At 35.9% G+C, this 72,089-nt stretch overlaps 4 protein-coding genes and 1 long non-coding RNA gene across 5 annotated transcripts; 3 read left to right on the top strand and 2 right to left on the bottom strand.

Annotated features, from left to right (window-relative positions):
• Positions 1 to 1,186: 1,186 nt before the first annotated feature.
• LOC115711482 (H/ACA ribonucleoprotein complex subunit 2-like protein) lies at positions 1,187 to 2,942 on the bottom strand. The gene is made up of 4 exons (XM_030639821.2): positions 2,730 to 2,942; positions 2,425 to 2,494; positions 2,045 to 2,150; positions 1,187 to 1,634 (listed from the first exon to the last, which is right to left on the bottom strand). Exons 1-4 carry the CDS (start codon positions 2,863 to 2,865, stop codon positions 1,473 to 1,475), a joined length of 474 nt encoding a protein of 157 aa, XP_030495681.1. The 5' UTR covers positions 2,866 to 2,942; the 3' UTR covers positions 1,187 to 1,472.
• Positions 2,943 to 42,810: 39,868 nt separating this feature from the next.
• On the top strand, positions 42,811 to 45,415 carry LOC133036264 (uncharacterized). The gene is made up of 3 exons (XM_061112798.1): positions 42,811 to 43,250; positions 43,764 to 44,041; positions 44,113 to 45,415. Exons 1-3 carry the CDS (start codon positions 42,811 to 42,813, stop codon positions 44,910 to 44,912), a joined length of 1,518 nt encoding a protein of 505 aa, XP_060968781.1. The 3' UTR covers positions 44,913 to 45,415.
• Positions 45,416 to 53,292: 7,877 nt separating this feature from the next.
• Positions 53,293 to 56,463, top strand: LOC115722073 (protein ALP1-like). Its single transcript, XM_061112795.1, has 3 exons — positions 53,293 to 55,585; positions 55,679 to 55,910; positions 55,985 to 56,463. The coding sequence occupies exons 1-3, from the start codon at positions 55,061 to 55,063 to the stop codon at positions 56,461 to 56,463; spliced, it is 1,236 nt and encodes a 411-aa protein (XP_060968778.1). The 5' UTR covers positions 53,293 to 55,060.
• On the top strand, positions 53,892 to 54,805 carry LOC115718021 (L10-interacting MYB domain-containing protein-like). The gene is made up of 2 exons (XM_061112797.1): positions 53,892 to 54,143; positions 54,227 to 54,805. Exons 1-2 carry the CDS (start codon positions 53,892 to 53,894, stop codon positions 54,803 to 54,805), a joined length of 831 nt encoding a protein of 276 aa, XP_060968780.1.
• Positions 56,464 to 61,404: 4,941 nt separating the features above from the next.
• Positions 61,405 to 62,848, bottom strand: LOC133035850 (uncharacterized). The gene is made up of 2 exons (XR_009686968.1): positions 62,383 to 62,848; positions 61,405 to 62,047 (listed from the first exon to the last, which is right to left on the bottom strand). It is a non-coding gene; the product is annotated as an uncharacterized LOC133035850 (long non-coding RNA).
• Between the last annotated feature and the right edge of the window lie 9,241 nt (positions 62,849 to 72,089).

Genomic DNA, 72,089 nt, shown 5'->3' with positions numbered 1-72,089 from the left:
ATTAAAAAGATAACAAATAATATTAACGGGAGAGATCTTAGAATGTTATGTTACCGCCTCATATTTCTCTATATATATATATAAAGAGAGAGATCATATTAATTCTCCATTCTTTTTCGTATTAAGAGACTCACATTCTACAAACTCTAATTAAGAAAAGAACACTCGGAAGAGAGAACTAATATTAAGAAAAGTTAAGTAGTAAATTGAATTGTGAAATTAAGAGAAATAGATTAAGATATATATAGATTTTAGTAGTTGAATTAAAAAAATGATGATTTTTTATATATCTATTTTTGGGTGATAATTTTTCAAAAAAAGATTAAAAAAAAAAGGAAAATAAAAGGTGATCTATATAAGTGATAGATAAAGAAAGAGTAACAAATTTGTCATCATAATATTGTTACTATCTTTTAATTTGATTTTTTTTTTCTTTTTTGAAAAAAAAAAACCTGATATAGATTTTAAGTGACTTCTGTATTTTTTTTTTAAATACTCAATAATATTAATTAAATATTTTTTTAAAAAATAGATGTAAGAATTATTATTTATTAAACTAATAAAAAATTAAAAAATAAGAGAATTAAAAGAAAAACAAATAATGTTAATTAGAGAACTCTTAAATACCATGTCACCATTTAAAAAAAAAATATTTCTTTTTGAAAAAAAAAACCGTGATATATATAAGTGAGATAAAAAAAAAGAGCAACAATTTTTTTTTAAAAATGTATATATTCTCACATAATATTGTTACCACTTTTTCATTTGATTTTTCTTTCTTTTTTTTTTTTTAAAAAAAAAAAAAAAAAAAAAAAAAAAAAAAAAGTGATATAGATTTTAAGTAATTTTTGTATTTATTTTAAATACTTAATATAATTTTAATAATTAAAAACAAAAAATAAATTTAATTTTTTTTTTCTTAATCAATATTTTAAACTCTAACTCCAACCTAAACCTTGAAACTGAACTAAGCCTTCTAATCCAAATCCAACATAAATAAAATCAAATAAAAATAAAATTTACAAAACATACTTCTATTTTTTATTTTTAAAATTAAAAAAAAAAACAAAAATAATTATAGAATAAATTTATATTTTTCAAAATCAAATTTTAACAAAAACGTTACCAAATTACTCGACATAACATTTGCATGCTTGCAACTGAAAAAATGTCAAACCCCATGTAATGAATAAACATACAATTTTACCATAATGAATTCTTTCTTTTGGCCAGTAGTATGGATTAATGTCCCTATTAATATGAGATGCAAATTCACTAGTCGCTATCTCTTAAAATAGACATCCAAAGTTTGCAATAAAAAATCAAATAAAGATGACTGGGAAAGAAAACATTATGATACAAAACCGAGCCACAGACACATTTGCAAATGAAAGTACTACATCAAGGGAAAAGCATAAAAGAAGCTACGCTAAACAACTACGAGTACAAGAAAGGCAACAATATTACTTCTCTCAGAAAAGTGTGGATGCAAGTTCAGAAACCTCTGTTTTAACCTGGTCATAATCTGACTTTAGTTTTTCCAGTTCCTCTGGGCTCAGTTCTCCCTTGGCGGGCTTGGTCATTACCAGAACGCAGCAAGTTGGCCTCTTTGTGGCCCCTGCATTTGCCAGATCCTGAAGAAACACCATTGGTCAGAGGCTACATAATATGGGCTGGAGAGAACAAAAGAACAGAGAGCTTTCACATCCTAGGGGTAGCCTAATAGAGACAGTAATGATCTATCAGGGCAAGCTAATATACCATATATAAAGAACATTTCTGTTAGGGGCCATGGTGCTTAGCACCACATTGAGGCGTCCTATAAATAGTTAAAGTAAGACAAGTATGACCTGATATCAAATTGCGCCAATAGCAATTATAACACTTTATGAAGGCACTATGCACTTGGGTGCCCTTTAACATTTCTCTCATATTTAGAGGACAAAGTAATAACATACTCTAAAAATGACTCGAGGAAAGGAATAAAAACCCAAAAATGTCAAATTCGAATATGAAAAGAGTGATGTATTATTCATAAACTTACTTCTTTTGAGGGGACGTATACATAGGGAATTTCAGCTTCTTCACACAAAATTGGAACATGAGTGATGACATCAATAGGAGAAATATTCCCAGCTATAACACATACTCTACATCCATAGGAAAAGAGAAAAAGAAATCATCAACAACATCCATTAATGCAATAACATTGTATTAAGCAATCTTCTAACAAGGCAACCACATCAGTGTTGTTTACATATTAGTTAGAGCAGAATATAAATATGCCTACATACATTAGTTGTCATAAACAAACATGACTATATAACTACAAGGCGGATAACTTTGCAATATGTTTTGCCACCTTGTAACGCTAAACAAATCAACCATTATTTCTCATAGAAACAAATAAGCAGTAAAACTGACCCCTTTTGGCCACGTCTTATACTTTTGACCACCTCTTTTACTCCTCTCTTCAAGCATTTGTGCTCAGCAGCTGTAAGAACAGAGAGCCAATTTAACCATTATCACAAACTACATCATCATTGAGTCATATAAACCATATTGAACATTTTTTTAATAAGGAAAATAGACCCTTCTATCAAACATCTCACATGCAATTGGAACTCGAAAATATCAAAGCGCAAAATAATCCATGAATCGATGGGTTTTCTCAGAAACTAGACAGACTGATAAAGAGAACGGAATCAAAAGAGGGCCAAAAAAAATACCTCTACGGACTAGCTTTAGGGTTCGCTTGCAAAGCTTCTTGCCAGCTAGAGGTTTGGCAATGGGAGCGAGAGCTTGCATCTTCTTCTTTTCTTTCTCCTTCTGATGAGACTTCTCTACTTCGCTATCGCTTCCCATTTTCTTCTTCTGTTCACACACAGTGTCCTTCGATGAGTTATGGCAGAAGAGAATGAGACTAGGGTTTCTCTGTTTTCTAGGGTTTAAGCGGCTTAAGTGTCAGCCTTAACACGTGCCACCCTCCCGCACGTATTGGGTTCAACTGACCAGCCTTAACTTCTGGACTGGGCCATCACTGATGCTGGGCCTAACACTTTGTTTGGTAAGATGGAAGACAAATGGTAAAAATAGATTAAATATAGGTATTATTTCATAAATACACAAAAATAATAAAAAAAAATTACAAAAAAAAACGGTTATACAAAATTTTAAATATTTTTATGATTTTTATAATTTATTACAGAAAATAAGGTCTTTTATGCATTTTAATGTTACACTCTTGTTTATTTGTTGTTGATTTTTTATTCTTTATACGTTATTTTTTTTGTTGTTATTTTGATATTCTTTGAATATTATTATCCTGCTAATTTTATGTAGTTTTCTTATTGTTTTGCTATTGTTTTTATAAAACACCGTATAAATACAAAAAAAAATCTTTGAAAGTAAAATTATAATTTTTTTTTACAAAAAATATTACTCTATGTAATTATTCCTTAAATATAAGAAAATTTACAAATTTATATACTTTATATTAATTTATTATATTATATGTGAAAATTTATATAATTTATATTAATTAATTATATTACATGTAAAAAAAAAATTAAAATTTATTATATATCCAATTAACATGAGAACATATATTTACTTTTATATTATTAACATTGCTTTTAGCCAATAATGCTAAGTCAATTAAAATGATAAAAATCAATAATAATTAAGCAATAAGAACATAGAGATTTATAGAGGTTCGGCCTCGTGATAGTGGTAATAGCCTACTCTCATTTTACTTGTATTATTTGTGAGAAGATAAGTGATTGAGTTTCTTGATCTCTCTCGAAAGTTTACAATTTTACAGCATAAGAGCTCTCTTGAATAATATAATTCGAATCCCTGAATAATGAAATGAATTCAGTATTTATAGGGAAGAAATACATCAATTAGGTTTAAAAAATAATGAGAAATAATAAGGGAAAATAATGTTTCCTATTTTACAATAGTAATGTGTGGAATTCCCATTAAAATATGAATTCAATTAATAAAATAAATAAGGAAAGTATCTCTAAAGATTTCAGACGCATTTATCCTAGCGGGTACAAGCAAGCTAGCTGCGAGATCGACACTGGTTGGACAGTGTTATTTATCTTGTTTGGATATTCCAGCTTACTATTCAAACAAACTAATTTTAAGGTATAATTCACTCTGGAAGGCATCCCGAGGATGGTGCCACCTGTCCAAGTCTTAAAATATCTTATTTCCCCTTTTAAAATACTATGATTATAGTAATCTTATTCTAAATAAGGTCAAAATACAAAAAAAATATTTCTATATAAAAAATTTAATTTCTGACATTATATTTAAAAATAAGATAAAATAATCAAATTTCAAAGAAAATAAGAAAAGAGGTAAGCAATACTTGATTTTAACCTATTTTCAAATTCAAATTACACTAATATCTAAAATTGATTAAAATAAAATTAATTAATTTCTGATAATTAGATTTGAAAAATGAAAAACAAAAATCAAAATACAAAACTACACAAAAAACGGAAGTCAATTCCATGAAATAGCATGAAAAATCGAAGAAAATAAAGAAAAATTGCACACTGTACGGATGGTATGTGTTGCATACCACCCGCGCGTGCTTAGGGAGTGATCTGCCGAGTTTCCTCGGCGTTGGGAGGCTGCAAGCAGCCCTTCCGGGCGCGTGGGTAGGGTGATCACCACCCCGATTTTTCCCGATTTTCAAAAATTCATAACTAATTCAAATAAAATCGAAATCGAGTTCTGTAAAAAAGTAAATTGCTTAGAATTTTCCAAACTATCCAATAAAAATAATTTCAGATATAGATAATCAATTATTTTTCCAGGATTCACAAACATCAATCAAACATCAATATGACACACCATGAAACCATCCAAATCACAAACAAATCGTTTTAAGTCCAAATTTCTTGCAAGCAAATCAATTACCATGGCTCTGGTGCCAGTTGTTGGAATTATATTTTACCAGGATCTTAGATCTACTCACAAGTATGTTGATTTAACAACCTAAATATGAACTTCTAAAACGATAAATAAAAAACACATAAAAGTTAAGAAACCTTACAATGATGGCAGCGAAATTAAGTGTCTCCTTCCACTCTGATCTCTAACCCTTGATTCCTGTCTGTAGCAGAGTATAATCAAGATCTGAGCCCGAATGTCCTTCAGTTGGATGTGATCCTTCACAGTCTTCCAATCTATGATTGAGGTACTGTATGTTGTGTGTGGGCACTTCTCTCTCACAAGGAATTCAAAATTTTCTCTATTTTTCTCTCTTGATTTCGTGTGATACAATATGGCATGAATATCAAAGCATTCTAAAAGCATACCAAGAGTAGAGAGGAGGCGGCTTTATATAGGAAAAGGGAAGAGCTCAACTTTCCAAATAAACAGTTTCCTCTTTTACTGTGTAATTGATTAACTACCTTATTTAGTGTGATCCACCACTTTTCTATTATTGCTAGGCTTTGATTAGCAATTACATGGTAATTAAAATTGAAAATAATAATTGGAAAACTTGTAAAGAGGTGGCCGGCCATGGTGTAATATGGGCCTCACTTGGATTTTGTAGTTTCCTCAATTTTATTTCTATTTCTCCGAAAATGCCACTTTTCCAATTCTAACCATTTAAATGTCAAAACTAATTATTTAATAGCTAAAATAGATTATTAAATAATATTGTCATTTAATATAATTATTAATTAGACATACAAAGTCTCTTAATTAATAATTAAACCTAGAAACCCTTTTATTTACGATTTCATCCTTAAACAGTGAGAATTCACAATTTAGACATAGTCTAACTTTTAGAATTATAATTGATTAATCATGAATCAATTATAGAGTCTTACAAACAGTATAGTCTCATCTAGAATGGGGACCATGGATCTATATTGTTGAGCTTCCAATAAGTTGAACCGATTTACCAAGTAAATCCCTAACTTATTAATTCCTTGTTGAATCCACTCTTAGAACTTGGAATTGCACTCTCAGACTTATATAGAACATACTATATGTTTCACGATATACATATGCTATCTCATTTAACCATTGTTATAATCTTAATGTGATTAAAAGATCCTCTATATAGATAATTTACATCGAGATGGGACAAATTTACCGTTTACACCCCTCAATGTATTTTGCCCCTTAAAACACTTAGTTACTTGTAAATGATGTTTTAGTGATCTAATATATAGTCACTGAAACAAGAGCTCATCCATTTACTTCTATTTAACTAAGCTCGAAGGGAATCATCACTTGACTTCTATACACCAGTAGAAGCTATAGATTCCATATTTATGTTCAACACTCCCACTCAGTTATGCTATCATGTTCCCAAAATATACGTATCACCCTGACCCAAAAGTAGGCTTAACTAATAAGTCAAAGAACATGAATAGCACTCCTGAGATTGAGCCTAAGCATATCAGGATTTAGATTCTCTTAATCTAAGATCAACTTCTGATATTGACTTGGAAAGATACAACAGTAAGTTTATAATATCTTATCTAAGTACAATATCGGTCTAGTCCAATGTATACTCCATACATTCGAAACTAGTATACTTTACCAATGTCCTGGAAAGAACATAACACTTACTCCAAGTGTAAGTATACTTCATCGCTGATTATCACATCAGTGTAAATCCAAAACACTGATGAACAGGGACTAAGTCTTTTGAATCATATAATCACAATCACATTCCACTGTATTGACAATACTGTAATTATGAATGAATATATGTTCTGGATTTAACTGATTTTGTGCATATATTAAACATATATATTAAACCATAAACATGTTAACATAAATCACTTCAAAATTCTAAATTGATAACTAATCAGATTGTAATGGATTTTATTTAGGGCACAAAACCCAACAGCACCTAGTACCTGTTTTAGGTCATTTGGGTATTGTGTAACCTATTTTGGAGTTGTTGGGGTTAGGTTCTTACTCGGTTTTGAATTAGGGTTTTATTCTGGAATTTTAGTTTAAGGCATTTATTGAGTTTTTTGTTGCCGTGACATAGGACCGGGATCACACATCTTGTTTTCCACTCAGGTCGGTCCGCACACTTGAGTTCTGGACTGAGGTAAGAAAAGTGTTAAATATCACTTTGGGTTAAGTGATTAATAATTGTATGGTTATAGTCTCAATTATGATCGAGAACCTGGATAATGGATGCTAAGCCTCGATTATAACTAAGGGTAGAAACGGTCATTACTGTATTGAGTAATTACTCCACAAACCATAGATAGGTTTTTTACTTATCATTTGCTGTATCGGGCCTCGATAGTGACATATACAGGTCGAGGTTAATGAGTGGTATGGGTACTTTATGAAGTACCAAGATTGTGTGATTACGATAATGTGTAAATGTAAGTATATTAATATATGATTATTTAAATGAATGTTATATTGATTTATTCACTTTTCTTGTTGAGTCTTTATGACTCACGGGTGCTGAATGGTGCAGGTAAATGGAAGGCTAAGGTTGAGCAGCCATGAGTCTTGGGTCGGAGTAGCAATGTACATATCAGTCGTGGTTTCACGACCTAGTGGACAAGATGTTTCTTTTGATTGTATTTTGAAATATAAAGTTTATGTTGAAAAGTATTTTGGAACCAAATGTAAATATTTTGTTATAAAGGGGGTCCCCATAAAGATTAGTATTCAACTTTTATAAAAATAAAATGTTTATCTTAAATGTAAAATTTTAATTACCCACACTTTTGGTATAATTATATAAGTTATAAAAGAGAATTTTATAAAAGCACACACACCTGGCGTCCCTGTTGGATAGGGCGTTACAACATGGTATCAGAGCGCCAAGGTTTTTAGATCCTGAAGACTTGTTTGATATGTACATTGGCTGAGAAGATTTGTTCGACTCATGATTCAGTAAGTTTTAATTATTAGATTATTAGTTGATTACCTGCCTGTATGTTTGTCTGAGTTATGCTAGTTGTTAGAAAGAGTGTAAAGTTTGAGATGTTTGGAAATACTTATTAGTATTGTCAATTCTTGGAATGTGACCTCATGTGTATAGATTATGCACCCGAGGCAGACTGGTAGAGGTAACCGTGAGCTTGCTGGGCTCGGGGTTGGCAGTGAGGGCGAGAACCATCCACCACCACCAAACTGGGAAGAGTTATACGTCGTAGATGCAGGAGACCATCTGGCAGCAGGGCGAGCAAATCCAAGAACTGAGGGAGCAGCGAGCTCAACCTGTTCCAAACCCTAATCCTGATCCTCTAGCACCTCTAGTAGTGCCACCAGATGCAGGTCATCGTCTGGAGCCTTTGTACGAGCAGTTCAGGAAGCAGAACTCGCTAGTGTTTGAGGGTGGTGTTGATCCACTCAAAGCAGAGCAGTGGATGAGTATGATAACATCCATTTTTGATTTTATGCAACTCGAGGATAATGATTGGGTCAGATGTGCCATCTATATGCTGTGAGAGGATGCCCGTATCTGGTGGGAGATTGTATCTGAGGATCATGACCTTGGATGCCTTTCGAACATTGTTTTACGAAAAGCATTATAATGAGTCTATTCAGGCAGAAAAGGCAGAAGAGTTTATACGATTGACTTAGGGCAGCATGACAGTGATAGAGTATGCCACCAAGTTTGACCGACTGGCAAAATTCACTTCAGATGAAGTGGCTACTGAAGCTGCTAGAAAAGTAAAGTTTATTCGAGGATTGGATGAACACATTGCACGGGATGTGATAGTGGCTACCAAACAACCTAGGTTTGTTCGAACTTAAGCACAGATAGTTGAATTGGCCCTAGCTGTTGAGGGGGCAGAAGATCAGATATGAAAGAAAAATATTACGAGAATAGATTTATGGAAGCAAACATCTTGTGTAGGTTCTGGTAGGGGTACTGGCCTTGGTGATCGCAAGAAAAGGCCTAATGAACCATCAGCTATAGGCCCAAATAAAAGATTCCAAGGTAACCAAGGTCTCCGTCGTGGTGGGAATGAAAGCTGGCAGACTTTTCCTGAGTGCCCAAGGTGCAAGAGGCGCCACCAGGGTGAGTATCAGGCCAGGGCCTGTTTTCAATGTGGGGTAGTGGGTCATTTGAAGAGGAATTTCCCACAACTGTTGCGATTAGAACAAAAGAAGAATGATACACCTGCTCATGCTCAAGTGTTTGCCCTGACTCAGGCCGAGGCTGATGCCAGCCTTTCCATTGTGACAGGTCAGCTTTCTATTGCTGGTACTTTATTGACTGTTCTGATTGATTCTGGTGCGATGCATTCTTATATTTCAAGTAGGATAATTAAGAATTTGAATAGGCCTAGTGATGTACTTTCAAGAGGCTTTGGAACTTTACTACCCACTGGAGAGTTAGTTATCTCTAGCAGGTGGGTTCGATCTTTACCAGTAGTTGTGGAAGGAAGGGAGTTGTCAGTTGATCTGATAGAGTTGAATTTGGAAGATTTTGATGTTATTTTGGGTATGGATTGACTCGAGGACTTAAACTAACACGATGATGTTTGGCAAACTATCATGACTCCTAATCTAATGAAGACATGTTACTATTTTGGTGACAAAGTTTCTTGAGCAAAGGAAGGGATGGATGACCCAAACGGAAATGAGCCTCAAAAGCAAAAGTAACACTCGAACAAGCAATAGAGGTTGGTGGAAGTGGGTCAAGAACATACAAGCTATTAGATCAATGTCTTTTACCAATAATCTTCTTCGTCATAAGATCCTGAAACAAACAATGATCAGGAAAGAATAAGATGCAACAATTTAGATTACGAGTGAGTTGACTAACATAAAGCAAATTAAAGGACAAATTAGGTAAATGTAAGATTGATGACAAAGTGAGCATAGGTGTAGGAACAATAGTGCCAAATCCAAGAACAGAAGATGTTGATCCATCAGCTAAAGTAATAATAGAAATGGGACTATGAGACTGAAAAGTGGAAAAGAGACTGGAACTACCTGTCATATGATCTGTGGCACCAGAATCAATGACCCATTTTGAGGATTTGGAAAGAAGGCATGCATTAGAGTTACCTGAATCAACAATCGCAGTGACAAAAGAAGATGAAGACTTAAGTGTTTCCTAATACCTTGAGAACTTGGAAAATTCATCAACATAAATAAGGATCGATTTGTCAGAAGCATCACTAGCGCTTGCAATATTAGCAGAGTGTTGTTGTTGTCAATTTTTGAACTGTAACTTCCTACACTCAAACTTGGTGTGATCTGGTTTCTTACAATAGTTGCACATGATGCTTCCAAAATTTGGTGTTCAATTATCATGTCCTTGTGAATTACCTCCTTTGTATCCACTTGGAGTCAAGTTTTTTCAAGTGCAAAATTATTACGACTCACTAAGATGCTATTAAAAGGAGTTGAAGAGGTAGTTTATGTGCGAAGAATATGAGTAAACACATCTTGTAAGGAGGAGACATCATAACCAGAGAGAGCTTGTGACTTTGCAGAGTCAAATTCATATGAAAGTCATGCAAGAAAACTCATAATAGCCATCTACTCTCGTTGTCGCTATTGAACTTTCACATCAGGACTAAAGGGAAATAACACATTAAGCTCTTCATATGTTTCTTAAATGCCATAAAGTAATTCATAAGAGACTTATCTTGTTTCTCCTCACGATAAAAGGCTTTGCAAACATCATATATGTGAGATATGTTGTCTTTGCTAGAATACAAACACTCCAAGTAATCTATTAGTTCTTTAACTAATTCATAATGATTAATCAAACTAATTACCTCATTGTCGATAGAATTTCAAATTTGAAGAAACAAGCGAGCATCCTCACGGAGCCATATTTTCCTTAAATTGTCTTTTTCTTTAGGAGGATCGTCAGTCAAGTGATCATCTTTGTCAATACTCCTCAAATACAATCGAATCGTCTTACTCCATTCTAAATAATTTGAACCAATCAATTTATGGTCCATAATTTTAGACATCACAGGAACCACATCAAAAACAACGACTGGTTTCGAATTTGATTTTATCTCTACCATAATTTCAAAAGGAAAAAACAATTGACAGAGAAAAAGAAGAAGAAAAAACACCAAAGAAAGAACACCCAAACACGAAGAAGGCAAAAAATACCACATTAAAACCTTAGACTAATGCAAATGGGCTTAGAAGAATCAAGTAAAGAACCAGTAAGAGAACATCGTCGAAGACGTCATCACATGCGCCTCCATGCGCCAGCGCGTGGGAAAGTGTGAAGAACCTTCAGTCGATAGTGAGCCTCACGCGCGAGGATTTCAACGACCAGATTTCAGGGTTTGGTAGATCGGCGGCTGGGCAACCCTCTTGAGTGGGTGATGAGAATAAATTCGCACTCCAAATAGGGTTTTTAAAAAAAGAACCCTAAACTCAAACCCTAATTTTTTTATGAACCCTAATTTCGAATCACAATTCTAAGTATGACTCTGATACCATGAAGAAAATAGTGAATTGAACTGTGTATTGCATTTCATAGAATAGTATATATTTATATACAAAGCTAGGAGACTAAATGAGAAACTACTAAATACAAATAGGAAACTATTAAATACAGGTTACCCTAATTTCTTTACAACTAATATTCTAACAATTGGTTTTAATTAATCAATTATAATTCTAAAATCAGACTATGTCTTATTTATGAATTTTCACTAAGCAAGGGCTTATTTGTGAAGAAAAGAGGTTTTGGGGTTTATTTATTAATTAAGAGACTTTGTTAAGTCTAATAAATAAATAAAATAAATGACAATTTTATTTGATAATTAATTATAATTATTAAATTAATAGTTTTGATATTTATAGCATTGAAATTGGAAAATATGACATTACTGAAAGAAGGATAAATGTTTTAAATAAAGTGGCAAAATTGTAACTAGTGAGGTCTACATTTAGTGGTTGGCCACTTACTTGATTTTTTGCCTAATATTTTATTCTTTTTTAATCCATATAATTAAATCCTAAACCCTAGTTGAAATACTATAAAAGGAATATGATGCTCTCATTCTCATCCAACTCACTTTCAACCAAACTAAACCTAGTTTTCATTCTCTGACAACTAGTAGATGAAAGACTATTTTTCTATAGTGATTTCGCCCTCTTGTTGTTCTTCACCATATTCAAGCCTATAGTGATAGAGTACCATGCTCACACATAGCAAGTCAAGTATTCAATCATAGTGTGAAAGACAGTGGTTAACCGAACCCAAAGGAGAGAAGGAGATCCAAGCTCAGATCTTGTTATTACTCTGCGACAGAAAGGAACAATGGTTAGAAATCTAAGCGGAAGGAGTCATATTATTCCGCCGCCATCAATGTAAGGTTTTCTAAACTTTTATGTGTTTAATTTCATTGTTTTAGAGAATTTAAATCTAGGGTGTTAATCAACATACATGTTAGTAAATCTAGATCCTGGTAAAATAATTTCCAACATGAAGAATCATAACAATGGCTTTAAGAATAAGATAGAAGAAAGAAGAATAATGGGGATGAAGAAAAAATCGCAGTAAACGGTGGGTTTGACGATTATATTAAACTTACTAATTTTTGGAAATGGTGGAATCTCTTGAAATCGTTGATTAGGGTTAATCTTTAGAGGGATCATCGACTCTTGTTTTTCACCGACATTCCCTCCTTTGCAGCTATCGGTAGGGTTAGAAGAAGACGACTAAATTTTTTTCGCAATATTGGTTTGAAAGAGAGAAAAAGTGGCAATGACAATATGGGTTCTAGAAAAAGGAAATGGTTTTGATTTTTAGATTGAGGGAGAAGAAAGAAGAATTCACTTTGCGTTTTAAATTGAATGGCAATAGTTAACGGACGGGTTAGCTTCCGTTAAAATTAACAGAATGAGAATAACAAAATGTTAAACTAATAATTACTGTTAAATAGTCATTTTTAATATATAAAAATATATATAAAGAAGATATAGGAGGCGGTGACATGACACTGTAAATTTCTCCAAAACTATTTTATATGCAATAAATATGACAATAACACCACCCTTGAATGTAATGTTGATAAGTTTTTTTTATAAATTTATCAATTCTTATAACAATTCGAGAGGTCAAGCCTAACATCATATTATACAAGTCGTGTTTGACTTCCATTATAATAACGCAATTTGGTAAATATTACACACCTAATTTTTTTATATAAAATTATAAAAAATATTTAATTAAAATTTGATATAATTTATTACTTAATTGTCATTAAATTATATATATTTATTACTTTGTTGTCATTAAAATTTGATACAATTTATTACTTAGTTGTCATTAAATAAAAGTTATAATTTATTTTATATATATAACTAGGTAACGAACCGCGCAAATATATATATGTAAATATGATACTTTATATTCAAATTTTTGTTAGTAAAATTATATGAAAGTTTTAAATCTAACAATTTAATAGTTCAAAAAAAATTTCAACGACTTAAGAAGTTAAAGAACATAATTTAATACACGTTAAAATTCGAGAAAAAAAATTATTGTTTAGTTTTATAATTTTGTAACATAATTTAATGATAAATTTATCTAACTTATGATTAGTATAGATACAAATGAACTATAACTATAACCTTGAAGAAATAGTAGGTCCAAAATTTATAGGTAGTAAGTACCCTTTGTTACTATTATTTGGAATTTTTGAAAATAGACATAATCTATACTATAAATATAATATATAATAAGAATGGTATTATTAATTTGTGGACCATTAACTATAATTAATTAAAGTAAAATATCAATAGAATGGTATAAGTTAGACTAAGCAAATGGTTCCATGAAATTGATTGTAGTATTATTTCTTATTAATGTTCCAAAATTTTGATTGATGATCTTCTTAATTTAACAATTGATAATATTTACTCAGGTAATTAGTACTAATGCAACCAATCTATAAACAAATATATTAGAAAAAAGCAAATTTGAAACTAAATAAAATAGAATTTTATAATTGAATTAACCTCGATAAAATATAAGATTGAATCACATATAGTTATATAATAAACTTTTGATAACTATAGTTATATAATAAAATAGCAATGTGATAAAATAATAATAAGGCAATGATAACATGTAGTGATATAAAAAATAGATATAAAGCTCAAAATGGTACTCATAAACCATAACACTTTACTTCAAGAATAATCATAACTCAAAAAAATAAAATAAAAATAGAATAATTAGGAAAAATTAGGTTTCGTGATTTGTGGGGTTTACTTTTTTTTTTTAAAAAAAATTATCAAGAAAATTACGAAAAAAAAAAGAAAATTAGGTTTCATTGTAATTTGCCACATCCTCAGTCATCTCTACAACATTATTTGTATAAATTAATAATTAAAAAATAAAAAAGAAATATAAGAAAATAGATAAATAAATATTTATGAAGCTAATAAAAAATTCAAAAAATAAGAGAGTTAAGGAGAGAACAAATAAGACTAATTAGAGAAATATTAGAGCGTCACGTCACCCGCCTCATACTTCTCCTTTATATATATATACTAGTAAACAGGCCGCGCTTTGCGTGCGGTGGTTAAATTATTATACATATAAATATTTATTGAACAATAAAATTGAAATCAACTAATTAAACTTATTTTTATATATAATTTTTTTAAAAAAATATATATTATTAAAAAAATAATAAATCTATGTATCGAACTCTAAAGAATTTTTTTAAAAAAATTATCATACAATTTCTTATATAAATACAAAAGCACACTATTTTTAAAATGTACATTATAGAAGAAAAATTAGAAATTTAACAATCCTTACACTATATAGAAATTTAAAATTATATATATGAATATTAATTGAATAATAAAATTATATGATATAATTTCAATATTTTTATGTATAATTTTTTTTAAAAAAAAAAATAAATGTAAATCTATATAGATTACTCTAAAGAATTTTTTTAAAAAATATCATCGTACAATTTTTATATAAAAAGAAAGTATATAAAAAATATCTTCAAAACAAATGTTATCACCATATCTCATTTGTAGTTACCACTACATTTAAAATCGATATCATCACCATACTCACATGTAGTCATCAAAAATATATATTGTTATATATTTTGTTAATAATTTTAAATTAATTAATAATCTGTATTTTTTGACTAAATTAGTGATCTTTAATTAAATAAATTAGAATATGTTGATCGAGATTTTCGGCAACTATTAAAATATGATTATAATAAAGAGCTGTAAGAAAGTGAGATGAAGGTTTTTTACGTGGTTGGGGCGTTAATGAGCCTTAGTCCACGAGTCTCTGTTATTAATGGATGTATTTAATACAGATTCCACACTTGAGAGAATGTCTTTCTCTTAAATACAGAGAATGTTCTTGGTGAGTATTTTCTCTTCTTGCTCTTTTGCAAACCAAGATTCTCGACCCCATTAAATGAGCTTTGAGGGGGTATTTATAGTGTTTTGGTGGGGTAATCCCTAGAATTGTTCTTACACGTGTATCTGTAAGTATCCATAAAGTTGGGCATTTCCAATGAATATACCGTGGGTGATGCATGGTCAAATCCCTAGGTGCTGTAGGGTTTTTATGAAGAATGTCCTTTTTGCCTTGTGATTGACGTGACTCTTCGTAGAGTAGCCGTCGCTAGACTTAAATGATCATTACTGTAGCGCTGCTGTTTGGGGGTTGTGCCGTCAGACTTTATTGCGTGTTACAGTCCCAACACGCTTCCTCCCATGCAGCATTAAATGCGACTTGATTGTTCGGGAGAGACCTGACATATCCCGGAGAGCCTTCACGCTACGCAAGCTTCCTGGAGTACCTTGTACTCCGGGACCCATGCTAACAGCGCTTCCTTGTGGCGCACAAAGACTCAGCAAATATTTACAAGTTATCTGATCCACGTGTCCCCTCTCGACTGGTCCACGTATTTTGGGCGAATTTAGGAGCAACAGAATAAAAAATAATTAATTAATGATCTCTAATTAAATAAAAAATAAAAAAATTAGAAAATTAGAGAATTTAAAGTAGAATAAAAAAATTTGAAAAATAAGAGAATTAAGGAGAAATTTATAGAAGTATTTGAAAGAAAAAATATCTTGAAATTTATAATATTTTAAAATTTTATTTGTTATAAATATTTTTAATTCAAATTTAGTACATCTTGCAAAACAAATTCATGATCATAGCAAATTAATTTAAATATTTAAGTTTAAAATTATTAATTTTTTCAAAAAAAAAAATTTGTTAAGGATTGATACATAATTTAGTTATAGATATATTTTTTTTTTTAAAAAATAAATATGTGTAAATGTTAGCACACAACATGACATATATATAATTAGATTTACGGTTAAATAAATATTTTATTATACATATTTGCAAATTTGTGGAGAAAACTATTTGCACCCCACAAAATGACATAAATACACCCTATAATTAAAAACAATTAAACTTAAATAATTTTTAAAAATTACTCTTAATTTTTTTTTTTAATTTTTTTCCTTACATTATTTTATGTTAATTTTAATACTTATTTTGATTTCATTTTCATATTTTTCCTAACTCATGTATATATATTTTTTTTATTTTTTTTTCTAAAAAAAATTTATATAATTTTTTATTTTAATATTTTTGTCATAATATTTAAAATATAATTTATTTTTGTTTGATAGGTATATTTTTTAAGAATATGAATTAGAAGAAAAAAGTTAAAAAAAGCCCTTAGTACAATTAAAGATATAAATTTTATATAAAATAAAAATTATTAAAATGAAGTGTCTTTAGAAATTTTTGGGGTGTATATAATTTTTTTTTTTTGCTTTAGAAGAGTTTTACGATTTAGGGTAGCGTATATAGATTTTGTATTTTTTTTTAAAAAAAAATACACAAATAAATAGATAGGTTTACAGATATTTTAGACAAATAAAAGTTTAAAAATAATTTCGAGACATAAGAATCATGATAGAAAAAAATGATAAAAGATAAAGTAAAAAAATATTAAAAAACGTATAATATTTTTTTTAACTTATTATATATACTAGGTGTAAAGCACATTCAAAGTATGTGCTGCTAGTATTTTTATTTTATTATTTTTTAATAATATAAAATGTATATATATAAAAAATTATGATATATTTAAATAAAACACAAGAATAAATTAATATATTATAAAATAAGGGCTGTATACTATAATTGGTCTATTTCTTTTTAAATAAATATAATTTCTAACTATAAATATTTTAATAATATATAATTGTATTATCTTTTTTTTTTTTAAAAAAAAAAAATTAATACTATCACTTTAACTAAATTAATTCAAAAAAAAAAAGCAAAAATTAAAATTCTATAAAGTACTTTTGTATATGCAGGATGTTGCATGAGAGAGAAAAAAAACATTTAAACTACAATAATAAAATAATTAATATAAATATTAGACATAAAATTAAATATATAAATATTATGAAAATATAATTTAAAATTAAAATTAAACATATGTATTTTTTAATTTGCATATTTTTTGTTTTATTTTTAAATTATGTGTTTTATATAAATTAAATAAGAATTTTTATATATTTAGTTAACGAATTTTATGGTTTATATTTTTATGATATATATTTTTTTTTAACATTAAGAGAGAGGAGATTCAAATTTAGAACCTGCTTTTTGTGAGGAGAAGTGTAGAATTATTAATATTTCTATAATATTACTTAATACTAATTTTTTGCTTGATTATTGTTTGAACTTGTTTACTAGCTTAATATTTAATGACACATTATAATTTATATTTTGATAAACTTTTCTTGTTTTAGATTATCTTTTATATATCGTATTGAATTTTAAATTAAATAATTATAATATTTATGAGTTTCAAGAAAATTATAATTTTACAAATTTCGTTAATTAAATATCTCTAATAAGAGATATTTGTAAATTATAATATTATTAAATATAATTACATATATTTATAATAAATTTTCAAAATAAACAAAATGCACTTAAAAATTGTATATAAAAATCAGTAAAATAATTACTTTGAGCTTTGATAAACCCAAAAAGTAAAAAGACAGAAGAAATGATATTAAATTACATGAATATATCATATGAATTTTCTAAAAGACAACAAAATATAATATCAATGTGAATAAGTAGAATGATTAGAGTATTTTATGTCAACTAATAAATAATTTAGTTAAAAAATATTCCTTTGTACTGTTTAGTAGTTCATATATAATAGCATCAAACAATTTTAGTATTTTTTTTTATTTTGTAGTTGGTATATCATATATAGTGTGCGAGAGAGTCTAGAGAGAGAGAGAGAGATGAATAGTCTTCTACTATTCACTGTTCTGTGGTGCGCTGTTCTCTCCCTCTGTGGCTTTTCCCTGTGTGTCCTCTTGGCTGTGTTTGCTCTGTGTGTGTTGTGGCTCTTCTCACTTCCTTTTCCTGCTAGATGTGTGTGTGTGTGAGTGTTTATTTTATTCTCTTGTTCGTGTGTGACTGTCTCCTGTGTGTTAGTGGAGTGTGTCTCTCCTTTGTCGTGTGTGTTTATTGTTTGGTAAAGGGTTGGTAGATTGGTCCTACTTTATTTATTCCTTTTGTCTCTTATTGTCGGTGGTTATGGAAATTGTCAAAGTTAATAGTGCCCCCCTTAAAGGAAAATGTGTCTCTTGTGCTGAAGCTTCTATCTCGTTATCCCCGAGTGCTTCGTCGCTTAAAATACTCTCATCCCTGTGCTTGCTTGGTAAGGTGGTGGCGCCTATGGTGGTGGACGCTGATGACATTGTTGAATCTATGACTAAAAACTAGCAGCAACTGTTTCAAGCTCGGTTTTGAGAGTGTTGAGGATAGGGAGTGGGCTTTGGTGAACAGCCCCTGGTCTTTTAAAGGTTATACATTTGCACTGTGAGCTGGGGTCCCTGATGTTGAAGGCTCTGTTACTATTGATAATATGAGGTTGTGGGTCCAGATTCACAACCTGCCTCATGAGTACTTTTCAATAGCAAATGGTGCCCTGTTAGGAAATATGATTGGAAAAGTTGTTGAAGTGGAGTTGGATGACGAGAAACCTGTCATTTGGAACCTGTTCCTAAGAGTGTAGATTGTTATAAATATTGGGAAACCTCTATGTTCGGGTTGCTTCTTTGATTTAGCCTCCGGGGTTAAACGTTGGCTCCAGTTCAAATATGAAAAGATTGGCATTTTATGTTACTACTGTGGATGTCTCTGTCACCAACGTAAAGGGTGGTCTCTGGCTTCTCCGGTCACTGTGGCGAAGTTAGATGGAACCTCGTTTCCTATGTATGGACCTTGGTTGTCCACGACTTCTCTATATCGTGATGTATTCACTAGTGCGAGATCGAAGCCTCTGTTGGGTTCATCGGCTGGGACGCCGACTTGGTTTGTTCAGCAAGGTGGGTCGTTTGCCGTCTCTGGTGTGGATGGCGTTGAGGTGAGGTCGTCGTCAAAAACTGGGCACGGCTCGAGGCGTACGAAGTCCGTGGTTACTCGGGCTATGTATGGGAGAGATCATGGAGTGCAAAAGGTTTGGATGCCCAAGAACTTGCCAGGCGATTGTGCAAGAAAGTTTTCTGTTAATGGTAATGAGGTTGAAGTTAATTTGAATAATGGGGAAAAGGATTCTGATTTAATTCCTAAAGTGGGGTTTTTGCCTCTGGAGAGAGAGAAGAGAAACCCGTTGGTTTCTTTGGATCTGGGAAGTGGGGCTCTCGATGTGGGTGTTGGGCCGAATAAGGGATTGGGCTTGGTCTCTTCTGTTGGGCCTGGGGGTATTTTTTTTTCTGAAGGTGGGGCTGGGACGGGGGGTCGATGGGAATTGGTGGTGTGGGCCTTGTGTGTAGTGGGCCAGGGTTGGTTATGGGTAATTCTAATAAATTGGAAGGGGGTGGGCCAAATGTACCTTTTGCTGGAGATGATGTTGTTGTTGGGTTTTATGCCCTAAATAAAACTCATTTCAATATAATCAGATTTACTTATTAATATAGATCAGAAATAACATTTAATGTTGCATGGTTCACATGATTTATTTCATGATTATATGTACATAATGTATAGATTCATCTGAAACCCTTTTCACATACTTGATCCTGTTTATTGTGCCGTCAACACATTGGAAAGTAAACATGACTATGTGAATAAAGTTTCCTAGATTTATCAGACATAGGGTTTTACTGATATGATAATCTACAACAAGAGTTTACTTGTATTTGGAGAAATACTATGTTCTTTCCAGAACATTGGTTAAAGTAAAGCTCAGGTTGGATGCATGGAGTATGCATCGGAAGGGACCGATATTGAACTTTGACTTAGATTTAATTAAACTTACCGTAGAATCTATTCAAGTCAATATCGCCAAGTTGATCCTAGATCAAATGATCTTAATCCTGTTATGATTAGGCTCAATCTTGAAAGGCTATTCGTGTTCTTTGATTTGTTAGTTAAGCCTACTTTTAGGTCAGGGTGATACGTACATTTTGGGAACACGGTAGTGCAATTGAGTGGGAGCGCTAGCATAAACATGGAATCTATAGCTTCTATCTGGCGAATAGTAAGCAAAGGATGATCTCCTTCGAGCTTGACCAAACGAATATAAATGGTGGAGATCTCATTTCACATAAGTTGAAATATCATTTATACGGGGTCAAGTGTTTTAAGGATAAAATACATAGTAGGGTGTTACGGTAATCTAATCCCTTTACTGTGTAGATCATTCATATAGAGGATCATTGATCACATTAGGATTATAACAATGGATAACTAATGATGTGTCTATATGGTGGAACATATAGAGCATTCTATATACTGAGAGTGCAATTCTAAGTTCTATGCGTGGATTCAACGAAGAATTAATAAGTTAGTGAATTTTAGTGCTAAATTCTTGATCTACTTATTGGAAGCTCGGTTATATAGACCCATGGTCCCCCCACTAGTTGAGATAATATTGCTTGTAAGACTCATGTAATTGGTTTTGATTAATCAATTATAATTCACAAGTTAGACTATGTCTATTTGTGAAATTTTCACTAAGTAAGGGCGAAATTGTAAAGAAAGAGTTTACAGGGGCATATTTGTTAATTATGATACTTTGTATGGTTCAATTAATAAATATGATAAATGACAATATTATTTAATAATTATTTATAGTTATTAAATAGTTAGAATTGGCATTTAAATGGTTGAATTAGAAAATTGGCGTTTTTGAGAAAATCAGATGCAGAAAAGATAAAACTGCAAAATTGCAAAAAGTGAGGCCCAAATCCACCTGTATAGGGCCAGCCACTTTTGTAGGAAATTTAAACTGATTTTTTCATTATTTTAATGCCAAATAATTCAAACCTAACCCTAGTGGAATGCTATAAATAGATAGTGAAGGCTTCAGGAAATTTACACTTAAATTTTCTATTTTTCCTTCAGAGAAAAACCTGAGCCTTTCTCTCTCCCTATCTTTAGCTGCCACTTCTTCTTTCTCTTCTCTCTTGAATTTCGAAATCCTTAGTGTATGAGTAGTGCCCACACACAGCAAGTGATACCTCAATCATAGTGAGGAAGATCGTGAAGAAAGATCATCAGCAAAGGAGTTTCAGCATCAAAGATTCAGAGAAAGAGATCCAGGTTCAATATTGATAATGCTCTGCTACAGAAAGGAATCAAGGGCTAGATATCTGAACGGAAGGAGTCATTTAATTCCGCTGCACCCAATGTAAGGTTTCCTAAACTTTATATGTGTTTAATTTATCGTTTTAGAAAGTTCTTATTTAGGATGTTAATCAACATACTTGTGAGTAGATCTAAGATCCTGGTAAAATAATTTCCAACAGTTGTGATCTCTCATGGGCCTATCATTGATGCGTTGAGTGGGCCTCTTGGCTTAGCCGATCCTTTGGCTGGGAAAGGAGGGAAGGTGGAGAAGGTGGACCCTCTTAAGGTTGGTTCGGGTGGGCTTTCAAATAATACTAAAGATGAAGAAGAGAAAGCTTTGACTCATTTCTTTAAGGCCCAGGATGTGCTACTTCATGATCTTAAACACTTTGGGAAATTGGACTTATATGAGATTAAGAAATTGGGGGGGTGATATTGGGGTGGTGCCCACATCGGAGACTAATGAGAGAACCACGCCGTTCAAGAAACGGAAGTTTGAGGGCTCCGTTTCATTATGCACAAGACCTCAGAAGATTATCAGAACACACCCTTCTATGATTAGGGATTTCCCTTGGGATACTAAGGATCGAGACTTGGAATCAAGGGTGGTTTTTGATGAACCATCGGAAAAGCCGTCTGAGGATGTGTCGAGTGTTGGAATTATTTTACCAGGATCTTAGATCTACTCACAAGTATGTTAATTAACATCCTAAATATGAACTTCTAAAAAGATTATAAGTAAACACATATAAAGTATGAGAAACCTTACATTGGGTGCAGCGGAATAATATGTCTCCTTCCACTCAGATCTCTAACCCTTGTATCCTTTCTGTCGCAGAGTATTATTAAGATCTGAGTCCGAATGTCCTTCTTGTTGAATCTGGATTCTTCACGATCTTCCACACTATGATTGAGGTACCACTTGCTGTGTGTGGGCACTACTCTATCACTAAGAGGTTTCGAAACAATCAAAGAAGGAGAAGGAAATAGTGTGGCGACTAGGTATAGAGAGATGGCTTAGGTTTTTCTCTGAAAGGAATAAGATGCATTATTTTTCCTGAAGCCATCACTACCTATTTATAGTATACCACCTAGGGTTAGACTTGAATTATTTGGAATTAAAATAATGAAAATATTAAATGATAATCCCTACATAAGTGGCCGGCCATGGCTTGTGGATATGGGCCCCACTTTTGCAATTTGCTGTTTTATCATTTCTGCATCCCATTTTCTCAAAAATACCAATTTTCAAATTCAACCATTTAAATGTCAATTTCAACTATTTAATAACTATAATTAATTATTAAATAATATTGTCATTTATTATATTTATTAATTTGACTAACCAAAGTCTCTTAATTAATAAATATACTCTAGAAACTCTTTTTTTACAGTTTCACCCTTGCTTAGTGAAAAATTCACAAATAGACATAGTCTAATTTGAGAATTATAATTGATTAATTAAAACCAATTAAGTGAGTCTTACAAGTAGTATTGTCTCAACTAGTGTGGGGACCATGGGCCTATATATCCGAGCTTCCAATAAGCAGATCAAGAATTTACCTCTTAAATTCACTGAGTTATTACTTCTTCGTTGAATCCACGCATAGAACTTAGAATTGCACTCTCAGCTATATAGAACGCTCTATATGTTCCACCAGATAGACACGCTATTAATTATCCATTGTTATAATCCTAATTTGATGAATGATCCTCTATATAGATGATCTACACTGTAAAAGGGATCAAATTACCGTAACACCTTACAATGTATTTTATCCTTAAAAAACTTAACCCCGTATCAATGATATTTCAGCTAAGTAAAATGAGTACTCCACCATATATTTTCGTTTGGTTAAGCTCGAAGGAAATCATCTTTTACTTTTTATTCGCTAGATAGAAGCTATAGATTCCATATTTATGTTAGCGCTCCCACTCATTGAACTACCGTGTTCCCAAAATGTACGTATCTCCCTGACCCAAAAGTAGGCTTAACTAACAAATCAAAGAACACGAATAACACTCTTGAGATTGAACCTAATCATATCAGGATTAAGATCATTTGATCTAGGATCAACTAGGTGATATTGAATTGAATAGATATTACGGTAAGTTTAATAAATCTATGTCAAAGTTCAATATCGGTCCCTTCCGATGCATACTCCATGGATCCAACCCAAGCTTTACTTTAACCAATGCTCTGGAAAGAACATAGCATTTCTCCAAATGCAAGTAAACTCTGTTGTAGATTGTCATATCAGCAAAACCCCAGCATTCTGATAAATCTAGGAATCTTTAATCACATAGTCATGTTTACTTTCCACTGTGCTGACAACACAATAAATAGGATCAAGAATGTGAAAAGGGTTTGGATGAATTTATAAATCAAATAGATAAATAATTGATAAGGTGAACCAAAACATACACAAATGAATAAAAAATACTTCTGTTTCTCTATTGATATTGAATAATATGGATTACATTGAAATGAAGTTTTATTTAGGGCATATGTAACACCCTAACTAGCTTAGGCGTGTTACATGATTTTTAAACGTACTGTGCAGCTCGTTGCTAATCAACGAGGTTTATGGAAATCGTGATTAATTAAAATTTTTGGCTTTTAATTAAACTTATATAATATTTCATACAAAATACTTCGGGATCCCATTTACAAAATACTTTACAAAAAGTTTACTGTCTATTACAAAGTACTTGTCACCCAGCGACTAACTACAAAAACGCTATTGTCTCGAGGATCGTACGCTCCAGGCCTAACCGCCCCGATATATAAAATCTTCATCGGCTCGTCCTCACGGTTCTTCAGCCTTAGCCTTGCCCTTACCTACACATAAACATAGCACTGTGAGTCAACAGAGTCAGTAAGAAAAGCATAATTCATAATCATACATAAATCCCGGGTTATGATCAGAGGCCCATACCCCTGACCATAACCCTAACTGCCGTGTCCCACATGATACTGAGTCCTGAACGTTTATACGATGGTACTTTTGTCAAAGTAACAGTCTATACTCGGTACACTGGTCATACTCCAGCTGCTAGTCATACTCTAGCCTTACCGATGTGTTACAGTATCAACCTATACTCGGTACACTGGTCATACTCCAGCTGGTAGTCATACTCTAGCCTCACCGATGTGATAGGGTCAAACAATACAGTACCACCGACCATATTATCATCCTATACTCGGTACCCTGGTCATACTCCAGCTGCTAGTCATACTCTAGCTTTACCGATGTGATACTGTCAGATGGTACGAAGCCAACATACATATCTAATGTAATCTAACAGGCTTCCTAACATGCACGCTAAACATGTAATACATATGCATACTGTTATACTAATCTTACCTCAATTCCGAATTCAGGTGTGCCGGTCAACCTGAGTGGAACGAACTGCACGGCGATTTACAGGCTCCTAAACCATAACAATCACAACACTGATAAGTGATACGCTAAATCACTTCCCGTGGACTTAAACTAGAAACTAGAAGTTTCCCTATCGATAAAAAGCATGGCAATACCCTAAACAACATAAAAATGGGAAGAACTAGGGTTCCCAAAGCTCACCTACATGCATCGAAATCTGATTTAAACTACTCAAATCTGCACATAAAAACTGCAGAAACCAAACCCACGCACAAACAACCTCTACGGCAACTAATTCCTCAATTTTCCATAAAAATCATAATTTTGAGCTAAAATTCCAAACTTGCTTAGAATCCACTAATCATGCATTACAACCAGCTCTATTCTACTCCATGAATCATATTTAAACCCAGGAAAACAACAATACACAACAGCAATAGCCACAGCCATAATTTCATCAAAATGCAAATAATCACTTTCTTAAAACTCAAGGAAACCAAAGAAAAAGCTACAAGGAATTACCTAGAGTTTAAGCACCTCAAAATCAGGAAGATTCTTGCTGGAAATGTAGAAAAATAACTCAAATCCCAGCTGCTCAAGAAGGGGCCGAAAGAGAAAGGAAGAGAGAAAAGCAATTTCTTGAATTTTCCAATTTTCTATCTTTTGAATAAAATGAGGAATAAATGCCTAACTCCTTTCTTATTCAGCCAACAACATCAAATAAAACATATATTTCCACAAAACTAAGTCCACTAAAGGACAAAATATCAATGGGGCCAAAATGACCATTTTGCCCCTCCACACTAAAATAACATAAAAGGGTACTAAAGGGTATTTTGGGAAATTCTAAATTCCCGACCAATCCCGACATTCCCAATGTCTAATAAACTGACCCAATATACTAACATGCTAAGTTGTGATTCTACTGAGCCAAACACCGAGTTCCATGTTGCCGGGCACCGAAAATGCAAAATTATGAAATTTCACTATATGACATAAAAATACATTCTGAATTCTAAAATAACAGCATAAATAATTATTTAAATATCTATAAATAATTTTCCATAATTAAATCATAATTAACTGCTAATTTCCAAATTAAACTATGCTGTCTTTACAACTATCCCCCCTTAAATGGATTTCGTCCTCGAAATCTAACCTGAACAACTCTGGATATTGAGGTCTCATGTCTGATTCTAGCTCCGAGGTGGCTTCCTCCACCTTGCTGTTTCTCCAGAGTACCTTGACCAATGCTATGGTCTTATTCTGAAGGACTTTATCCTTTTTATCCAGGATCTGCACTGGCTGTTTTTCATATGTCATATCTGGCTGCAGTTCAAGATTCTCATAACTGAGTATATGAGTAGGGTCTGAAACATACTTTCTCAACATAGAGACATGAAATACATTGTGAACTGCTGAAAGAGCTGAAGTCAACGCTAACCGGTATGCCACTTGACCAACCTTCTCGAGAACCTCGAAAGGTCCTGTAAACCTAGGGCATAACTTGCCTCTTTTCCCGAAACGTTTGATCCCCTTCATTGGAGACACCCGTAAAAACACATGGTCCCCTACTTGGAACTCAACATCTCTACGTTTCGGATCTGCATAACTTTTCTGTCTACTTTGTGAGGCAAGTATTCTAGCTTTTATTTTCTCAATTGCCTCATTGGTCCGCTGTACTGACTCCGGACCTAGGTACTTTCTCTCCCCTGTCTCATCCCAGTGAATGGGAGATCTACATTTCCTACCGTATAATAACTCATAGGGGGCCATCCCTATCGTACTCTGATAACTGTTGTTGTAAGAAAATTCTATCAACGGTAGATATTTACTCCAAGAGCCTTCAAAATCCATAACACAGGCTCGTAACATGTCCTCCATTATCTGAATCATCCTTTCGGACTGCCCATCTGTCTGAGGATGGAATGTTGTACTGAATTTCAGTTTTGTACCCATTGCTCATTGCAAACTCTGCCAAAACTCGGAGGTGAACTTCGGATCTCTATCTGAAACTATAGACTTCGGTACCCCGTGAAGCCTTACTATCTCTTTAACGTACAATTCTGCCAATTGGTCCACTGAATAGGTTGTTCTAACAGACAGAAAGTGAGCAGACTTCGTGAATCGATCCACCAAAACCTAGATGGAATCAAACAAACCCGTGGTTCTAGGTAACCCAACCATGAAGTCCATCGTGATATCCTCCCACTTCCATTCAGGTAAGGTTGAAGGCTGCAATAACCCTGCTGGTCTCTGATGTTCAGCCTTAATCTGCTGACAGGTTAGGCACCTCGATACGAATTCTACCAAATTCTTCTTCATACCGCTCCACCAGAAGTATGGTTTAAGATCCTGGTACATCTTGGTGGTGCCAGGATGCAGGGAATAAGGGGTAGAATGAGCCTCTTCAAAGATTTCATTCCTGAGCTCCATACTATTTGGAACACAAACCCTAGCTTTATACAACAGCATCCCGTTGTCTGACACTGAAAAATCCCTAGCTTGACCAGCTGAAACCTCTTCTCTAACCTTAACTAACTCTGGATCAGTCATCTGAGCGACTTTAATTCTTTCTAACAGCTCAGATTGCAGCGTCAAGTTGTGAAGCTGGCCTACCACAAACTCAATGCAGGATCTAACCATGTCCTCTGCTAAGTGAGGTGAGATCTGAATCATGTTAGCTACCTGCCCGGGACTTTTCCTGCTCAAGGCATCGGCCACTACGTTGGCCTTCCCGGGGTGATAGAGAATCTCACCATCATAATCTTTCACTAACTCCAACCAACGCCTCTGTCTCATATTCAAATCTTTCTGAGTAAAGACATATTTGAGACTTTTGTGGTCGGTATAGATTTCACACCTTTCTCAGTAAAGGTAATGCCGCCAAATCTTCAATGCAAAAACTATTGCGGCCAACTCTAGGTCATGAGTCGGGTATCGCTGTTCATAATCCTTTAACTAACGGGAGGCATAAGCAATAACCCGATCGGCCTGCATCAACACACACCCCAGACCCTGTCTGGATGCATCGCAATAAACTACAAATTTCTCTTTGTCTGAAGGCAAAGCTAGCACTGGAGCTGTAATCAACCTCTGTTTCAGCTCCTGAAAACTAGCTTCGCATTTATCTGACCACACAAACCGCTGATTCTTCTTCGTAAGTTCAGTTAAGGGTGTTGAGATCTTAGAAAAACCCTTTCACGAACCGACGATAATAACCGGATAAACCCAAGAAGCTTCTAATTTCTGTCATTGTCTTCGGTCTTGGCCAATCCCTGACGGATTCTATTTTCCTGGGATCCACCTTGATCCCATCTTTGCTAACAATGTGCCCTAAGAAAGACACATGAGATAGCCAAAATTCACATTTCTTGAATTTGGCATAAAGCTTGTGTTCTCGAAGCCGTTGCAGAACCATCTAAAGATGTAACTCGTGCTCCTCTTTTGATTGAGAGTACACAAGGATGTCGTTGATAAACACAATTACACAGATATCGAGGAAATCCTTGAATACTCTATTCATCAAATCCATAAATGTTGTAGGAGCATTGGTTAGTCCAAACGACATAACCTAGAATTCGTCATGTCCATACCTAGTATGGAAAGCCGTCTTTGGAATGTCCTCCTCTCGGATTTTCAACTGATGATAACCCGATCGAAGATTAATCTTGGAGAAGACCGTCTTCCCCTGAAGTTGGTCGAAAAGATCATCGATCCTAGGTAATGGATATTTATTCTTTACTGTTAGCTTGTTTAACTCTCGATAGTCGATGCACATTCTCATAGATCCATCTTTCTTCTTGACGAATAATACCGGAGCTCCCCAGGGTGACACACTAGGCCGAATAAACCCTATGTCAAGTAACCCTTGAAGCTGAATCTTTAATTCTTTAAGCTCAGTTGGAGCCATTCTATACGGAGCCTTGGAAACCGGTTCCACTCCGGGTGCCAAATCAATAACAAAATCAATCTCCCGCTGAGGTGGTAAACCCGGAAGTTCTTCGGGAAAAACATCTAGAAATTCCTGAACCACCTTGATGTCCTCTGGCCGAATGGTATCTGGCTGAGTGGTGTCCATCACTACGGCCAGAAACCCTAAACAACCGCCATGAAGTAATTCCCTAGCTGATAGAGCCAAGATCACCGGGATCCGAGATCCCCAAACTAAACCGACAAAAACAAGCGGTTCTTCATTTTCTGGTTGGAAGACTACCATCTTCCTCTTGCAGTCAATACTGGCTGAGTATTTAGATAGAAAATCCATTCCTAGAATAATATCGAAATCTACTAAGCTCATTTCTATTAGGTCAGCACTTAACTCTCTACCGTCTATTCTGATCGGCATAGACCAAATCCACCTTTTGGAGATAACTAAATCTCCGCTAGGTAATAGGGTTCCAAACCCTGATTCGTAACTATCATATGGTCTATCCAATTTACTAAAGATTCTGGCTGCCACATAAGAATGAGTGGCCCCAGAATCAAATAATACTGAGTAAAATGAGTTGTTAACTGAGAGCTGACCTGTCACCACTGAAGGGTTGGCTTCAGCATCAGCCTGCGTAATGGCGAACACCCTTGCTGGAGTGGGTCTCGCCGGAGCCCTTGGTGCTTCTATTCTGAGCTGGGGACAATCCCTCTTGTAGTGCCTGGGCATGCCACACTGAAAGCACCCCTGACCTCTACACTCACCTAGATGGTGCCTTTTACAACTAGGGCACTCTGGGTACGAAAAACGGGTCTCAGCACTACCCTGACGACCGCCTCGACTCTGGTTCCCCCAGAACCTCTTGTTCTGCCCCGAGCCACCGGATGCAGTGGATGTTTTCCTCTTCTGGTCCATGGCCGAACCACTACCTCCACTGCTAAAGCCTGATGCAGGAAGGGTAGGAACCCCGCCACTCACTGGAGTCCTAGCTGACTCCGACATACATCCAACTGCGCCCTCAGCTGGCAATGCTTTTTCCACCATCTCAGCATAGGTGGTCTTCTCGTCTGTAGTAATCATTAGGTCATGCTTGATCTTCACATTTAGTCCATCCAAATACTTTTCCTTTTTACTGAAGTCGGTTGGCACGATTCCCGAGGCCAACCTTGCCAACCGATCAAGCTTCATTGTGTATTCTGTCACACCTATATTTTCCTTCTGGGTCAGGTGAGTGAACTCTTTCCTTTCGGCGCTTCTAACGGCCTTATTATAATACTTTGCGTTAAAAAGTTCCTGGAACTTTTCCCAGGTCATCATAGTGACATCATGTATCTGGGACACCATGTCCCACCAGACCAACGCATCCTATTGAAACTGAAAGGTGGCACACACCACCCTGTCATTCCCAGTGACACCCATGAAATTCAATATTCTTGTAATCACTGTTAGCCACTGCTCGGCTTTCATGACGTCCGGACCTCCCACAAAAACCGGAGGTGCCTGCTTCTGGAACCTTTCATATAGGGGTTCCATTCTATTCACCGCTACTACTGGTACGGCCTGGACAACAGGGGCAGGTGCCACTGGAACTTCTGGCACAGGCACTGCAGGAGCACCCTGCTGTCTCAATCTCTGAATCTCATTATCTTGCTCCTGTATTCTGGCTTGCATTTAAGCAAACCTAATTTCCCAATTCTGGGCTTCCTGATTGGCTTGGGCAGCCTGGGCAGCCTGTGGCGGGTTAACATCATCCCAACCACGAGCCCTGCCCCTGAGACCTCTACCTCGACCCCTAACATTTGGGGGAAACTGAGCTCCTTAACCTTGTTTTGACCCGACCGAGTTGCCCTAACTCCTGGTATTTCGCCTGGCGTCCATCTAGTCTAAATAGCCTGCGAAACCAAGAGTTGGCACATCAGGTCATGATCAACGAGAGCTTACTAATGCCGCTTAATTTGAAAATTAAAAACATGCGCATATTCTACTATCAGGCTACTAACATGCTTCCTAACAGGCTTTTCTTATTTCATAACAATTAAAATAAGCTACTAAAGCAATAAAAGCTTACAGAACCGTAGAACGAGCTAACTGCTGATGATGATTGTACATGTCGTGACGATCTTTGGAAGACAACCTGGTGGCCCTGATACCAAATTGTAACACCCTAACTAGCTTAGGCGTGTTACGTGATTTTTAAACGTACTGTGCAGCTCGTTGCTAATCAACGAGGTTTATGAAATCGTGATTAATTAAATTTTTTGACTTTTAATTAAACTTATATAATATTTCATACAAAATACTTCGGGATCCCATTTACAAAATACTTTACAAAAAGTTTACTGTCTATTACAAAATACTTGTCGCCCAACGACTAACTACAAAAGTGCTGTTGTCTCGAGGATCGTACGCTCCAGGCCTAACTGCCCCGCCAAGTACAATCTTCATTGGCTCGTCCTCACGGTTCTTCAGCCTTAGCCTTGCCCTTACCTACACATAAACACAACACTGTGAGTCAACCGAGTCAGTAAGAAAAGCATAATTCATAATCATACATAAATCCCGGGTTATGATCAGACGCCCATACCCCTGACCATAACCCTAACTGCCGTGTCCCACACTATACTGAGTCCCGAATGTTCGTACGACGGTACTTTTGACAAAGTAACAGCCTATACTCGATACACTGGTCATACTCCAGCTGCTTGTCATACTCTTGCCTTACCGATGTGTTACAGTATTAGCCTATACTCGGTACACTGGTCATACTCCAGCTGCTAGTCATACGCTAGCCTTACCGATGTGATACGGTCAAACAGTACAGTACCACCGACCATATCATCAGCCTATACTCGGAACACTGGTCATACTCCAGCTGCTAGTCATACACTAGCTTTACCGATGTAATACTATCGGATGGTACGAAGCAACATACATATCTAATGTAATCTAACAGGCTTCCTAACATGCACGCTAAACATGTAATACATATGCATACTGTTATACTAATCTTACCTCAATTCTAAATTCAGGTGTGCCGGTCAACCTGAGTGGAACGAACTGCACGGCGATTTATAGGCTCCTAAACCATAACAATCACAACACTGATAAGTGATATGCTAAATCACTTCCCGTGGACTTAAACTAGAAACTAGAAGTTTCCCTATCGATAAAAAGCATGGCAATACCCTAAACAACATAAAAATGGGAAGAACTAGAGTTCCCAAATTTTCCCCAACCGGTAGACCGGTTCTACAACTGGAATTCTGGTTTTGGGAATTCCTGGAAAACCCCAACTGGTAGACCGGTTGCTGCAGGCTTCACTGAACTGGAATTGCGGTTCAGTGCAGGAAACAATAAAAAATTCATAACTCACTCAAATCAAACCCAATTCATACTAAACCTTCCAGACCTGTTCTAAATACCCCAATAGACATTTTCAAAGCATCAAAACAACCCAGAAATCACAGATACGAAAAATGCCGTGTGAGCTCCAAGCTCTGAGTTCAAAACTCAAGCTTGACTAAAGCTCACCTACATGCATCGAAATCTGATTTAAACTACTCAAATATGCATATAAAAACTGAAGAAACCAAACCCACGCACAAACAACCTCTACAGTAACTAATTCCTCAATTTTCCATAAAAATCATACTTTTGAGCTAAAATTCCAAACTTGCTTAGAATCCACTAATCATGCATTACAACCAGCTCTATTCTACTCCATGAATCATATTTATACCCAGGAAAACAACAATACACAACAGCAATAGCCACAACCATAATTTCATCAAAATGCAAATAATCACTTTCTTAAAACTCAAGGAAACCAAAGAAAAAGCTACAAGGAATTACCTAGAGTTTAAGCACCTCAAAATCAAGAAGATTCTTACTGGAAATACAGAAAAATAACTCAAATCCCAGTTGCTCAAGAAGTGGCCGAAAGAGAGAGGAAGAGAGAAAAGCAATATCTTGAATTTTCTAATTTTCTATCTTTTAATTAAAATGAGGAATAAATGCCTAACTCCTTTCTTATTCAGCCAACAACATCAAATAAAACATATATTTCCACAACACTAAGTCCACTAAAGGACAAAATATCAATGGGGCCAAAATGACCATTTTGCCCCTCCACACTAAAATAACATAAAAGGGTACTAAAGGGTATTTTGGGAAATTCTAAATTCCCGACCAATCCTGACATTCCTAATGTCTAATAAACTGACCCAATATACTAACATGCTTAGTTGTGATTCTACTGAGCCAAACACCGAGTTCCATGTTGCCGGGCACCGGAAATATAAAATTATAAAATTTTACTATATGACATAAAAATGCATTCTGAATTCTAAAATAACAGCATAAATAATTATTTAAATATCTATAAATAATTCTCCATAATTAAATCATAATTAACTGCTAATTTCCAAATTAAACTAAGTGGTCTTTACAGCATAAAACCCAACAAACTCCCACTTACACTAATGTGAAACTAGTCAGTACATCTCAATTAATCCTAAATTCTGACGGTGCTTTTCAAATGCAGTCACTGCCAAGAATTTGGTGAATGGATCAGCTAAGTTGTCTTCTGTGTCTACTTTTTCTACCAGTACATCCCCTCTTGCCACATATTCTCTGATGATATGATATTTCCTTTCTATATGTTTGCGTCTCTTGTGACTTCGAGGTTCCTTACTGTTGGCTATTGCTCCAGTGTTATCACAAAGTAAAACTAGAGGCTTTTCGACTCCAGGCACGACACCAAGACAGGTGAAGAACTTTCTTAGCCAGACAACCTCTTTGGCAGCCTCTGCAGCAGCTATGTATTCTGCCTCCATGGTAGAATCTGAAATCGCAGTTTGTTTAGCACTTCTCCAAACCACTGCTCCACCCCCAAGAGTAAACACCATCCCAGATGTAGATTTCCTGTCATCAAGACATGTATGGAAATCTGAGTCGGCATAGCCTATGGGATTTAAAGCACCACCCTTGTAGACTAACACATAATCTCTTGTACTCTTCAAGTATTTCAGAATATACTTAACAACATTCCAATGTTCCCGACCTGGATTTGTCTGATACCTGCTCACGATTCCAACTGCATAGCAGATGTCAGGTCTAGTGCATAACATTGCATACATTAGACTTCCAACTGCAGAAGCATAAGGAACTTTTCCCATGTCCTCTATCTCTTGAGGATTAGTAGGACACTGTTCCTTAGATAGACGGATACCATATCTAGAAGGCATAGTCGCCCCTTTTGTGTTGGTCATGGAGAATCTCTCTAAAACTTTATCAATGTAATTTGTTTGAGAGAGAGCAAGGGATCTGTTCTTCCGGTTTCCAATAATTTGAATACCAAGAACATAGGCAGCCTCACCCAACTCATATCGAATTGAGTGTCAAGCCATTCCTTGATGTCAGTCATTTTCTTGATATTGTTGCCAACAATCAAAATGTCGTCAACATAAAAAACCAGTAATACTACTACTTGGTCTTCCTTGAGTTGGTAAACACAAGGTTCATCTTCATTTTGAAGAAAGCCGTAGGTTTTGATGATTTCATCAAACCTTTTGTTCCATGAGCGAGAAGCTTGCTTAAGTCCATAAATAGACTTATTTAATTTGCAAACTTTCTTTTCCTGCCCTGGAAGAACATAGCCTTTTGGTTGCTCCATATAGATGGTTTCTTCAAGAACCCCATTAAGGAAGGCTGTCTTGACATCCATTTGCCAGATTTCATAATCGAAAGCGGCTGCGATGGAGGGAAGAATTCTGATGGATTTGAGCATGGCGACAGGACTAAAAGTTTCCTCACAGTCCACACCTTCTCTTTGGGTATAACCCTTGGCGACCAGTCTAGCTTTAAAAGTTTCGACTTCGCCTCCAACGCCTCTTTTCTTCTTGTAAACCCACTTACATCCGATTGGATAATAGTCATCGGGTGCGTCTACATATTCCCAGACTTTGTTCTTTTTCATGGAATCCATCTCTGAATCCATGCCGGCTGACCACCGTTTCCGTTGCGGACTTGCCATTGCCTGTTTATAGGTTAATGGGTCGTCATCAATACCGTCACCAATGACCATATTGATTTCACCATCCAAGCCATAACAAGACAGTTTTGTAGAAACCCTCCCACTACGACGAGGAGCGGTGATCTTCTGAACAGGAACTTTAGTAGTAGTTTTCTCAGTTACTTCAACTGAGGGTGTGGGATTATCCTCTTCTTGAGTGGAAGAGGACGGAACATTAGAAGGAGTTATATCTGAAAGCATTTCCTCTAATACAATTTTACTTTTCGGTTTGTTGTCTTTAACATAGTTATCTTCAAGAAAAGTAGCATTTGTAGAAACAAACACTTTGTTATCCGTGTAACTATAAAATAGTCCACCCCTAGTCTCTTTAGAATTTCTGACAAACATGAAAACTTTAGTTCGCGATTCCAGTTTGCCTTCTTTCTTTCTCAAGACATGAGCAGGGCACCCCCAAATTCTATAATGGCGTAAACTAGGTGTACGACCATTCCATAGTTCAACGGGTGTCTTAGGGACTGCTTTAGATGGAACAACATTTAAAATGTTGTTTGCCATCTGTATAGCATATCCCCAGAAAGACGTAGACTGATGTGTGTCGTAAGCCACAACAAATTTACTATTTTTTTTTTATTCCAATACTTCTGATTATTTTAGTATAATCGTAAGTAAGGGTCGATCCCACGAGGACTATGTTTATTCAATTATTCACAAATTAGTAACAAGAATTAGGAAAAGGGGAGTTTTGAAGATTAGAATAAAAATTAAAGAAAAGAACAAACTTAAAGTAAAGAATACGATATGAGAAACTAGTTAAAGGTTATGCGCCACCCTTAACAATCATTCCTAATTCCTATTAAAGAATGTAATTTTTTAGTTTCCAATCAAACTATTGATCCTGCAGTTAACGCTGAAGCAGTCAATTATCCCAATCTCCCTATTGTATGTAATCAAGGCGAAGCGCTCAATAATTAACTCTTTTACCTAAAGCAGTAAATTCATGAAGCATGCAATTTATTTAACTTAGATAAAGCATTAAGATTTATGGAGATAGACTAATCTAGGCAACAAATCAATGAAGCATATAATTCATTTAACCTAGGTTCTATTCTTCATCACAAATTGTAATTTGTCACAAACACTTAGAATCCTAGACTATTAGGTGAATAGTAATTCTAAGATGACGATAGATTAAAGTAAAACCTAATTTAGCGGCCGTCTAAACAAGATTAAAACAATAATCATAACATTGAACATAGAAGAATAGAAGCAATTTGATATAATGGAAACTAAAAATTAACATTCAATAATAAAATTAAGAATTCATGTTTCGGGTTTTGAAATAACCCTTAACTAAAAGAAAACTACTCAGAACTAGACATTAATGAAAAGCATAATATTTAATTTGTAGTTTTTTTTTGGATTCTCCTCTCCATTTGTAGTCTAAGAGGTCTTATTTATAGTAATGAGAAAATTAGTTGAATCCTATTAGAATTAGGATTCTATTTATAGTGGATAGATAAATCCTCTTAGAATTAAGATTCTATTTATAATAGGATTAGGAAATATCTCGGATAAAGATAACTCATCTTTTAAACAAAAGATAAAAAATCGCAACTCTTCTTGAAAATTTATCTTTATTTTTCGCTATCTTTTTTTTTAGAAATTTCCTACTGCGACGACTGATAGTATTTTGGCCATAACTCTCTCAATATTACTCGGAATTGGAAGATTCAAGATGTTCTGGAAAGCTAAGAACGAGATCTATAACTTTTATTTTGCGCTCCAAGTCCAATTTTTCCTTTAAGTTCGTCCGAATTTGCAATTAAGTTCTGCCTTGTACAATCGAGCTCGCCGACTTCCATTATTTTCCACCAAAATATGTTAAAATCCCTTCAAAAGACTCTAAATGGATGAATAGTATTTAAAATAACGTAACAAATTAAAATCACACTAATCAATAATTTAAAGAATCAATTTGAGAATATTAATAAATAAATTAATCATATTTATAAGATAAATATGGACTCATCAAATTCCCCCACACTTGACTCTTGCTCGTCCCCGAGTAACTTAATGAATGATACTTAAACAAATCGGTCTTTATGAAAAATAATTTTAGTTTCAAAAATTGTACATCCACTTATAATGCCAAGAAAATCCAAACTCTTCAATCATTAGAATTTCAACTCAAGATAAATTACTTTTCAAACCCAAATTTTTTGTGTGTGTGTGTGTTCAATCAAATCATCATACTACTAACATTTAAATTAATTCATGCATGTCAACAATCAATGTTTGCCTCAAAATAAATGTGTATTTCAATAAAAATCCACTCCATAAGCTTAATTATCAAACCATTCTCCACTAATGTACTTACACACAATCTAAAGATCAATAGGACTTTAGAGTGTTATAATGTAAGGCTAGGGTGAAAGGTAGATAAAGAAGATTAATTTGGGCTCAAATCACACCATAGCATACATATACAACATTCTCTCAAATAATTCCTATTTGTATTCCCCAATCACTCTCCTCAACAATTTAATCTTGTATCTTTTATTTTTCCATAAAACTTACTATTCCCCCACACTTAAATTGTTGCAAGTATTCATTTATTTTTTATTGATTTTTTTTTTATGAAATACTTACAACCTGCGAACATTCATTCTAAGGGAATAATAATTTTTTTCTCATCATCACATATACATAACCATGAATATTTTCTCATCAACAAAACTCTCACATCTTTACATAAAACATCAATATACTCTAGTGTGAAAAAGGATGAATAAGGATTTTTTTTAGGCTTAAAGGTTATTGTACAGGGTTAAAAAGAAAAAACAAAGATGTCAACATTTAGGCTCAAATTGGGTAAAACTAGGGATTTAACAAATAGGGTAGGCTTGAAAAGCTCAATCGATCCAAAAAAAAAAATTGCTTATATCATATCTTAAAATCATGCACAATTTATAAATTTCACCTCAAATGATTATCAAACAAGTTCTAAAGTGGTTGAGACTTTAAAAGAAAAGTCAAATATGCATTCATCTTTCCAAACATTAGCAAATATGATAAATCAATTGATGTGCAAAAGTTTTTTAAAAAATCAAGTTTGAGCAGTAATTAATCATGAGTTAAGCACACAAATCATGAGAATCTATCATTTTCCTAAAATTATAACTAGAATTTCATCATCAACAAAATTATTTTCCCTAAGACCATGCATAAGACATCAAAGTAAAAACACATATCAAACACGAGCAACCATTGTCAACAGAATTTCATTCAATCCACACTTACTAAAATTAAAGCAAGAAAAATTAATATAAACTAAAAAAAATGATAAAAATAAACAAATAAATAACTAAATAACTAAAAAAAAAATTGGATAGACACGACAGTTAATCTCCTCCCACACTTAATATAAGCATTGTCCTCAAGGCTCAATCAAATAAAATCAATGCAAAATAAAAAGAAAAGGGTAAGAAAAACTCCCGTAAGGTTGCTTTGTTTAACGTCGTTAGCTCGACTGCATGTTGTGCTCTTGTGGTCTTCACGTTGGGTCTTCTAACAAAAACACATTCTTTATGTGTTTATGAATGGAATCTAACACCTTGAATTTGAGTGTTTCACCATCAAATTCCATTCTAAGTATCCATGCTTTCGTATTCAACTTCTTAGTTGCAGTGAGTAAGAAGGTTCTCCCAAATAAAGTTGATGTAAGATTAGGATCACCCTCATCTTCCATCTCAATTATGTAAGAATCACCTTGAATGACAAGTCCATAAGCCTGCACAAAAATATCTTTAACTATCCCTAAGGGATAAGCATTAGTTTGATCAGTCGATTGAATAAAAACCTGAATGTTTCTTGATGGACCAAGATTTAAATAAGCAAAATTAAAATAACACTTATTATTAATAATTTCTCCTAAATCAATCATGCAATGATCAAACCTGGTTTTACTAATGGTGCATGGAATTGTACTTGTCTCAGGCAAAAACTTTCTTTGATGAACGACAACATTCTCATTCTCCCCCACACTTACTTTCTCACCTCCATTCAACTTTTTCTCAATTTGGACACAACTCCTTAAGAATGTTAGCACAATGAGTCTCTTTTTTGATTTCCTCAAGACATGAAATTTTTACCTCAATATTAGGAAGAGTCTCAAGGATCTCCTTAATGGGCTCCTCTTTCTTTGATTTTTTCAATCTACTTGGAAAAGGTGGAGGAGGGACATAAGTTGGTACAATTGGTTTGTATGACTTTTTCAGTGATGGTGGACCAACTAAAGTAGGAGATTCAACCTTTGGTGGAGACGACTCTTCAAGGGATGAATTTCTGACTTCATGACTTGGAATCAAATCATTAACTTCTTGGTGTGGTGATTCAAGTTGTATACCACTTTGGACAGTGATGCCACTGACATTCTCTATTGGATCACTCTCTACTTGTGAAGGCATAATGTTTGAACATTGAATTTCATATTCACTTGTAGATGTTTCCCTTGACTCCACAGGATTCTCTAACTATTGTAGAGATTGTTGAAAGATCTGCATATTTTTCTGAAAGTTTTGCTGACACTGTATCATATTTTGTTTAATCTCCAAAGTAGCAGCCTTCAAAGAGTTGCTCATATCAATTAGAGCACGTTCTAGATCTGGTGATAGTACAGGAGGATAGTAGAAGTTGGTTGAACATATTGATTAATTCCATTGTAGGAAGTGCTAGAATAATCTCCCGATTGCTGATTGTATGTGTAAGTGTCATAGTAGGGATTATATTGATACTCTTGTGGCGAGGTATGATAAGGATCATAGTATTGTTGATTGTACATCGCCATGTTTCTAAAGGAAGATCTGAAAATTAAAACCACAACTAGAAGAACAAGTTAGTAACAAAAATTAAATATGAATAATAAAACAATCTTTTTTTTCTAATTTTTCAATAATTTTTTTTTTTTAAAAAATAAAAATAAAAATACTAAACACTAAATATGAATAATAAAATAATAGTCCCCGGCAACGGCGCCAAAAATTTGATGCGTGTCGTAAGCCACAACAAATTTACTATTTTTTTTTATTCCAATACTTCTTATTATTTTAGTATAATCGTAAGTAAGGGTCGATCCCACGAGGACTATGTTTATTCAATTATTCACAAATTAGTAACAAGAATTAGGAAAAGGGGAGTTTTGAAGATTAGAATAAAAATTAAAGAAAAGAACAAATTTAAAGTAAAGAATACGATATGAGAAACTAGTTAAAGGTTATTCGCCACCCTTAACAATCATTCCTAATTCCCATTAAAGAATATATAATTTTCAGTTTCCAATCAAACTATTAATCCTGCAGATAACGCTGAAGCAGTCAGTTATCCCAATCTCCCTATTGTATGTAATCAAGGAGAAGCGCTCAATAATTAACTCTTTTACCTAAAGCAGTAAATCCATGAAGCATGCAATTTATTTAACTTAGATAAAGCATTAAGATTTATGGAGATAGACTAATCTAGGCAACAAATCAATGAAGCATATAATTCATTTAACCTAGGTTCTATTCTTCATCCCAAATTGTAATTTGTCACAAACACTTAGAGCCTGTTTGGCGTTATAGTTTAAAAACAATTTTTACTTTTTAAAATGAGAAAATTGCATTTTAAAAATAAGTGGAGGTGTTTGGCTATTGTTGTTACTGATATTTCGCAACACCAAAAAGTACAATTTAACTGGAAAAAGAGAGAATTATTTGAGAGATGACAAATGCGAGTATTCGACCTAGAATGGCGAGTACTCGAATTAGGAATGCGAGAGTAAACAACAAAGCTGGAAAAATAGATGAGACGGTGAATTATAGTGGTTCAGTCAGATTTCGTTCTGCTTAGTCCACTGTAGCAAGGGATTCGTAGGTCCATTTTCACGGTGGATCACCCCTTTATATACAAAGCAGGTGCCCAATCGGTTACAAGAGGATCACATTTATTGTTAATCCATTATTTACACATTGAATTGCAATGACTAAACTCAAACAACGTTAACATTAATAAATGTATGACAGTTACTGAATTCATCAACGTATGCGTCTTTCGCATCTGCGAGTTGACCGTTCATGTTCCGTCTGTTGAGCTCGTAGGATCGCACATACGTTTGGAACGTCTGCGTCCTTAAGTAATCGCCTGTTGTAGACGTCGCATGTTGAAGCTGGTAACTTCTGGACATGCGAACTTATATTGGTCCGTTAGGGCTGTTGGGTCGCTGGGACCAAATCTGCCTCATAGAGCATCGGTCTCCATACTCGTCGCGGAGGTATAGAGGGGGACACTCGCACATGTTCTGACATATGCGAGTTGGGTCTACCCTGCATGATGAGGATTATGGTTATGCGGTGTGACTTAGGTCGCACCCGCAATATCTCGCTGGTTTTATCCTGGGCGAGGTCTAAACTTCGAGAAGTCTCTCACGGACATTTCAGCTTTCATTGGGAATCTGAATACACGTGTCCTTTTAAGGAGGAATCTGGTCTCGAGTTTCTAGGTGAGAGAAATCTCACTATAACACATGCCCCTAGTTTCGCGATGTGACTAGTGCGGTCACTGAGGGAAACTATTGCTCGAGAGACAGGTGAAAGGTTGTCACGAGGAGGTGACCTTTTGGTTGTCCCATCGAGGGTTTCGAAAAATGACGGCTGTAATGATTAATTTTCATTATCTCTAGGATGCCACGTCACAAAAACCCTTCGGTTTTCGTGTAGGCGTGGCCATAATTGGCCGTTAGATTGGGCGACCTTAGGCATTCCGACCGCCACGTGTCACGATCCCAATTAATAAGGGATGTGGGTATTTAAACGTTTTGATACGAATCAAATTTCCCATTTTTCCCTCTTTTCTCTTAACTTCCCTCCAGTGCATATACTTCAGACAAAATCCACTCCCAGATTTTCTGCCATTTCTCCGCAACATTTTCATTCTCAGAAGTGATCGAGAATAACCGCAGGGATCAAAACTAAAGGTTAGCTTCTAAATTACTGCATTTTCGCTTTCTGTTTTTGGAGATAATGTGCTTTGTTTTCTGGGTTAGGATTTTTTTTTTGAAAACTTTTAGGAGTGTATGCTAGTGGGTATTTATGTGTTCTGGGTCAATGAAACTGGGCAACATTCATAGTGTAGGACCTGTAAACTGACATAATCGCATACAATTCATATGCACTGATTCACGTCTCGAATGCTCGCGGACATTCGGATGAACAATTTTGAATGCTTGCGGGTATTCAGTTGAACAACTTGAATACTCGCATATTTCCAAGACTTATTTCCGCTTAACTGTTGACTAGACTTTTTAGGATCTTTTCATGTCGCGGGCTGAGTGGTGAGAGCATTTAATTGCCATTCCAAATGGTGGGTGTGTCACAGTATTCTAATGGCTATATATGCGAATATATGTCCCTTGAGATACTGAGATACACCCAGCCATTTGTTGACGTGCGTTAATACTCGAATGATCGTACTCTTTGGTTGGTAGGTTGTCTCGAAACGGTGGGCGTCTCGCAGTAACTTCAGGGTTATGCTCGAAAATGCATACTTCTTGAGTCACTGTGATACGCCTAGCCGTTTCTGGAGGTATACCGCGCAACCAAGGATGCGTGAACTACTCGCCCAAAGATAGTTACATTTCTTCTCGCATGCTGATAGGAGGGTCAGTGTTCGCCTGACTTTCTTGTCGAATGCGACTTTTGTACTCTATTGCGGGTGAGATCACTTACTTTTATTTTTTCACACATCCATCACGCTGAAAAGATCTTCTATCTTTCAGATGAGCGATCTATCGGACAGCCAGCAGCTCGGCTCAGGAGGTCGCGCTTTTGACGGGGAGTCGTCACAAGAGAGAGACAGTTTTCTCCCTACGGACATCTCCGAAATGGAGGCTGCGGAGATAGAGCTAGGTCCGATGTCCTCCGTAGACATCGAGAGGATGGTACAGGAGCTCGCTGAACCTGGGACAATCGATATCCGGGATAGCGAATCCACAGTGTCAGCACGCGACTACCTCATCCATACGAGACACGCTCCCGACATCGAGGTCGAGGAGGTGGAGGAGGAATGGACTACTCCAGTCCGCGAGTCAGGTGAGGAAGAAGAGGAAGCGGAAGGGAGTGGGACGGACTCAGTCGATGACTCCCAATTGAACGAACCTTTCTCATGCGAAGACCTAGTCTCGAGAGTCGTCAAATCTGACTTCACTACCTTTGTGAGGTTGAATTTGTTGCGACTCGCATTTCAAAGTCCCAAACCCTCCCAGAGAGCGCATCTTCCGTTCACCAACCCTGCGATCATCTCTACAGAGGACGTGGTCATCTCAATACCCATTCTTCGATGTGGTGTATCGGTCCCGTTTCATCCTTTCGTCGCAGCGATTCTCAGACGTTATGACGTATCGCCTTTTCAGCTAACACCCAACAGTTATCGCACTGTTCTAGCATTCTATGCGATGTACATGGAGTACGCCCATAGGGCTCCGTCAGTAGAGGAGTTTAGTTACTTCTATGACATAAAGAGTGTGGGTCTTCATAATGGCTTCTTTTGCTTTAGTAAATGGGCGACTTCTGAAATAAACGGTATTGAGGGGATGGTCTCGAACATGGGCGATTGGAAGTCGAAATGGTTTTATATTTTTAAGGTTCCTGGGATCAGGACTGACTTTAATCGCAGACCCAGTATGTCGCATTTTTGTTGACTTAGATAAAACTTGTATAATTGCTTTTCGAGATCTTTTGCTAACTCGTTCTTCTTTGTTGTCATCGCAGATAGACCAGCTCGACCAACGCTTGACGCGAATAAGAAGGGGGTAGCCGAAATTCTTGGGAGTCTTCCGGTACAAGATCGCGACTGGCGATTGCTGTGTACGACTGCCAAATTGCGAGAACATAAACTGATCCCTGAGAACGCGAGTCTTCAACGGGAGCCAGTATATAAAGAACCTTCTGAGAAACAGCAGGAGCGGATAGATAAACGTCTTTCTAAACAAACTCCTCGACAAACTTCAGGTAACTCGCCCTTTTGCTATAAATTGATGGATAGGATTGTGATTTTTACTTATCTGTTCCTTGTGTTGTAGACATGACTTTCTTGAAGTCTGCCCCTGTCCTGAAGATCAAGCAAAAGGGTGGAACACCAGCGACTTCGCCGGTCGTTGCCCAGAAGAGGAAGAGCGATGTGATGACTTCGCTTGCTGCAGATTCCTCCAAGAAGTTGGCTAAGACTACTCAGGACAAAGGGAAGAAAGTCGTCATCGACTCTCCTGTTCGTGCTCGCGATTTTCTGGCCATGCAGGAAAAATTACTGGCTGAGATTCCATACGAGGATCTTGCTTCTCGATCTACTGAACTGGCCGTGCAATCCATGGCTTTGTTTATGAAAGCCGCGGCTACTCCTTCAAAGGAAAATGACTCGCTGAAGAGGCAGAACGTCCATTTTCAAGAGAGCATAAAGAAGCTGAAGCAGGAGGTGGCGAGGATGGAGGAGCTTAACAAGGCCAAGGAGAAGGAGCTCGAGGAAGTCAACAGGGCCAAAGAACAGGTGGAGCTCGAGCTCAAGAAGTCGCAGGACACTAACGCTGAGATGGCTCGCGACTTGGAGGCTGAGAAAGAGAGTGGGAAGAAACAGTACGATCAGGCTGTGTCTGACTATATTTACACTACTCTTTCCAAGGTCCCTGACTTCGACTTCTCGCTGCTTGGAGCTGAGGCTGCGGAAATGGCTGAAGCTTTTCGCGCGATGTCTCCTACTCAGACTCAGGGTAACCTTCTTGATGAAACCGAGGGAGTACAGGCTGAAGAGGTCGAGAATGAAGTCGTGAGCAAGATTGCAGACGAGGCTGCTCCTGATGAGACTACTCCCATCGTTCCAGGCGTTTGATTATTTGCTATCTTATGTTGTTGTTTAATTTTCACTCTTACTCTTTTTTTTTATATATGCGGTACACAGGTACTCGCACTTCTGTACTTGGAGAATTTTATCTTACTTTTGGACATCTTTCTATCCTCGCAGGGATAGCTTACGTTTTAATATTTACGCAGTACACGGGTACTTGCGATTTTATATATATTTAACTTTGATCACAGCTTGGTGTGAACGCAATTATATTTAACTTTGATCACAGCTTGGTGTGAATGCAATTATATATATGCGACTTTTAATTACAGCTTGGTGTAATAAAGTAGGAAAAACTCGGTAAATTAAATTACTCGAAAAACTTAATAAGTGATTTTATTCAAGCAATCAGTAATACATGCGGGTACCATGCCCCTATACTTAGGAAGTATTTTGAACAAAAAATATCTAAGTATAAGTACTCGAATTATCATAACTGAATAACGCGAATATTACTGATAATAAAATTTCAAGCTCTCGCTATTCCATGCTCGTGGAATCGCGGTTCCATCGAGTGTTGCGAGTTGATAAGTGGCATCACCAATTTGATCTGCGATTTTGTATGGTCCTTCCCAATTGTCTCCAAAGACCCCGTGGGCTGGAACTTTGGTATTTGGCATTACTTTTCTAAGGACCAAATCTCCTACTCGCAGAGGTTTTATCTTTACTTTCGAGTTAAAGTACCTTGCTGTTCGTTGTTGATAAGCCGCGTTTTGTAGTTGCGCTTTATCACGCTTTTCTTCTAAAAGGTCAAGGCAAAACAACTGATTCTCGCTGTTCTGCGAGATATCGAAAGCATCTCTGCGCAAGGATCCCGCCCCAACTTCTACTGGTAACATGGCTTCGCACCCATAAGAAAGTGAGAAGGGTGTTTCGCCAGTTGTAGATCGAGGGGTTGTATTGTAAGACCATAGGACTTGCGGTAATTCATCTGGCCATGCCCCTTTGCGGTCTTCTAATTTTCCTTTTATGGTGTGTTTAATTATTTTGTTGAGCTTGCTTCGGTACGCCCATTGCTACGCGGGTAAGCGGCTGAGAAAAGGCTTTTTAATTCCTAAATCATCGCATAGTTGTCGCATCTCTTTACGGTCAACCGTTTCCCATTATACGAAATGAGCTTGTGCGGAATGCCAAAGCGACGAGATGATGGAAGTGTAGACGAACTCGCGTAACTTCGTTCTTTGTGATGGTCGCGAGTGCTTTCGCTTCAGCCCACTTTGTGAAATAGTCAACCGCGACTACAGCATATTTGACTCCTCCTTTTCCCTTGGGTAACTCGCCAATTAAATCAATTCCCCATATTGCAAAGGGCCAGGGACTCGTGATAAAATGGAGGTTACTCGGGGGCTGGTGTGTGTAAGTGGCTATTCGCTGGCATCTATCACATCTTTTTGCAAATGCGAGGGCATCTTGTCGCAATGTTGGCCAGTAATACCCTTGTCTCATAATTTTTAGGGCAAGGGAATTACCTCCAGTATGATTGCCACAAATTCCCTCGTGTACTTCACGTGATATATAACCGCGAGTCTTCTCCACCGATACATTTGAGAAGTGGTTGACTAAAACTTCGCGATACGTGGCTGCGGTCATATATCACATAGCGGGCTGCTCGTTGTCGCAATTTCCTTGCTTCTACTTTATCATTAGGTAAGAGCCCCTTGTCGAGGTATGCGAGGATAGGGGTCATCCGAGTAATCTCACGAACGTCATCGATCTCCATGATTGTTTCTCGATCTATGGTTGGATGAGACAATACGTCTACCGGAATTACATCGAGTAATTCGGCTTCTCTAGTGGAGGCCAGTCGGGCCAAGGCGTCTGCATGGGCATTTTGAGTACGCGGTACTCGAGATACAACTACATGTTTGAACTTCTGCATGATTTCGCGAACAATGGCTAAGTATTTAACCAATCTTCCGCCTCTCGCTAGGTATTCTCCACTTACTTGACATACCACGATTTGAGAGTCGCTAAATGCTTGTAGGTATTCGACTTTCATCTCGAGAGCCAATTTCAGACCTGCGATTAAAGCCTCATACTCGGCTTCATTGTTAGATGCAGAGAATTCGAAACGTAGAGCAGCGTGTACCTTGAAATTATTGGGACTGATTAACAATATCCCACTGCCAGAACCTTCATTATTTGAGGCCCCATCGACATACAATGTCCATACCTCCTTGTCTATCACGGCGATATCATTTCCACCCTCTACAACCGCTACCTCTGTGCTCGGGAACTCAAGTATAAAATCTGCTAGGGCTTGCCCCTTGATCGCGGTTCTTGGTTTATACTTGATGTCGAACTGACTCAACTCCATAGCCCACTTTAATAATCTCCCCGATGCCTCTGGCTTTGCCAGGATCTGCCTTAAGGGGAAGTTTGTCAAAACTTCAACGCTGTGAGCCTGGAAATAAGGTCGCAATTTTCTTGAGGATATTATCAAGGCAAAAGCTAGTTTCTCCATCTGGGGGTAACGCGTCTCGGCGTCCAATAACCGCTTACTGACGTAATACACCGGGTGCTGACGTCCTTGGTCCTCGCGAACAAGTACTGAACTGATCGCATACTCGGAGACTGCTAAATAAATAGACAAGACCTCTCCGGGCAACGGTTTTGAAAGAATTGGAGGTTGCCCCAGATGTGTTTTTAACGCTTGAAAAGCCTTCTCGCACTTCTCGTCCCAATGAAACCTCTTGTTACCCTTCAGGATCTGAAAAAACTCTTTACACTTGTCAGAGGATCTGGATATGAAGCGGTTTAAGGCCGCGACTTTACCTGTGAGGCTTTGAACCTCCTTTGGCTTAGTCGGAGACGGCATTTCTACCAATGCTCTAATCTTCGCAGGATTGGCCTCTATTCCTCGCTGATTCACCATAAAACCGAGGAATTTTCCGGAACCCACCCCAAAGACGCACTTCAAGGGGTTTAGACGCATCTTATATCGTCGCAATATGTCGAACATGGCCTGCAAGTGCGTGATATGATCCTCCGCATGCTGCGACTTTACGAGCATATCGTCAACATATACCTCCATCGTCTTTCCAATCAAATCTGCGAACATCATATTCACTAGCCTTTGATAAGTTGCACCTGCGTTTATTAAACCAAAAGGCATGACCTTGTAACAGTATAATCCTCGATCAGTAATGAACGAGGTATGTTCTTGGTACAGTTCGTACATCGGGATTTGATTGTATCCCGAGTATGCATCCATGAAGCTTAAAAGTGCGTGGCTGCGGTGGCATCGACAAGGCGGTCGATGCTAGGAAGAGGAAAGGCCGTCTTTGGGACGTGGCTTTGTTCAAATCTGTAAAGTCGACGCATGTACGCCATGAGCCGTTGGGCTTTGGCACGAGTACGGATTGGCTAACCGGTCGGGGTAAAATGACTCCCGTATAAAGCCGCAGGCAAGGAGGCGGTCAACTTCTTCTTTCAGCGCTTGGTACCTCGCGGGGTCCATTTTGCGGCGCTTTTGTCGGACACCTCGCACTTCGGGGTCAATGTTCAAGCGATGACACATGACCTGTGGAGATATCCCGACCATATCTGAATGTTTCCAGGCAAAAATATCAAGATTTTGTTTCAAAAAAGTTGTTAATTGTTCTCGCAACTGTATGTTTAATCTAGAACCAATTTTTAAAACCTTGTTATTATCTACAGGATCTATAGGTACCTCAATTGTGTCTTCCGCGGCTTGGGCTGCGGCGGTGTGATCAAGGATTCTCGGATCCAAATCCGGCTTGTCTATGTGCGGTACCTCCTCGATCCTGAGGATCTCCTGGCGAGGTGGTGGTGCGTCCAAAAGGCGGATAACATTCACTGTCCTTTTTTCTGCGAGCTTGACAGCTGCATTGTAACATTCTCGAGAGTCAGATTGGACTCCCCTCACTGACCCTACTCCAGAGGGAGTAGGGAACTTCATGGTTAGATGATAGATCGAAGTCACGATCTTCATCTCCTTCAGAATTGGCCGTCCAATTACGGCGTTATATGCTGAGTATTGATCAATTACTGCGAAGTCGGCCATCGACTTGGCAGTTATTGGGGCAGTTCCCAAAGTGATTGGGAGTTTGATCATCCCTTTGATAGCTATGACATCTCCCGTGAAGCCGTAGATGCTCGATGTCATTGGCCGCAAATCTTTTTCTTGTAGCCCCATTTGCTTGAAGGCTTGGAAGTTCAGTAAATTCACTGAACTTCCATTGTCGACCAATATGCGATGGACATTGTCTCCACCTATATTGGCGACTATCACAAGTGCGTCAGAATGCGGGTGGTGGACCCATCTCGCATCGCTCTCCATAAAGACAATGTCCTCGCATTCTCTTTTGAAGAGCTTCTCTGGCCGTTCACCAAGATTGTTCACATTGGTAAGCGGCTTCTCTTTGGCTTCTCTGGCATATCGTTCCTGTGATTTGCGAGAGTCGCCTGCGATGTGTGGCCCTCCGATTATAGTCAAGATATTGCGAGGTGCTCTAGAGCCACTCGCATTCTGGTTTTCTTCCTTGTCATCCGCTCGGGGGTGACTTTCCTCGCTCCTTTTATACTTATCGAATTTTCCCCTTCTGATCAGTTCTTCAATTTCGTCCTGCAAGACCCAACACTCAAGGGTAGTGTGGCCGATATCCTTGTGGTACTTACAGAACTTTTTGGGGTCTCTTCGATCGCGATTTCCCCTGATGGGGGGTGGCTTCTTGAAGATGCCGTTCCTTTCCTCAACCGCATAGATGTGGTCTCGAGGTACGGCAAGTTCGGTGTAATTGACAAAGCGAGGTCCTCCTTTTCTTTTGGGTGAGGACTCCTTTTTTGGAGGCGACTTGGCCAACTTCGGGCTTCGCGGTTTGCGTGGGCTGCGTCTCCTGGGGCTTCGGCCCCTGGAATTCTTTCCTCGTGGACTGCGGGATCGCGACCGCGGTATGGGTGATCGCCGCTTGTTCTTGCCCTTCTCCAATTCCGCCAAGGAGTTCTCGATCCTCTTATGAGGTTCGGCCATGGCAAAGAATTCTACCAAGGATTCTGGCCTGCGGGCCTGTAACTCTTTCCAAAAGTCGGTTCTTGGCAAGACACCTGTTATTAACATACAAACAAGCGAAGACTCGGGGGCCTTCTCAACTTTTGTTACTTCAGCGTTAAAACGCTTGAAATAATTCTGCAAAGACTCACCAGGTTCTTGCTTGATGTTCGCCAAGGTCGTATAGGGTGGCCTATACGTCATTGTGGCCTGGAAATGTGTGAGAAACAGATCGACGAAGTTCTCCCATGTCGATATTGATGCCTCTGGTAATTGGGTGAACCAATCATGGGCATTCTCCTCGAGTGTGGCCGCGAGAATGCGACACTTCGCGAGTTGCGGCACCTGGTCTACTTCCATTATGGTGTTAAATTTTTCTAGGTAGTCTAACGGGTTAGAAGTACCTTTGTATTTGAGGGATTCGGATAAACGGAATCCCTTTGGAAGTTGGGCCTGTCGCACTTCTGCGGTGAAGGGCGAGGTGCCGTGCAGCTTGTAAATGGGCTTACGCTACTGCTCGAGCATCTTCAAAGCTTGCAGAAGCATACTTTGGTCGATTCCTCCTGTCGCAGGAGGCGGAGTTGCTACAAACAGTGGGCTCGCAAGCCACTGCGGCAAGGTTCGAAGGGATATTAATCCCAGTGGTCGCGATCGGCGCGATGGGCGGGTTGTTAACTGTGTTGACACCCTGATCGCCCGTATGGGGATCATGGAGCGTCTCCGTGTTATGCGGACCGCGGGAGCGCGCCCTAAAGACTGCATTGAGATGATCACGCAGATCACCTCGGTGTACACGGTAGTGTCCTCCTTGCTGTGTCTGCACAGAGCCAGACCTCGTATACCTGCTTGGAGTACGGTCATGTGAGGAGGAAGAGGCTGACTCTGCGTCGTTATCCCGAGGGTGACGACTGCGAGGGTTGCGGCGCTCAGGATCCTCGTCGATTTGTGCGCTCTGGTTAGGTAACCTTGCGTATTGGTCTCTTGACGTTGGGTGATTCAAGTCCAAGACTTCAGGATCAGTTCGTCGTTCCCTGCGTGCATGGTTAGTTTGACGTCTAGAAACCGTAACCTGAGGATTTTCGTTACGAACGGCAGGGACCCGAGGAGGGCGTCGAGCTCGGCTCTGTCCATCCACCTCGGCTTGTAGTGCTCGCAACTGATCCTGGATTGCAGCGTATTGATCAGTTGTGAGCTGGACCACTCCTTCGGACACGACCGCCGGGGTGACAGGGGGAAAGTGCATGGTTGCTGGTGGTGTGGACGTGCCTCCGACTTGAGGACCAGTCGTCTCTGGAAATAGGTTGAGTGGTCTGATGTTGCTCCTCCCTACCCCGCCGTTGATGACGTCTACAGGTGGCACTCCGGTTCCAGGCAATGGTACGCTCATCGTTCCAATGTTGATGGATTCATTGTTAGCTCCGTTAGCGTGATTTCCAGCCATGTTGAGTGATGTTCTTTGAATGTGAATAGAATCTTACAGTCGAATTCCCACAGACGGCGCCAAATGTTGTTACTGATATTTCGCAACACCAAAAAGTACAATTTAACTGGAAAAAGAGAGAATTATTTGAGAGATGACAAATGCGAGTATTCGACCTAGAATGGCGAGTACTCGAATTAGGAATGCGAGAGTAAACAACAAAGCTGGAAAAATAGATGAGACGGTGAATTATAGTGGTTCAGTCAGATTTCGTTCTGCTTAGTCCACTGTAGCAAGGGATTCGTAGGTCCATTTTCACGGTGGATCACCCCTTTATATACAAAGCAGGTGCCCAATCGGTTACAAGAGGATCACATTTATTGTTAATCCATTATTTACACATTGAATTGCAATGACTAAACTCAAACAACGTTAACATTAATAAATGTATGACAGTTACTGAATTCATCAACGTATGCGTCTTTCGCATCTGCGAGTTGACCGTTCATGTTCCGTCTGTTGAGCTCGTAGGATCGCACATACGTTTGGAACGTCTGCGTCCTTAAGTAATCGCCTGTTGTAGACGTCGCATGTTGAAGCTGGTAACTTCTGGACATGCGAACTTATATTGGTCAGATTAGAAATTTGTTGGGTCGCTGGGACCAAATCTGCCTCATAGAGCATCGGTCTCCATACTCGTCGCGGAGGTATAGAGGGGGACACTCGCACATGTTCTGACATATGCGAGTTGGGTCTACCCTGCATGATGAGGATTATGGTTATGCGGTGTGACTTAGGTCGCACCCGCAATATCTCGCTGGTTTTATCCTGGGCGAGGTCTAAACTTCGAGAAGTCTCTCACGGACATTTCAGCTTTCATTGGGAATCTGAATACACGTGTCCTTTTAAGGAGGAATCTGGTCTCGAGTTTCTAGGTGAGAGAAATCTCACTATAACAGCTATAATTTTTAAAAAGTGTTTTTAAAAAGTGGATTAAAAAAAACAAAAACTCAGAGAACATCCAAAACCTGTTCTCAAACTCAGAGATCTCTTTCAGTATCAATGGCTCCTCTCAATCAGGTATTTTCTTCTTCTTCTTCTTCTTCTTCTTCTTCTTCTTCTTCTTCTTCTTCTTCTTCTTCTTCTTTCCCCTAAAAGCTACAGGTCTTCTTTTCTATTCTGCCTTAAAAACTAATTACAGGTCTTCTTCTTTTTTTCCCTAAAATCAATCTTATGCATATTGTTCAATGTGGTTATTTATAACTCTTATCGATTTATGAATTGGTCTTTCAAATTTTTTGATTTACTTTAATTAGGTTTAAATTTGAAATGGGATTAGTCTGGATCTGAACTCTAAAGAGAAGACAAGTTGATCAACAAGGTTAGTTCAATATGTGGTTTGACCTAGATTTCTCATTTTCTGTATTTGATTTACTTTTTTATTTGTTCTCTTTATTTTCTAAAATTGCTGGATATGAATTTTCGGTTGATTGTTTGCCATTGAGTTAAAATCTGTATCGAATTCATGAAGTGGATTGCCTATTTGAAAATTCAACATATATTTCCCAATTTATAATTAAACAAAAATAATAGTCTTACTATCAACCTTATTACTCATCGTCTGGAGAGTCCAAATCCAGCAGGAGAGTCCAAATGGAAATGGCACTAAACCAAGTGTGGTGTGGTGTGGTCTTATTTAATAATAGAATGACAAACCCAATAATCTGCTTTGGCTATGGCTATGGTTATGGCTAGTGACTCACAAAGCATATATACATACATGTATTTTACTTTTTACTTTTCTGCATTTGTATAATAAAATATCTAAAATCTAGTATTAAGCTGAAATCCAAAAGCATAAGACATGTGCACTTCAATTGTTTTTTTTTTTTTATTATTTATGGAATTTTGAGTGCAATTGATATTAGTCTGAAGTTCAATAGTAGAATGACTAGTGAAATAAGAGGTTAATATAGAACAGTATAATGTATGTATTTTATGGGATATAGTACATTGGATTTGGTAGCTTGAATGAATGAGTGGACATTGTGGTACCCAAGAATCCTATATCCCTCTTTCACCATCTCAATGCTCTTCTCTTATTTAAATATAATTGCCAGTTTTCCATGTTCATCAGGGGTTTTGCAAATTAAAAAAAAAACATAAGAATCACTTCAAAAGCATTTAGTGTTATGTATCAAGTATTTAGTGTTGTGTCACTGTGATACTGTATTAGAAGTTGATTGTGTGTTTATTGATTTTAATATTATGAAAGTGAATGTTCTATAGTATTAGGAAATCTCTTTATAATTTTCTGAAATCACAACATTACTTGAAGTTGAGTTGGTAAATGAAGTGATTATCTCTAGAATTTTAGTAGATATGAGATGATAATGGTATACGTATAACTTGAATTTTAGACTTACATAAATACTGGAATATTGCTAGATTTGAAATGAGTATGACAACTGAGAATATAGATGATGATACATGCTTGTGGGGACCAACTATAGAGAAAATATTTATTGATATCATGGTTGATGAAGTGAATAAGGGAAATATGACAAGTGGTCAGTTTAGCTCAAAGACATGGGCAAGAATTCTTGAGGATTTGCAAAGTAAAAGTAAGCGAAAGTATGTAATGAAACAAGTTAAGCAAAAGTTTCATAGGTTACGCATCAGGTATCGTGAGTTTTCTGAATTGTCGAAACAAACTGGATTTGGATGGAGTCGTGAAAAAGATACTGTGACTGCTCCTGAAGAAGTATGGCAAAATTATATAAGGGTAAGAACTAATTAAGTTTATAATTTAAAAGAGTTAGTCCTTAATCAAATAAAGTGATAAGTTAGTTCCTTTTCTTTGTTTAGGCACATCCAAGGGCGGCACAATATCAAAAGAAAGGATGTGATCATTTTAGATTGTTTGAACTAATTTTTAGTAAATCAACTGTGACTGGTTTACACCATCGTTCTGCTGCTTCAGGTCCACCCAATACTGATGATGAAAGGGAGATGGAAAATGATTTAGATCATGTAGACATACAAGATATTGATGATAATGATAGTGCTAGTTGTATAGGCTCTCGTCTTGTTGATGATATTTTTAAACGTTCAGCAAAAAATTCAGCAACAACAAGTGTAGAGCGAGTGAAAAGACAAAGATCACAACAAATGAGTGATGCGATTGTTGCATGGACTGAGGTAGCTAAAGTAAGAGCTGAGGCTACTTTAGCTAAAGCCGAAAAATACAAGAGTAAAAGTGAAGTAGGAGGAAGTCAAAAAGATGAATTTTCTCTCACAAAATACATGCAGATCCTTGAAGGAATTGAAGGAGTTGATGATGATATTTACATGAAAGCTGTCGAGAAGTTCAAAGATTCGGATTGGAGAGAGATTTTTATTAATATGTCTACTGCTAGAAAGAGGGCTTGGCTAGATAGGCTTTGATATTATTATAGTTTGTTATGCTAAGATGATTATTGATACTTATTTCTTTTTTATATATATATATTATTATAGTTTGTTATGCTATGATGATGTTAATTGGTACCTATTTCTCTTTTTGAACACCGGATGACTTTGTTATTAATTTCAAACATTATATGTCTTTTTTATATATCTTTTTGCTTATGTTTTTATATGTCTTTTATATATATCTTTTTGCTTAGGTTTTTTTCCTAAGTTAATTTTTTGCATGCTAATATGATTTTCAGGACTAAGAACAATCAAATGGATGATTCTAGTTCTAGTTTATCTTCTACAGATAGCGATTTCGATGACTTTTCAGATTTTTTGATGCTATACCTTCTAAGTGATTATAATGAGAAGTTTATTGAGAAAATCCCTCAACGAACATCTGTTTTAAGTGGAGAGGATTTTGTGAAACAATTATTAGGTGGTCATGAGAGAACATGTTACGAATTGTTGCGAATGGATAAGAATGTATTTGTTGAGCTTTGTACTTGTTTAAAACAAAAGGAATACATTAAGGACACCCGAGAGGTTAAAGTTGAAAAGTCAGTTGCTATTTTTCTTATGATTGTTGGTCAAAATATGAGAATGAGACTTATAGCAGATCGATTTCAACATTCGCTTGAAACCATTGATAGGCATTTTCGTCTAACATTGAAGGCAATATGTAAATTAGGACAAGATATCATTCGTCCAACTCAGTCTCCATTACCTTCTCGTATTGTCAATTCCTCGAAATACTATCCATGGTTTCAGGTATTTAACTACATCTAGTGTAAGATAAATAATACTTTCACACATTATTAGTGTATTTTTTTTATTAACTTTTATTTACTTTTTTTTAATCAGAATTGTATAGGTGCAATTGATGGAACACATGTGAGTGCATGTGTCCCTGCAGATAAGCAAGTCAGTTACAGAGGTCGAAAAAATGTAGTAACACAAAATGTTTTATGTGCTTGTAACTTCGACATGTTCTTTACTTTTGTATTTGCTGGTTGGGAAGGCACTGCAAATGATTCCAGGGTGTTTATAGATGCAATTACAACACCTGAATATAAGTTTCCACTGCCTAAAGAAGGTATTTGTAACCAAAATTAAATTAATATTTTATTATTTAGTGATGGTGCTTATAGAAAATGAATTCTTTTGTAGGTGAATATTATGTTTTGGATTCTAGATTTCCATGTACAAAAGGTTTTCTCCCACCATATCGTGGTGAAAGATACCATTTGCAAGAATACAATAGTGGACGTAATGGACCGCGTGGCATGAAAGAACTATTCAATTATAGACATTCTTCACCTAGAAATGTCATTGAACGGTGCTTTGGTGTGCTAAAAGCTCGTTTTCCGATATTAAAGATGATGTCACCTTACAAATTGAGTCGACAAACTTTAATAGTAATTGCTTGTTGTACACTTCATAATTTTATTCGACAATGCACCCAATATGATCATATGTTTAGAGAATGGGAAGAAAAAGAACTTGAGAGTGAAGACAACATAGAAGGATGTGAAACCAGTGTGTCAAGATATGAAGTTAATTTGTCTGATGAATCTGCTACGGCAATGGCACGTGTTCGAGATCGTATTGCTCAAACTATGTGGGGGACTTATAATAATAGAAATTAGTCAATTATATTTTAATGTTTGATGATACATTCAAGATTAAATTTATTTTTATAAGGATATATTGTAGACTAATGGTTATTTTATATCTATTTTAGATTAAAAAATTCTTTAAGAATTTTATAATTATATTTTTAAGTATTATAATATTATATTTACTTATTATTTAAAATTATTTTTTTTTAAATAAATTATATATTAATATGTTATTGAATTAAATTAAAATTTGTAATGTTTATGTTTTTTTTGAAAAAAAAAACAGTACAACACTAAAAAAGAAAAAAAAATAACAGTAATCTTTTTTTTTTGTTTATATATTTTTTTTTAAAAAAGTAATTTTTAAAAACATATTGTTTTTACTATCCAAACATGTTTTCAGTTTTTGTTGTTTAAAAACTTTTTTAAAAAATATTAGCCAAACACCATTTGGTTTTTAAAATGACAAAAAACTGTTTTCTGTTCTCACTTTTGAAAACTGTTTTTGAAAACTAAAAACTGAAAAACACAGCCAAACAGAGGCTTAGAATCCTAGACTATTAGGTGAATAGTAATCCTAAGATGACGATAGATTAAAGTGAAACCTAATTTAGCGGCCGTCTAAACAAGATTAAAACAATAATCATAACATTAAACATAGAAGAATAGAAGCAATTTGATATAATGGAAACTAAAAATTAACATTCAATAATAAAATTAAGAATTCATGTTTCGGGTTTTGAAATAACCCTTAACTAAAAGAAAACTACTCAGAACTCACTACAAGAAAAATCTTTTTCAATGACTAAATTTTTAGTCATTAAAACTCATTAATTAGTCACCCAAAATTTTTTACGACTAATTATTTTTAGTCGCCATTTAGTCACTGAAAGTCGGTCGTAGAAAACATTTGGTGACTAAAATATTTTGTCACAAATAGTGTTATTTTTTATGACCAAAATTTAGTCACAAAATATATTAAATTTAGTCACAATAAATTTGATATATTGGTCATTTCAATTTCATTGTACACTTTTAACAACCAAAAAACTATGCTTCAGTAACTAAAATTTAGTCATGAAAGAATAAATATTTGGTGACCAAATATTTTATTTGGCAATAATAAATAAATAATTATATAAATTAATTATTTAATGACAAATATTTAATTTTAAAAACTAATTTATAAAATTTATTTTAATTTTTAATTTGGAGTTTACATTCATTTAAATTATAAATAAAAACAAATAATTCAATATATATTTAAATAATATTAAAGGCATTTATTCAGTACATAAAAATTACAATTACAATGTAATTCTTGCCTATCTTGAAATATACCAAATCTAAACCAGAAACTACTTAAGAAAACTCCATGAATCAAAGGTGTAAACCAAACTACACAAAAAATAAAAAACAAAGAAAACTAGCAACTAAAAAAAAAAAAAAGAATGAGAAGCCCCTAATCTAGCTCCAACTCGGAAGTTGGAAGCGCACGCCCCTCAAACTCTTCGAAGATTATCTAAAAGGCATGATCTCAGTTGTGTGATGCTAGTAGAGCTTGAATTGTCCTTTGGGAACCAGATTGAAAGATGATCTCTAAGCACATCAACCATATTATATCTCTATTGTCAAAGTCTCTGAAGTTTGAAAAGATATATATCTCTGTCAATAAATGTTTACAAAGTATAATGTCTCTCACTTGTGCTAAGAAAATCAAACATTTTATGATATAATATGCCCAAAAAAATTGAAGTAGAAATACAATATGCCCCAAAAAAATTTCAAGTTTCTGACATAATCATTAAAGCACTCATAATATAAAGGTTCAATGAAACAATACTACCACAACTGATCACCTCGAGGGAAGGTGTTGAAGAGCCCTTCCACCAAGAACATATCATAATTTTCAATTGTCACTACAAATAAAAACAAGTAATAATTGTATGGCTATTAATGAGCAAAATCAAAATATATCTACTAATTCTTTTGAAATTCAAAACTACGTCTAAGAACATGTCACAATAAAATAAAGAAAAAATAAATACTTACTGAATGGGGATAACCTACTCAAGACAAAAGGACTATCCAAAAGACAAAACACTAGACAACAACTAGACCAAATATAAGAATCAGCAGCAAAACATAAAATGTCACTATAATTTATTTATCGAAATTTCACTCTGCATTGTCTTGCAGCAGAAAGGGATCCACAACAGCAAGAGGAATTAAACATAAATTACACAACATATATACTATTAACATAATCTCACCTGAAAGAAAAACGATATGTTGCCTATCTCCTTGTGTATATACTAGTTAATTTGTTCCACATGAAATCCTTGACATAAAATTGAAAGCCAAATCATATGCTACTTTGTAATATTGGCGGAACACCAGTTTAATTTTTCTTCTGTAGTGATATAATAAGTTAGTTTTCAAATCCATAACAACTACAATAAAGGGTCAATAAACAAATAAATAAATAAATACAACAATGATTATTATGGATCTCTGAAAAATATTCTTGAAATGTTGATCCATATAATGCTGTTAAATTCACAACATTATAATTGTTTTGCTACTAAAAGAGTGCCTGTTTAGAAAGTGAGAACATTTTTAATAAAAAAAAATTACATCTCTCAAACAAGCAATGCAGTTAATAACATAATCTATAAAATTATTAATCTTGATATTATATCTTCTTCAGAGAATTATATATACATCTTTCGACATGGAAGGGAATAGCAAACACCAGTACTGTCAATCTGTTTACGATTTAATAGCCAAATATATGGCTTTATTTCTATATATTATGCATAAACTATTGTTCCCCTAAAGTCTTCGCAAAAGTAACTATCTAGCACAAATTATCCTATTAATATAAGATTATAGCTTCGAATTTGTAGAGAAAAGCTACAAAACACATGTTTAACAAACTAAATCACATATCAGATAAGAAGATATATATATAAATAACGCATAAATATATACTCTTCTGTGTATGGATATGTCTTCTACAGTCATGACTTTCATATATAATACTAATAATAAACAATTATTATTGTTATATATATATATAAAAAAGAAGAACAAGTGTACTATACTGATTGAAGTATATGTTGTAATAAGTACTGAATCATCAATCTGTAAAAGTAGATAATAAAATGACATAACGATATATATTATACATATAGCAAATTAAAATTGGGAATAATTTCGTCATTAAATATAAAAAACTAAATAAATTATATTTTTTCAGACAAACAGAGGTCTCCCACAACACTTTTCAGGTAAAATTGAAAATGTCCTAGATATATCTATTTCAAAACAAAACTGGTCATCATGAGATTTTTATCCATAAATAAATCCCTTTTCGTATGCCCCCAAGTCCCATAAAAAAAGTAAAAGAAGAAAAGAGAAAAGAAAACTAGAGGGGAGCATAGGAATTGCCTGAAATTTACATCTGAGGCACAAGCGTGAGCAAAAAAGGAAGGACAAGAAAAAACTATTAATGGAAACAAAATCCAATTATTCATGTCAATTTCCTGCTTTAAATTAAAGAAAACAACCCAAAATCTAAAATAGAGCATTATGTAAATTAGGTTCTCAAGGGTCTCACTTTCCACCCAAGGTTGGGAAGTGCCCAGGATCTTCAATGGATGGAGCAGACACATAGCTGCTCTGGTAGTTTCCAGCGGACCCTCCTCCTCTTGAACCACCACGGCCCCTGCCTCGGCCTCGACCACCTGGAGTGAAGTACCTTTTACAGGTGAGAAATGTAAAAGGAAAAAGAAACTGGAAATATAGAGGGAATAAGGGTTTGAGAGAGTGCTAAAGTAAATAGGGGGAAACTGAAAATATAGAGGGAAAAATTTTGGAGTTTGCCGGGAAGAATAAAAATTTTAGCAATCCTGTTTGCTTTTGGTAATGACTAATTAATGATCCTATGCCATTATTTATTTAATTATTTTTTTGATAAATATAATTAAATAAGCTATCATTTATAACATTTAAAATTTTATTATAAATATTTAAAATAGATATAGTTTTATGAAATTTTTAAAAATAATTATAAATTAAAAAGGTAACTATTTATATATATATAGTAACACTTATAAAATGCCACTAAATTTAATATTTTGTGTCATTTTTACAAATGTCATTATTGATATATTCTAGTAACATTTTTAAAATAATACTACTAAAACTAAATATATATATATAAATATATATATATACAAATTAGTGACATTTTTGATCAAATCTAAATATACTTTTAGTCATATTTTTTTAAAAAAATGCCACCAATTAAAATGTTATCTATTCTCACTAAAGTGATATTTTTGAGCAAATGTCATTAAATTACTATTATTGTAACATTTTTAAAATGTCACTATATCTAGTTATAGTCACATTTTTTTTAAGTGTTACTAAAATCTATTTTTGGTGAATTTAATTAATGTTATTAAATTCTTAGTTTAGATATTGTAGTATATTTTTAAATGTCATTAAATTATTATTTTTGTAATATTTTTTGGCAAATGTCACCTATTTGTAATTTTGGTAGTGAAACCACACCAACACAATTTGAATATACATTAATTCATTATATTATATTAAATTTAAATTGATTTTTACTAAAAAAAATGCTCATCTTTTCAGTAAAAAAACAATTAATGAACATATATATATATACTAGTTTGAAGTTACGTGCCAAGGCACGTAAATATTAGTTTTATTTAGAGTTTAGTTTTTTGTTGTTTTATTTAGATTGCATCTAAATGTATGATCATGCGAATGATTTGTTTTATGAAAGTAATATGTGTGCTATCATATTTGGTTAGTAAAATATAATTAGGTATATTTAAGTCATAACAAAATAATACTTATTATTTACTTATAGAGAATTTAGAGGAACAAGATATAAGTTTTGCAAAATTTAAAACAAACATTATGTAACTAAAATTAAAGAAAATGTTCGATCTTAAAATAGAAGGAAAAATTATTAAAAAAGTGTTAATAAATGGAATGTTATTTGAAAAACTAAAAAAAGTATAGTGAAACTTCTTCCTACTCTTCCATTGGTTCAGCTGCTTGAATGGTGTATTAATTGTACTTTGAACTCATAGTAAAATGCTTATCTTCTGCACTAATTCCCTTATCTTCATTCTTTCTTTTCCATTCGAGTAATACTTTATTACTTGCCTCGTTGTATTTTTTACAGAAAGAGATTCCCTTCTATGAAAGCACCCGGTGCCAATATAGCAAGGCCCTCCATTAGAGTCAAATCCTCGAAGATCAACCTTGGGATCATCATATACATGCATTGGTTTGGTCTTATGAAATCAAATTAATGAAAAGGGTGCTCAAAATCTCTGGCTATGGGCAAATTTACCTTCATTATAAGTCTCAAGGAACCACTGTAAATATCATTCTCTATGAGGTTCTCAAATGCCTGTGGAAACTGAATATATGCAATCTCATGACCCTTTTCTTTATCCAAAAAGAAGCACATTGCATCTCTCACTGATTCTGAGTAGTTCGAATACATGTCACAATCCACGTTGAGAATTATCGGAGCATTGCTGATTTGGGCCGATAGTCTTATCTAGTAGGACACAGAAAGATTAGCTTTTAAGTCTAATGTTTCGCGGACTGTCATCTCACCATAGTGAAGATCATGCTTACTAATATAAGAAGAGATTCCACTAAAGAACCTACTATGTAGAAATAAATAAATATCAAGATGCATATATTGTACATAACAGCAAATTACAAAATTCAATTTATTAATAAGTCCTAAAATAGACATAATTCCACTAAAGAAGCTACTATGTAGAAGTGTAAAAAAAAAAAAAAAAATCGAAACAGATAGAAGAAGATATTAATTGTCAACACACTATTACAACAGTTCTTCACTTTGAAACCATAATACCTAATTACCTTGTTTGATAGACCCTGTTTTTCTTTGTCATTATACTTGCTATTATATTGATGATCTGGAGTATACCATGAATCACAACCATTTTCGAAAATCTTGGGATTCCTGCCTAAGCTCGAAGTTCTCCAATTTAGAGTGTCGCCCTGCGAGAAGTCTCTTGTGTGTCTCACCCATGGAAATGCCTCTCTTGCAGACCCTTCATATTCTTCACTGCATAAATAACAGATAATATTTTCATGTTAGATAATTGATTATAGTTATATACATGTAAGAATACTAACATGAAGTGAAATAACTGAACCAATGACAATACAATGTAAGACAATTCAGAGAAACAAATTTTGGTTATTTCCTAGAAATGCAAACAGAAAGTTTTGGCAAATAATTTCATCATCTAAATAAAATCATGAAGCAAATCTAGGCAGGTGCAATGATATTTTCTTATAAAGAACTGTTATGCTTAACTACAAGAATCAACATATATACTGTGGTGCATCTCCCTTTCATCTTGCTTGTTGTACCACGAACCCCAGAAAAAAGGGAAAAAAAGAATAAATGAATAGATAAAAATCAACTTGAGCAATAACACTGTTTCAAAGTAATTCATCAGCCTCTTACTAACTTTTTACTTTAAACATCACACTTAAATTAAAATGAAGTGTGCACGCATGCACAATGAATGTAATCAATTTATGACTTTGCATTCATTCCAAAAGTTTCCATCACACAGTTAGAAAGAAGGGATCCCAAAAAGAGAACCACTAATCTAAAAAAGCAATTTCTGTTGTCTGTTGAAAAAGCATTAATTTTGTTCTGTACTGGTATTGAAGGTTGATTGAGGTACACAAAAGACCTAAAACAAGTGATAACAGTAAGCGAATCAAATTAATATTAATTTGTGCAAGAAAAGCTAAAGTGAACCATGCAATAAGAAGCATTCCAATCCAAGGTCTTTGGTTAGTGCATTAAATAGAAAGACAATAACATACATTAAAAAGAAAACAAAAACAAAGATCACAGGGGTGTATTCATTGTTCAAATAAAAAAAAGATCACTCGTTATGTAAACACAAATCTGTGAAAGAACATATAGCAAAAATGGTTGTGCATGTAGAATGAAAAGCAGCAGCATATCATATGAACAAACAAGCGAACGAATAATTCTCATTCACTGCAACTATTGGATGTCTTGCAAGTTCTTCCTTCAATCCGGCAGTTACCCATACCCATGTTATCTTCTCTTGGCTCGCAAGCACCGGATGAAAATCTCTTGCATCCTATCAATAGTACTCATACTTGGCAATTTGTCAAAACCCGGGGGCTCCTCCAAACTTGACATCTTGGAGCGAAGATGAATTATTTGAAACAAACAAATAAAAGCAAATAATTAAGTTTATTGATAGTTGTTCAAAGATGGGCTAAAATTTCAAGTACTAAGATGCATTCTTTGAAATGAAGTATAGACTACAATATTAAGGAAAATTTAGTCAAGTCGATAGTAGCACTTGATGACAGAAGGACAAACATAAAAGGGAAAAGGTGATAGATAATTCAAGCACACAATACAAACAATATAAAAATTTCTTTAAGAAATAAATGAAACAACAACAACAATAATCATGCATGCCCCCATGACACGAAAAAGTTATTAATTTTTCAAAAACAAAAAATACATTTTATTGATTACTTACTTCCACATGTAAAATATAACACCCTCATTATCATGAATACATGTTCAAGTTAAATGCCCCGAGAGGCTACTATGCACTTTGTGCTTCTTATTCTACTTATCCATCATTACTACAGCTCTGTCACCTTAACTAAATGCCTTAATTTGCATCAAAATCTAATGTATGGATCAAAATTAGCAAATATTTTAAGCTCAATTTAAGCCAAATTAGAAAATTTTTGAAATGTGAAGCAACCAGTTTATGCCATCTAACAAGACAACATTTTTCAATTTCTCAACCCAAATCCATATGTATATGTATATATATATATATAAATATTTATATGAATAAAATTCTTCTAATCCCAAATCCAAAAAGACATAAATATTGAAAATGTAATCAAATCCATGACAAAAAATCCATATTTTTATCAAATTGTCACCAAATTAAACATACCATATAGGAATCAAACCAAATTTGATGATCAAATCCAATAAAGGAACAATTTTTCATTTTTTACGATTATCATTTTCGTCATAATTAAGATAAGAGTGCATACCTTGAATGAAATAATCAGAAGAAGGCCAACCCCTAACAGTGGTGGTGGACATAGATTCCTCCTCAGTCAAAGGATTAGCAAGCTTCTCAACCAGCTGGGTCAGCCCACACTTACGGGATCGCGGGGGAGGGACCCAGTACGATGATCCACGCCTGAAGGGGAGCCAATCGGGAGCGGATCGGCGCACGATAATACGGTGGATGCCGTCTTCGAGCTTGGTGAGAAGGGGATCGGAGGAAGAAGATGAGGAGTCGTTTATGTCGGTGAGATCGTTGTTGGGTTGAGATAATACGGTGGATGCCGTCTTCGAGCTTGGTGAGAAGGGGATCGGAGGAAGAAGATGAGGAGTCGTTTATGTCGGTGAGATCGTTGTTGGGTTGAGAAGGCAAAAGCAAGCAAGCAGCACCACTAACACCAACACCACCCGGACCTGCGATTGGAATTTATGTTGTAGGGAGTGTTTAAAGGGTATATCAATTGATGTGGAATGGGTAAAAGATGTTTGGGATTGGGATTGGGATTGAGAGTGAGATTATGGCTTAGCTTTAGGCCATTTGAAAAGAATCATGTGAAGAAGGGGATAGTTAACGAACGTTTAAAAAAAGTAGTGGACGGTTCTTTTGGCGTTAAATTTAACAGAATATTCTTTTATTTGTAAAGTATATTCTGTTAAACCAAGAATTGCCGTTAGATAGGCACTTTTAATATATAAAGATATATATATACGTTTGTTAATTAGCTTATATATTATTTGCTCTTTTATAGCTCATTAGCATTGTATTTTTTAGCAGTTAAAATATTTGTAGTGACATAAGATACATTAAACATATTAATTTAGTTTTATATTTTATCGTGACTAAATAATTAGTTGGTATATATAAATCATTAATAATAAATGTAAGTATAAATTTTTTAGGACTAATATTTTAGTCATTGAAACTCTTTAACATTTACCGACCAAATATTTTGTCACAAATTGAGGATTTTTAGTGACTAAATAATTTTAGTCACCAAAATTTAGTGCTCCCGCCACAACTATTAATTTGGCACCAAAGTATCAGTGACTAAGTACAAATTTAGTCACTAAAAATAGCAAACAGTGACTAAAAATTAGTCGTTGATTCTTTTGGTTCAATTTAAATATTATTTTATGACTAAATATGTCTGCGACTAAATATTAGTCGTAAAAGCTAACTATTAGTGACTAAGTTGATTTAGTCACATTTAGTCGCTGAAAACCCATTTTCTTGTAGTGACTAGACATTAATAAAAATCATAATATTTAATTTGTAGTTTTTTTTTTTGGATTCTCCTCTCCATTTGTAGTCTAAGAGGTCTTATTTATAGTAATGGGAAAATTAGTTGAATCCTATTAGAATTAGGATTCTATTTATAGTGGATAGATAAATCCTCTTAGAGTTAGGATTCCATTTATAATAGGATTAGGAAATATCTCGGATAAAGATAACTCATCTTTTAAACAAAAGATAAAAAATCGCAACTGTTATAGTGAGATTTCTCTCACCTAGAAACTCGAGACAAAGACTCCTATTTAAAGGACACGTATATTCAGATTTCCAATGGAAGCTGAAATGTCCATGAGAGGCTCCTTGAAGTTTGATCCTCGCTAGGATAGAGCTGGCGAGATCTTGCGAGTACGACCAAAGTCGGATCGCGTCATTCGCGTTATGCAGGAGGAGAGAATGGATCCAACTCGCATGTGTCGGGACATATGCGAGTATCCTCTCTATACTTCTGCAAATAGAGATCAACTCTCTATGGTGCGATTTGGTCCCAACGACCCAATAGCCTTGATAAACCGCTATAGACTCGCATGTCTAGGTTCTATCAGCTCGTTATGCGAGGTCTACAAGAGGCGATTGCTTAAGGACTCGGACAGTCCAAACGTAATGGTAACCTTGCGAGCTCAACAAACGGAACATGAACAGTCAACTCGCAGATGCAGAAGACGCATACGTTGATGGACTTAGTAATTGTCACTCATTTATTAATGTTAACGTTGTTTGGGTTTAATTATTCCAATTCAATATGTAAATAATGGATTAAGAATGAATGTGATCCTTATGTAACCGATTGGACACCTACTTTGTATATAAAGGGGTGATCCACCATGAAATGGCACCTACGGATCCTTGGCTACAGTGGACTAAGCAGATCACAATCTGACTGAACCACTATAATTCTTTGTCTTATTGATATTTTCCAGCTTTGTTGATTGTTCTCGCATTCCCAGTCGCGTACTCGCCATTCTAGGTCGAATACTCGCACTTGTCGTTTCTCTGAAAATTCTCTTTTTATATTAATTAAATAATATATTTTGGTGTTGCGAAATTCACTCGACAACATTTGGCGCCGTCTGTGGGAATCGACTAAAGATTTCATTCATTTCAAAGAACACTAATCATCATGGCTGGAAATCACACTAACGGAGCTAACAACGGGTCTATCAATATTGGAATGATGAGTGTACCGTTGTCTGGAGCTGGAGTGCCACCTGTGGACGTCATCAACGACAGAGTAGGGAGGAGCAATATCAGACCTCTCAACCTATTCCCAGAAACGATTGGCCCTCAAGTCGGGGACACGTCCACGCCACCAGCAACCATGCATTTTCCCCCCGTCACTCCGGTGGTGGTATCCGAGGGAATGGTCCAGCTCACCAGTGATCAATATGCTGCGATTCAGGATCAACTGCGGGCACTACAAGCCGAAGTAGATGGACAGAGTCGAGCTCGACGCCCTCCTCGAGTTCCCGCCATTCGCAATGATAACCCTCAGTTAACAACTTCTAGACGTCATACTAACCGTGTACGCAGGGAACGAAGAACTAACCCTGAAGCTCTGGACCTGAACCATCCAATGTCAAGGGATCAATCCGCAAGGTTTCCAAACCAGAGCGTACAAATCGACGAAGATCCTGAGCGTCGTAATCCTCGCAGTCGACCATTGAAAGACAACGACGCAGAATCAGCCTCTTCGTCGTTGCATGGTCGCACTTCGAGCAGGTATACAAGGTCCGGCTCTGTACAGACACAACAGGGAGGACGTTATCAGGTACACCGAGGTGATCTACGTGATCATCTCAACGCAGTTTTCAGGGCACGCTCTCGCGGCCCACATAATACCGAGACACTCCGTGATCCCCATGCGGGCGATCAGGGTGTCAACGCAGATAATAACCCGCCTATCGCGCCGATCGCGACCACTGGGGTTAATATCCCAGCAAGCCTTGCCACAGTAGTTGCGAGCCCCGCAGTTGCAGCAACTCCAGCTCCTGCGACAGGAGGAATCGACCAAAGCATGCTTCTGCAGGCTTTGAAAATGCTCGAGCAGCAGCGTAAGCCTATATACAAGCTACATGGCACCTCGCCTTTTACTACAGAGGTGCGGCAGGCTCAACTTCCAAAAGGGTTTCGTCTATCCGAATCCCTCAAATATAAAGGTACTTCTAACTCGATAGACTATTTAGAAAAATTTAATACTATAATGGAAGTAGACCAGGTACCACAACTCGCAAAGTGCCGCATTCTTGCGGCAACACTCGAGGAAAATGCTCATGATTGGTTCACCCAATTACCCGAGGCATCAATATCGACGTGGGAAACCTTCGTCGACCTATTCCTCACGCATTTCCAGGCTACAATGACGTATAGGCCACCTTATACGACCTTGGCCAACATCAAACAAGAACCTGGTGAGTCTTTACAAGACTATTTCAAACGTTTTAACGTAGAAGTAACAAAGGTCGAGAAGGCCCCCGAGTCTTCGCTTGTTTGCATGTTGATAACAGGTATCTTGCCGAGGACCGACTTTTGGAAGGAACTACAAGCTCGAAGGCCCGAGTCCTTAGTAGAGTTCTTCGCCATGGCCGAACCTCACAAAAGAATTGAGAATTCTCTAGCGGAGTTAGAGAAGGGGAAGGACAAGCGCCGGTCACCCATACCGCGGTCACGATCTCGCAGTACGCGAGGGAAGAACTCCAGGGGCCGAAGCCCGAGGAGACGCAGCCCGAGAAGACAGCGAAGTCCGAAGCTGGCCAAGTCTCCTCCAAAGAAGGAGTCCTCGCCAAAAAGGAAGGGTGGACCTCGCTTCGTCAATTATACTGAACTCGCAGTCCCTCGAGACCATATCTACGCGATTGAAGAAAGAAACGGAGTCTTCAAGAAGCCGCCCCCCATCAGGGGGAATCGCGACCGGGGGGATCCTAAAAAATTCTGTAAGTACCACAAGGACATTGGTCACACTACTCTAGAATGTTGGGTCTTGCAGGATGAAATAGAGGAGCTGATCCGGAGAGGGAAATTCGACAAGTATAAAAGGAGCGAGGAAAGTCATCCCCAAGCGGATGACAAAGGAGAAAACCAGAATGAGAGTGGCTCCAGAACACCTCGCAATATCCTGACTATAATCGGAGGACCACACATCGCAGGCGACTCTCGCAAATCACAAGAACGGTATGCCAGAGAAGCCAAGGAGAAGCCGCTTACCAGTGTGAATAATCTTGGTGAACGGCCCGAGAAGCTCTTTAAGAAAGAATGCGACGACATCATCTTTATGGAAAGTGATGCGAGATGGGTCCATCACCCGCATTCTGATGCACTGGTGATAGTCGCCAATATTGGTGGGGACAATCTCCATCGCATACTGGTTGACAATGGGAGTTCAGTGAATCTGCTGAATTTTCAAGCCTTCAAACAAATGGGGTTGCAAGAGAAGGATTTGCGACCTATGACATCGAGCATTTATGGCTTTTCGGGAGATGTCATAGCAATAAAAGGAATGATCAAGCTCCCAATCACTTTGGGAACTGCCCCAGTGACAGCCAAGTCAATGGCAGACTTCGCAGTAATCGACCAATACTCAGCGTATAACGCCGTAATTGGTCGACCAATCCTGAAGGAGATGAAGATCATAACCTCGATCTATCATCTGACGATGAAGTTCCCTACTCCTGCTGGAGTAGGTTCGGTGCGGGGAGTCCAATCTGACTCACGAGAATGTTATAACGCAGCCGTTAAACTCGCAGAAAAAAGGACGGTAAATGTTATCTACCTTTTGGAAGCACCACCTCCTCGCCAGGAGATCCTCAGGATCGAGGAGGTGCCGCACATAGACGAACCAGACTTGGATTCGAGAACCCTCGATCACACCGCCACAGCCCAAGCCGCGGAAGACACAATCGAGGTACCTATAGATCCTGTAGATAATAACAAGGTTTTAAAAATTGGTTCTAAATTAAATTTACAGCTGCGAGAACAATTAACGACCTTTTTAAAGCAAAATCTTGATGTCTTTGCCTGGAAACATTCAGATATGGTTGGGATATCTCCGCAAGTCATGTGTCATCGCTTGAACATTGACCCCGAAGTGCGAGGTGTCCGACAAAAGCGCCGCAAAATGGACCCCGCGAGGTACCAAGCGCTGAAAGAAGAAGTCGACCGCCTCCTTGCCTGCGGCTTTATAAGGGAGTCATTTTACCCCATGATAACTCTATGAAAATAGAGTTATTTATATCTTTTTGGGCATTAAAGTAGCTTTGTTCTCAAGTATTTTTAGCTTATTTTAGTGAATTTTAATTAGTTTTGTTTAGTTTTAAATAAATATTAATTTTAATACCTTTTAGATTAGTTTTGGTTAAATTTTATAATATTTTATCAATTTAGTTTAGTTTCCCTTTTTATAAGTGTAATTCTTAATGTTGTGTATTTTTGTAAAAAGATTAAATGTATATTTTGAACTTATTCTCAAAATTGAGAGAAATGATGTTAAAATCCATGGATTTACTAAAAGCCCATTTGATTTATTAAGAAATATTATCATGACTTTAATTGGGCTATTGTACAAAAGAATGAGATATGGGCCCATCCATTTAAAAAGATAAAAGAAAGCAAGGAGGAGAGAAGGAAATTGGGCCAGGTGTGACTACTTAAAGGCTTTGGTATGCATTGGGTATATATATATGCTATGCATATTGTTTGGAAAAAAAGAAGGCAGTGAGGGTGATACATACAAGGAGAAGAGGCGGCTGCTACAGAGCTTCACACCAAAGAGAAAAATGAAGAAGAAGAAGAAAAAGAAAAAGAGAGAGAGTTTTATTTAGGGTTTTAATTTAGCATTTTTATTTTGGAGATTGGCAAATATTCAAAGGAAGAAGAAGAAGATTTTGGCAAGGAAAAGCTTGGAGTATTGTGACAACTCCAATATGGGTTTTTCTTTTCCTCTTTCTTTTATTTTAAACTTTGTAATTTTTGCACAATCTATTATGAATTAATTTTTATTTTGCTAGAATTATTTTGTGGACTTAAATTGTGATTTGGTATTTTATTGCTATGTTTAGTGAATTGGTTTTGTTCATTCAAGAGTGTTTATTGTGCAATTGCTTACTTTTGCTTGATCACCATTAGTAAGTAGTAGCTAATCTTGATTTTGGAAAAAATAGGGTTAGTGGAATTGCTTGAATGATGCATGAATATCAACTTGAAAAAGTGTGATTTGTAAATAGCATAGGAATGTGTTATTTACCTTGTATGACTTGAAGGAATTGTGCTTAAATTGGTATTCTTAAAATTAATTGGGCATAGGAATATGTTAATTAATTAGAGAATCAAACCATAAACATTTTGGAAAAAGGATTATGACATTTTAAATTCCTAGTTGACATTATCAATTTACAACAATACTCATTAGCACCATTATATCAACTTTGCATTTTTTTAGGTCAATCTAATAGTTCTAGCTTGTTTTATTCATAGTTTGTGTTTGTTAATTTTTTTTTACATATTCTCATCACTTTATTTTATTTTATTTTATTTTTTTTTGTTGAAACCAATTTGTGAGTAATTAGTTTTATAAATCAATTTCCAATTTTCAATCCCTGTGGAGACGATACTCGATTTATCACTTTATTACTTGTTACGATTGCGTACACTTGCGTATACAATTTTTCACAACAAGTTTTTGGCGCCGTTGCCGGGGATTGATTTAGTGAAATTTTGTTTGTGGAACTTAATTACTATCAATTTGGTTTTTTTTAGTTTTTCATTTGTTTCATTTTATTTTCCTTGTTCTATTTTACGCTTTGTTTGTTTGTCTTGGTTCCTTTTTCAAGGTACTTGGGATGTCTCATCGACAAGTCCTCATGAATTTTGTTCAACATGACTTGGAGTTCTTGTATGAAGCATGGTGGAGATACAAGACACTTCTAAGGAGGTTTCCATATCATGGGTTGTCCAAAGAGTGTCAACTAGAAATCTTCCTAAATGGGTTGAATCCAAGCACACGAAAATGGGTAGAAAGAGGAAATGGTACCACCAATTTCTACCAACTATCAATTGATGAAGCCTATTGGATGTTGGAAGACATGGCGGAGTACAATGAGTGGTGTTGTAATTGTCCAAACAATGACCATGTTTGGGAGGACAATTACAACAATTTGGAGCCAAATTTGGACACTTACACTC

This window comes from Cannabis sativa, chromosome 3, assembly GCF_029168945.1.
Source record: "Cannabis sativa cultivar Pink pepper isolate KNU-18-1 chromosome 3, ASM2916894v1, whole genome shotgun sequence".
NCBI classification, from domain to species: domain Eukaryota; kingdom Viridiplantae; phylum Streptophyta; class Magnoliopsida; order Rosales; family Cannabaceae; genus Cannabis; species Cannabis sativa.
This window is presented reverse-complemented; position numbering and strand designations above follow the sequence as displayed.

Coding starts and splice junctions, on each gene's coding strand:
- LOC115711482 (XM_030639821.2), bottom strand. CDS start 2,865: ATGGGAAGCGATAGCGAAGTAGAGAAGTCTCATCAGAAGGAGAAAGAA. Junction 2,495..2,729: donor CCTAAAGCTAGTCCGTAGAG/GTATTTTTTTTG, acceptor CTGTTCTTACAG/CTGCTGAGCACAAATGCTTG. Junction 1,635..2,044: donor TATACGTCCCCTCAAAAGAA/GTAAGTTTATGA, acceptor GTGTTTCTTCAG/GATCTGGCAAATGCAGGGGC.
- LOC133036264 (XM_061112798.1), top strand. CDS start 42,811: ATGAGCGATCTATCGGACAGCCAGCAGCTCGGCTCAGGAGGTCGCGCT. Junction 43,251..43,763: donor GACTTCACTACCTTTGTGAG/GTTGAATTTGTT, acceptor TTGCTTTTCGAG/ATCTTTTGCTAACTCGTTCT. Junction 44,042..44,112: donor AACTCCTCGACAAACTTCAG/GTAACTCGCCCT, acceptor CTTGTGTTGTAG/ACATGACTTTCTTGAAGTCT.
- LOC115718021 (XM_061112797.1), top strand. CDS start 53,892: ATGGTTGATGAAGTGAATAAGGGAAATATGACAAGTGGTCAGTTTAGC. Junction 54,144..54,226: donor TATGGCAAAATTATATAAGG/GTAAGAACTAAT, acceptor TTCTTTGTTTAG/GCACATCCAAGGGCGGCACA.
- LOC115722073 (XM_061112795.1), top strand. CDS start 55,061: ATGATTTTCAGGACTAAGAACAATCAAATGGATGATTCTAGTTCTAGT. Junction 55,586..55,678: donor AATACTATCCATGGTTTCAG/GTATTTAACTAC, acceptor TTTTTTAATCAG/AATTGTATAGGTGCAATTGA. Junction 55,911..55,984: donor GTTTCCACTGCCTAAAGAAG/GTATTTGTAACC, acceptor ATTCTTTTGTAG/GTGAATATTATGTTTTGGAT.